The sequence below is a fragment of the Thalassophryne amazonica genome, chromosome 2, assembly GCF_902500255.1.
Source record: "Thalassophryne amazonica chromosome 2, fThaAma1.1, whole genome shotgun sequence".
NCBI classification, from domain to species: Eukaryota; Metazoa; Chordata; class Actinopteri; order Batrachoidiformes; family Batrachoididae; genus Thalassophryne; species Thalassophryne amazonica.
In genome coordinates, this window is record NC_047104.1 from 134,337,580 (window position 1) to 134,409,668 (window position 72,089).

The window sequence follows — 72,089 nt, forward strand, 5'->3', positions numbered from 1 at the left end:
CTGTTTCGGGTGTGTACCGTTTCATTAAGAAACAATGCGCTGTGGTCTGGTCTAATCTAGTCAACAGAAAATTAATGGGAGAATTTTTTTATTTTGGTGTGACATTTCTTACTTGTGCGTGAGATTGATGCTGAAAGTCTGAGTGACACACCAGATGCGTGACAGTTGCAACCCTGCATCACGATGTAAAACCAAGATCAAGAAGACACTATTTTGTTACAGCTTGTGAATTAAATATCAGATTGCAACATCTTGATCAGTCGGACCATTCTGGATCAGGATGCAATTACTGCAATGTGTTGTGGAATGATGTGAATCACACATCTTTTATTTTGAGTCCTTGTCAACCCTTGGCAGATGTCAAAAATCCCTAATTGCTCTTGTTAGCCAGTGTGAGGGAAGCTGAAAGCTGAGTCTTGCTGGCAGAACCTACGCTACACTGCATGTTTTGTTGTTTCGTGACAAAATAGGCTTACCAGTGTTCCCAGATTTGACATCCTAAAAGTGTCTATATTTCACAAAGACTGACTCTGTCTCTGTACAATTCTGGTTTAAAACGATAAATAACATAGGCCAGAGAATGGCTTTAGAACTTAATGATCTGGTCAAAGCACACTGAGAATAGGAATTGCTGTACTGTTTATGGCTTTTGTTGTTCCAGCACAATGGACCCTGAAATTCAATATCACAATAGAGAGAAAATAAACTGTTCTCAATAACTGCAGAGTGTGAAAAAAAAAAAAAAACACTTTGGTACACAAAACAAGTGTCCTTATATCATTATGATAGAGCAATAACAACAAAAGTGGATTGAAGCCATTAGCTGTATTTTTTAAAGTTTATTTTTGCCGTTCAGGTTGGCCAGTTGGTGTATTTATTATGTGCTGTAAATAGGAGAATCAAATGAATGTTTCAGAGAGCTACACTTTATGGAAGGTCAGTCTTTTTGGTGACGAACCACAGCACTGCAACAACAAAAAAATCCAACATGGCCAAAAACTTTTTTAAATGGTATTATTACGTTCACCAAGAACGTAATAAAATGATCTGCATTTATTTATTTGTCTGTCTGTTAGCAGGATTACATTAAAACTACGGCACGGATTTTAACAAAATGTTCACCACAGATAGATAGATAGATAGATATGCCCATCTCCAATTTTTTCATTGTTCACATCAAACACATAAGGCTTCAACCAAATACCCACCCCATACAAGTACATATTACTACACCATGCATGGAAAATAATACTGTGCGTGGAGCATTTCGTGATGAATGTCTCTAGTTTTTTGTATTTAAAATGACAAATTGTGATATTCCAAAGTGTTCCAATACTTTTGGAGGGCACAGTATCCTAACCTTATGACGAGTGCAAAATGAATGTGGTATTATTACTGTTTTGTTTAAGAATGTTTAATTTTCACTGTTGCTGCACTTTGTGTGAAATCATAGTCATATCGTTTATCTTATTGAATGAAAATTCAGTAAGGTATTTCTTCTATTATACATTCCAAATCTAAGCTGGAACTCTACTAATGTTTACTAAGATACACCTAAATATCTAAAAAAAAAAAAAAAAAAAAGAGAGAGAGCCACTTAGATGCCTGGTCTTGAGAACCAGGGATGGTAGACTGAAAAGCTTTTTTATCCCATGAGAACTCTCCCTACCCACCTAAGCAGCTCAAGAATATGAACAGCATGTATAAAAGTGACATTTACATGACAATTTATATGACAATATTGAGATACGATAATTTGGCCATATTGTACAGCCTGACTGTCAACTAGCTGAAACCTCTGAATATTAATTTACATCTCCACTAAAAAAAAAAAAAAAATGCTTAAAGTGGCTGTAATTAAGGGGGGTCAGCTGAAAAGCAAAAAAAAAGAAAAATGCTTAAAAGGTGGAGAGTATGGGGAGCAGAGCCCCTCCAGAAGCTGAAAGGCAAAATAAGGAAAATGCTTAAAAGGCAGGGGGTCTGGGGGTGGCAGAGAAGCTGAAAGGTTTTTGCCATTCTAATGCTCCCCTGAAGCATTTACCCAAATAAAGTCTGAAGAACCTAAAGGACATGGTGAGATGCTGACGAGCTTCGCTCATTCATGTCCGCGACATATGCATATTAATAACAAAATAAAAAAGATGGCACTGGGAAAACGCTCAATATGAGGACTTCCTTAACCGGAGGTACAGTATTTGAGAGAGCTAAAATGGAAAAGAGGAAAGAATTAGAGAGCAGATAGCAGCTAAAAGAACAGAAGAGGAATGTGATGAACCACTAATAGGTGCAGAGAGAAATCATTATTGTGGGATTCTTAAATGGTTTATAGAGAAGTAAAAATCATTCATAAATGTTTTATAAATAAATTACATATTTTGTTATTAAGCCATCTATTTATGTTCTGACCACCTAGTAGCTAATAAAAAGAATGCTTTGTAAATGTTATACAAGTAGTTATTTAAGAATAAAGTGTCAGTAGTATTCTACCGACACTTTATAAATGCTTTACTAATGCTTTATAGCATGCAGTTAATATAAAGTGTTACCAAGGTATTGATAAGGGAATCGATGAAGAATTGGATCGATAAGCGGAATCAATAATTGTGATAAAATATTATCAATACCCATCATTAATCGTATCGCACCAAATCGCATCGTACTGCATTGTGAGGAATTGAATCGCCATCAAATGCATATCAAATCTCATTGAATCAGGAACAGGGGTGAATCGTATCGCCATATGTATCGTATCGCTGGTAGAGGATAGAGATGCGTATCAAATCGTTCTCAGTGATGAGACTCACCTTGCCTAGTCTGAAGCCATCTGGTGAGGCTTCTGTGAGCACCAGCTGCCTGATAATGTTATACAGCTTTTTGGCACATCAACTGTCAGTTGCTGAACCTGCCATAGAGACCGTTGACCAAAATGAAGATCCACTCGCTGTGAGCCAGGACAGCCTGTGTGTGTCTGCTGAGGGTGATGGAGGGGGAGATGATCTCAGCAGCAGGGAGGTGCCTGTCAGACAATGGGCTAATGTCATCACTTTCTTATTTTTTTCCAACTGTCTGTTTTTGGTCCATTTACATTGTTAATGGGAAGCCACACGCCCCTCCACAGGTCCTGTTGGGCGGAACTCCACTAGTTGAAGCGGAAACCTTCACATACCTTGGATCTACTGTGGCAAATGACAACTCCATGGACAGTGAGATTGACACACGGGTGCGAGCCGCCTCAACTGCTTTCGGATGACTAAATGACTGACTGGAATGTAAAACCTATAAGACTGAAGACAAAGCTAAACGTATACAGAGTTGTACTACTGAGCGCTCTTCTATATGGACTTGAGGTGTCAACCCTTTATGCCCGCCATGTTTGCCGACTGCGTTTCAAAGACACAGTAAAGCAGTGCCTTGGCCTGGTTGGTATCAACCACCAGCAGTTGGAGACACTGGCAAGTGACCGGGCCAGATGGCATACTGTAGTAAGGGAGGGCGCTGAAGTGGTTCAGAGGTTGGGAGTGCAAAAGAAGATGCCGAAGATGCGGCTGACTCAACCAAACAAGCCCCCTGAATTGAATTTTTGAACTGAATTGATTTCTTGAACTTCTGAGTTATGTATCGACTGTCTCTACAGTCGATACATGTATATTTTGTATTTGTAATTTTTGTTTATTGTGCAGTTTGTGTCAGTCTGACTGACTGACAGTAGTAGTAGTAGTAGTAGTACACAACTGTATACAATAAAGTTTAAAATGTTATGGTTAAAATGTTCTTGTTTTACTGTGATTTGTTGTAGGTCTCTAAGTGGTCTCATTAGGTCTCTCTCTTCTAAGTCCCTGTTAGTAAATGATATAATAATTGATCAACATATTGATTTATTCTGCCTTACAGAAACCTGGTTACAGCAGGATGAATATGTTAGTTTAAATGAGTCAACACCCCCGAGTCACACTAACTGCCAGAATGCTCGTAGCACGGGCCGAGGCGGAGGATTAGCAGCAATCTTCCATTCCAGTTTATTAATTAATCAAAAACCCAGACAGAGCTTTAATTCATTTGAAAGCTTGACTCTTAGTCTTGTCCATCCAAATTGGAAGTCCCAAAAACCAGTTTTATTGTTATTATCTATCGTCCACCTGGTCGTTACTGTGAGTTTCTCTGTGAATTTTCAGACCTTTTGTCTGACTTAGTGCTTAGCTCAGATAAGATAATTATAGTGGGCGATTTTAACATCCACACAGATGCTGAGAATGACAGCCTCAACACTGCATTTAAATCTATTATTAGACTCTATTGGCTTGCTCAAAATGTAAATGAGTCCACCCACCACTTTAATCATATCTTAGATCTTGTTCTGACTTATGGTATGGAAATTGAAGACTTAAACAGTATTCCCTGAAAACTCCCTTCTGTCTGATCATTTCTTAATAACATTTACATTTACTCTGATGGACTACCCAGCAGTGGGGAATAAGTTTCATTACACTAGAAGTCTTTCAGAAAGTGCTGTAACTAGGTTTAAGGATATGATTCCTTCTTTATGTTCTCTAATGCCATATACCAACACAGTGCAGAGTAGCTACCTAAACTCTGTAAGTGAGATAGAGTATCTCATCAATAGTTTTACATCCTCATTGAAGACAACTTTGGATGCTGTAGCTCCTCTGAAAAAGAGAGCTTTAAATCAGAAGTGCCTGACTCCGTGGTATAACTCACAAACTCGCAGCTTAAAGCAGATAACCCGTAAGTTGGAGAGGAAATGGCGTCTCACTAATTTAGAAGATCTTCATTTAGCCTGGAAAAAGAGTCTGTTGCTCTATAAAAAAGCCCTCCGTAAAGCTAGGAAATCTTACTACTCATCACTAATTGAAGAAAATAAGAACCCCAGGTTTCTTTTTAGCACTGTAGCCAGGCTGACAAAGAGTCAGAGCTCTATTGAGCCGAGTATTCCTTTAACTTTAACTAGTAATGACTTCATGACTTTCTTTGCTAATAAATTTTAACTATTAGAGAAAAAATTACTCATAACCATCCCAAAGATGTATCGTTATCTTTGGCTGCTTTCAGTGATGCCGGTATTTGGTTAGACTCTTTCTCTCAGATTGTTCTGTCTGAGTTATTTTCATTAGTTACTTAATCCAAACCATCAACATGTCTATTAGACCCCCATTCCTACCAGGCTGCTCAAGGAAGCCCTACCATTATTTAATGGTTCGATCTTAATATGATCAATCTATCTTTATTAGTTGGCTATGTACCACAGGCTTTTAAGGTGGCAGTAATTAAACCATTACTTAAAAAGCCATCACTTGACCCAGCTATCTAGCTAATTATAGGCCAATCTCCAACCTTCCTTTTCTCTCAAAAATTCTTGAAAGGGTAGTTGTAAAACAGCTAACTGATCATCTGCAGAGGAATGGTCTATTTGAAGAGTTTCAGTCAGGTTTTAGAATTCATCATAGTACAGAAACAGCATTAGTGAAGGTTACAAATGATCTTCTTATTGCCTCAGACAGTGGACTCATCTCTGTGCTTGTTCTGTTAGACCTCAGTGCTGCTTTTGATACTGTTGATCATAAAATTTTATTACAGAGATTAGAGCATGCCATAGGTATTAAAGGCACTGCGCTGCGGTGGTTTGAATCATATTTATCTAATAGATTACAATTTGTTCATGTAAATGGGGAATCTTCTTCACAGACTAAGGTTAATTATGAAGTTCCACAAGGTTCTGTGCTAGGACCAATTTTATTCACTTTATACATGCTTCCCTTAGGCAGTATTATTAGACGGCATTGCTTAAATTTTCATTGTTACGCAGATGATACCCAGCTTAATCTATCCATGAAGCCAGAGGACACACACCAATTAGCTAAACTGCAGGATTGTCTTACAGACATAAAGACATGGATGACCTCTAATTTCCTGCTTTTAAACTCAGATAAAACTGAAGTTATTGTACTTGGCCCCACAAATCTTAGAAACATGGTGTCTAACCAGATCCTTACTCTGGATGGCATTACCCTGACCTCTAGTAATACTGTGAGAAATCTTGGAGTCATTTTTGATCAGGATATGTCATTCAAAGCGCATATTAAACAAATATGTAGGACTGCTTTTTTGCATTTACGCAATATCTCTAAAATTAGAAAGGTCTTGTCTCAGAGTGATGCTGAAAAACTAATTCATGCATTTATTTCCTCTAGGCTGGACTATTGTAATTCATTATTATCAGGTTGTCCTAAAAGTTCCCTGAAAAGCCTTCAGTTAATTCAAAATGCTGCAGCCAGAGTACTAACGGGACTAGAAGGAGAGAGCATATCTCACCCATATGGCCTCTCTTCATTGGCTTCCTGTTAATTCTAGAATAGAATTTAAAATTCTTCTTACTTATAAGGTTTTGAATAATCAGGTCCCATCTATCTTAGGGACCTCGTAGTACCATATCACCCCAATAGAGCGCTTCGCTCTCAGAATGCAGGCTTACTTGTAGTTCCTAGGGTTGTAAGAGTAGAATGGGAGGCAGAGCCTTCAGCTTTTAGGCTCCCCTCCTGTGGAACCAGCTCCCAATTCGGATCAGGGAGACAGACACCCTCTCTACTTTTAAGATTAGGCTTAAAACTTTCCTTTTTGCTAAAGCTTATAGTTAGGGCTGGATCAGGTGACCCTGAACCATCCCTTAGTTATGCTGCTACAGACGTAGACTGCTGGGGGGTTCCCATGATGCACTGTTTCTTTCTCTTTTTGCTCTGTATGCACCACTCTGCATTTAATCATTAGTGATCGATCTCTGCTCCCCTCCACAGCATGTCTTTTTCCTGGTTCTCTCCCTCAGCCCCAACCAGTCCCAGCAGAAGACTGCCCCTCCCTGAGCCTGGTTCTGCTGGAGGTTTCTTCCTGTTAAAAGGGAGTTTTTCCTTCCCACTGTAGCCAAGTGCTTGCTCACAGGGGGTCGTTTTGACCGTTGGGGTTTTACATAATTATTGTATGGCCTTGCCTTACAATATAAAGCGCCTTGGGGCAACTGTTTGTTGTGATTTGGCGCTATATAAATAAAATTGATTGAAATTGATTGATAAGTGGAGCATATCATTAAAACCAAACTTAAGGAAACTAAACTAAAAATAAAAACAAACAAACAAAAGTTCATTTGTAGTTCTAAACATATTTAGGGTGTTTGTTTGTTTTTTACATTATTCCTCTCTCTCTTACAGCATCTATTACAGTTACATGCACATGGCCAATTATGCACATGGCCAATTCTGCAAATTAGGCCATTATATCATTTAGCAACGTGTAGTGATTTTTAGGACAGCCAGTAGCAGCGGCGGTCCTGGAGTGATTTACTCCCCGGGCGAAACCCCCTGCGTGTGCCCCCCCCCCCCCCCCCCCGCGCACACTAACGTGGCCACCACCTCCGCCCCACCACCCATGAAAACACTAAGTTCGTCCAGAACACCCACAATCCCACAAATTAACTCACAACAGCTATTTTCAAGAACAAATTTCCGGTTTTAATGTCTACTGCAATAACAAACACAAAGATAAACAATAATTACTTCAATAAAGTTTTTGAACATAAAAAACAAAAGACTCAGTGACTTCACATTACAACTATGTACAGGTATTTAACAAAGCACAACTGCACTACAGCACCACCCGATGGTCAAAATATTGCAGTCATTCAGTTTTACCAACAGAGTGCACTTTGTACATTCACCATAATGAACAAGACTTAAACCGCCATTAAAGTCGCACCATATAAATAACAAAAGAAGTTAATCTGTATATTACAGAATACCATGAAGTGACAAAAAATGTACAAAAAAAACCCCATACATTAAAGTGGCAAAAATGGTAAAGCGCAATCATATATCATAAATAAATAACTAACGACAGAGGTAAATCTATACCCATTACTGTACACATAAGAAGAAATAACAAACACTATTGTGTATCATAAGTAACAGGAAGCAACAAGTGAAGAAGTTAACACTCTTTAAAGGCAAAAATGGCAAACCACAATAATTTGTCATAAATAACAAGAAGTGCAAAAGAAGTACAGAGGAAAACAGTCTATATACAAAAGTTTGCAGGAGGGCATCATAATTGTTTGCCACAGTGCTCACTATCCGTGATGTGAAATTCCATTGAGTAGGAGCATTTCTGGGCAACCTTGAGCAGCCTGCAGACGCAAGAAAAGACATCCTCTTTGTGGATTTTGAGAAAAATGTGGCAAACCCAGAGAGTGATGCAAAAAATATTCTGCACTCAGATTAAGCATTTAGCCCCCTGAGACAGAACCAGATTCAGTCTGTGTGCAGAGCAATGCACAAACATTGCACTGAGGGCTATTGCTTTAACTTTGGCCTGCAAACCACTGAGAGCTGAAGCCATGACAGCAGCCATGGCTTCTTCGTAAGGAAGACTATCAAATGGCTTCGCCAAAACCCGGTCCACAACATTCAAACTGTCTGCTATTATGTGCAGCTCGCTAGCTGGGACTGGCGCGAGGCTAGTGTGAAGTTTGTCCGCCTGTGAGTGCTTTATGACGGTGGAGGAGCTCAGCAGCACCCGCTGCTCGGTAGGAACAGAAACAGTGATAGAAGTCAGTCTCCAAACACAAGCAGCTACAAAAACACACACCAGAAATAGAAGCTCAATTTGTCGCTAGTCGTTTTTAACAAAGAAAATGCCGCTAAGAGGATTAGGAAAGTCTCCGGTTCAACTCAGAACAGAATGAAAATTAAAAAATGCTCCCACGGATGTTTACACCAAAAGATCGCTGATTCGCTCATTTCGCTGTCAATCAAAAAGGGATTCTGCCTCAGACAGATCATCCAATCATCATGCAGAAGATGAGCGTCCGGGCCAGCCGAGGCCAGCCCACTGCCCCATAGACCCCCGACACGCTGAGTGTCCGATGGGCGGGACAAAGCCCAGCATTTATCCTTTATCCAATGACTCGTCTCGTTTCGCTGCAGTTTTGGCTTCGCTATTGAACTGAGTTTAAAGCACTGTGAAGCTGCGGGAATACGTAAATCAATACATACCTTTTTCCTTTGCTCGTTTCTCCTTTTCTTCTTTCTTTTTCTTTCGAAATTGTGCACCTGATGGCTTTGATCGTTTCCTATCCATGATTTCTCCTGTCTCTCCCGCACTTTTCTGCTCTGGGTGTGAAATGTTTAGTTATTCCTCGGCCTCTTTTAGCAGTAACGGTACTTGTAGTAAGTGCAGCTTATTCGTAGCTTTGGAGGCCAGGCTGGGCGAATTGGAGGCTCGGCTCCGCACCGTGGAAAATTCTACAGCTAGCCAGGCCCCTGTAGTCGGTGCGGACCAAGGTAGCTTAGCCGCCGTTAGTTCCCCCCTGGCAGACCCCGTGCAGTCGGGAAGGCAGGCTGACTGGGTGACTGTGAGGAGGAAGCGTAGCCCTAAACAGAAGCCCCGTGTACACCGTCAACCCGTTCACATCTCTAACCGTTTTTTCCCCACTCGGCGATACACTCGCCGAGGATCAAACTCTGGTTATTGGCGACTCTGTTTTGAGAAATGTGAAGTTAGCGACACCAGCAACCATTGTCAATTGTCTTCCGGGGGCCAGAGCAGGCGACATCGAAGGACATCGAAGGCTAAGCGTAAATTTGGTAAGATTGTAATTCACGTCGGCAGTAATGACACTCGGTTACGCCAATCGGAGGTCACTAAAATTAACATTGAATCGGTGTGTAACTTTGCAAAAACAATGTCGGACTCTGTTGTTTTCTCTGGGCCCCTCCCCAATCAGACCGGGAGTGACATGTTAAGCCGCATGTTCTCCTTGAATTGCTGGCTGTCTGAGTGGTGTCCAAAAAATTAGGTGGGCTTCATTGATAATTGGCAAAGCTTCTGGGGAAAACCTGGTCTTGTTAGGAGAGACGGCATCCATCCCACTTTAGAGGGAGCAGCTCTCATTTCTAGAAATCTGGCCAATTTTTTGGGATCCTCCAAACTGTGACTGTCTAGCGTTGGGACCAGGAGGCAGAGCTGTGGTCTTATACACCTCTCTGCAGCTTCTCTCCCCCTGCCATCCCCTTATTACCCCATCCCCGTAGAGACGGTGCCTGCTCCCAGACCACCAATAACTAGCAAAATCTATTTAAGCATAAAAATTCAAAAAGAAAAAATAATATAGCACCTTCAATTGCACCACAGACTAAAACAGTTAAATGTGGTCTATTAAACATTAGGTCTCTTTCTTCTAAGTCCCTGTTGGTAATGATATAATAATGATCAACGTATTGATTTATTCTGCCTAACAGAAACTTGGTTACAGCAGGATGAATATGTTAGTTTAAATGAGTCAACACCCCCCGAGTCACACTAACTGTCAGAATGCTCGTAGCACGGGCCGGGGCGGAGGATTAGCAGCAATCTTCCATTCCAGCTTATTAATTAATCAAAAACCTAGACAGAGCTTTAATTCATTGAAAGCTTGACTCTTAGTCTTGTCCATCCAAATTGGAAGTCCCAAAACCCAGTTTTATTTGTTATTATCTATCGTCCACCTGGTCGTTACTGTGAGTTTCTCTGTGAATTTTCAGACCTTTTGTCTGACTTAGTGCTTAGCTCAGATAAGATAATTATAGTGGGCGATTTTAACATCCACACAGATGCTGAGAATGACAGCCTCAAACACTGCATTTAATCTATATTAGACTCTATCGGCTTTGCTCAAAAAGTAAATGATTCCACCCACCACTTTAATCATATTTTAGATCTTGTTCTGACTTATGGTATGGAAATAGAAGACTTAACAGTATCCCTGAAAACTCCCTTTGTCTGATCATTTTTAATAACATTTACATTTACCCTGATGGACTACCCTGCAGTGGGGAATAAGTTTCATTACACTAGAAGTCTTTCAGAAAGCGCTGTAACTAGGTTTAAGGATATGATTCCTTCTTTATGTTCTCTAATGTCATATACCAACACAGAGCAGAGTAGCTACCTAAACTCTATAAGGGAGTTAGAGTATCTTGTCAATAGTTTTACATCCTTATTGAAGACAACTTTGGATGCTGTAGCTCCTCTGAAAAAGAGAGCTTTAAATCAGAAGTGTCTGACTCCGTGGTATAACTCACAAACTCGTAGCTTAAAGCAGATAACCCGTAAGTTGGAGAGGAAATGGCGTCTCACTAATTTAGAAGATCTTCACTTAGCCTGGAAAAAGAGTTTGTTGCTCTATAAGAAAGCCCTTCGTGAAGCTAGGACATCTTTCTACTCATCACTAATTGAAGAAAATAAGAACAACCCCAGGTTTCTTTTCAGCACTGTAGCCAGGCTGACAAAGAGTCAGAGCTCTATTGAGCTGAGTATTCCATTAACTTTAACTAGTAATGACTTCATGACTTTCTTTGCTAACAAAATTTTGACTATTAGAGAAAAAATTACTCATAACCATCCCAAAGATGTATCGTTATCTTTGGCTGCTTTCAGTGATGCCGGTATTTGGTTAGACTCTTTCTCTCCGATTGTTCTGTCTGAGTTATTTTCATTAGTTACTTCATCCAAACCATCAACATGCTTATTAGACCCCATTCCTGCCAGGATGCTCAAGGAAGTCCTACCATTATTTAATGCTTCAATCTTAATATGATCAATCTATCTTTGTTAGTTGGTTATGTACCACAGGCCTTTAAGGTGGCGGTAATTAAACCATTACTTAAAAAGCCATCACTTGACCCAGCTATCTTAGCTAATTATAGGCCAATCTCCAACCTTCCTTTTCTCTCAAGATTCTTGAGAGGGTAGTTGTAAAACAGCTAACTGATCACCTGCAGAGGAATGGTCTATTTGAAGAGTTTCAGTCAGGTTTTAGAATTCATCATAGTACAGAAACAGCATTAGTGAAGGTTACAAATGATCTTCTTATGGCTTCGGACAGTGGACTTATCTCTGTGCTTGTTCTGTTGGACCTCAGTGCTGCTTTTGATACTGTTGACCATAAAATTTTATTACAGAGATTAGAGCATGTCATAGGTATTAAAGGCATTGCGCTGCGGTGGTTTGAATCATATTTGTCTAATAGATTACAGTTTGTTCATGTAAATGGGGAATCTTCTTCACAGACTAAGTTAATTATGGAGTTCCACAAGGTTCTGTGCTAGGACCAATTTTATTCACTTTATACATGCTTCCCTTGGGCAGTATTATTAGACGGTATTGCTTAAATTTTCATTGTTACGCAGATGATACCCAGCTTTATCTATCCATGAAGCCACAGGATACACAACCAATTAGCTAAACTTCAGGATTGTCTTACAGACATAAGACATGGATGACCTCTAATTTCCTGCTTTTAAACTCAGATAAAACTGAAGTTATTGTACTTGGCCCCACAAATCTTAGAAGCATGGTGTCTAACCAGATCGTTACTCTGGATGGCATTTCCCTGATCTCTGGTAATACTGTGAGAAATCTTGGAGTTATTTTTGATCAGGATATGTCATTCAAAGCGCATATTAAACAAATATGTAGGACTGCCTTTTTGCATTTACGCAATATCTCTAAAATCAGAAAGGTCTTGTCTCAGAGTGATGCTGAAAAACTAATTCATGCATTTATTTCCTCTAGGCTGGACTATTGTAATTCATTATTATCAGGTTGTCCTAAAAGTTCCCTAAAAAGCCTTCAGTTGGTTCAGAATGCTGCAGCTAGAGTACTGACGGGGACTAGCAGGAGAGAGCATATCTCACCCGTGTTGGCCTCCCTTCATTGGCTTCCTGTTAATGCTAGAATAGAATTTAAAATTCTTCTTCTTACTTATAAGGTTTTGAATAATCAGGTCCCATCTTATCTTAGGGACCTTGTAGTACCATATTACCCCATTAGAGCGCTTCGCTCTCAGACTGCGGGCTTACTTGTAGTTCCTAGGGTTTGTAGAGTAGAATGGGAGGCAGAGCCTTCAGCTTTCAGGCTCCTCTCCTGTGGACCAGCTCCCAATTCAGATCAGGGAGGACCGATACCCTCTCTACTTTTAAGATTAGGCTTAAAACTTCCTTTTCGCTAAGGCTTATAGTTAGGGCTGGATCGGGTGACCCTGGACCATCCCTTGGTTATGTTGCTTTAGAAATAGACTGTGGGGGGGTTCCCATGATGCACTGTTTCTTTCTCTTTTTGCTCCGTATGCATCACTCTGCATTTAATCATTAGTGATCGATCTCTTTTTCCTGGTTCTTTCCTCAGCCCCAACCAGTCTCAGCAGAAGACTGCCCCTCCTGAGCCTGGTTCTGCTGGAGGTTTCTCCTGTTAAAAGGGAGGTTTTTTCCTTCCCACTGTGGCCAAGTGCTTGCTCATAGGGGGGTCGTTTTTGACCGTTGGGGTTTTTCATGATTGTTGTATGGCCTTGCCTTGCAATGTGGAGCGCCTTGGGCAACTGTTTGTTGTGATTTGGCGCTATATAAGAAACAAGTGATTGATGATTGATTGATTATGTCTTACTCCGTTTCGACCACCCTCGTCCAAGCATTGAATGATTCCCCCTCCCCCCGGCACAAACTGCACTGTGCAGCGTTGCTCACCTAATGCCGAGAGGTGAGATGGGGGGGGGCACGATAAGAGAAAGCTCTGTGACCCGCAGACTTTTTTATCCACCCTAGGTACACAAAGTAGTCCTGCACCCTGAGATCGCAAAGCCCGGGCCGGTACATAGGGTTTAATTAGGTCAGCTAGGTAATTTTATAGGCTAGTAGTAGAACCTTAAGATCTGATCTCACTGAGACAGGAAGCCGGTGAAGAGATGCCAAAATGGGTGTAATGTGGTCAAACCTTCTGTTTCGTGTCAAAACTCTGGCAGCACCAGGATAGGATGTCAGTCTATCACAGGACCACAGACAGTCTCATTCACACACCTCCATAACTTTAGAAGTGGGAGGAAGGCAGGAAGTGATCCCACGACCTTCTGCTGTGAGGCAACGGTGCACACAACCACTAATCCACCTTGCCACTCTTCAGTGTTTTCATTTTGGTTTGTGAGAGTAAAGCCTACTTTCTGGTTGGGTTAATGGTCTTATGGAAGGTCATAAAACTTTTCACACTCGTGTGACCTGAGGCTGAGTTTAATTGTCCCTCAGGGACACAGTCTGGGCAGTAAATCCTCCTGCCATCAGAAGTCAAGGTGTGCCTCTTAAAAATCAACACCACCAACTGCCACTGCTACTTACTGATTGTCTTCTCGGTAGTTGGATTCACTTTTGATGAACTACATGCTCTCTGCCCTATCAAAACCGTATACCCCCTTCTTTGTGGTGACCTTGTCGCTGCTCACCTCAAAGCCGATGACAGCTTTTCATCAAGGTTCTCTGCAGTGCCCATGTTGCAGATTGGCATGTCCACAAAAATGGTGGCCACCTGCACAAACGTCTCATCATACAGTATATTCTTTCGAAAATGCCAAAACACTGCTAATGACTGGGTCTGCAAGATCTTTGTGACCCCCCATCTTCCCGTTCAACAGCTGTGGGTCCTGCCCAGAAAATATTCAGAAAGATTGGAGACATGTAGTTTATGGAGAGAGCCCTTGTTACAAGTATAAACATTAAATGTACATATGTATTTAACTGTATTTGCTGCATTAATTACAATAAAACATTTTCTAGACTTATATATGTTCAATAGTGGGTTAATAAAATTCAAAATAGCAATTTCCATCCTCTGAAGGAGATCAGCAGGAGAAATTATATATCAGGAGCAGGATGAGACAAAAGGTTAAAATTAGGGAGAATCCCATATACAACCCCTGGCAAAAATTATGGAATCACCGGCCTCGGAGGATGTTCATTCAGTTGTTTAATTTTGTAAAAAAAAAAGCAGATCACAGACATGACACAAAACTAAAGTCATTTCAAATGGCAATTTTCTGGCTTTAAGAAACACTATAAGAAATCAGGGGAAAAAATTGTGGCAGTCAGTAACGGTTACTTTTTTAGACCAAGCAGTGGGAAAAAAAATATGGAATCACTTAATTCTGAGGAAAAAATTATGGAATCATGAAAAACAAAAGAACGCTCCAACACATCACTAGTATTTTGTTGCACACCTCTGGCTTTTATAACAGCTTGCAGCTCTCGAGGCATGGACTTAATGAGTGACAAACAGTACTCTTCATCAATCTGGCTCCAACTTTCTCTGATTGCTGTTGCCAGATCAGCTTTGCAGGTTGGAGCCTTGTCATGGACCATTTTCTTCAACTTCCACCAAACATTTTCAATTGGATTAAGATCCGGATTAATTGCAGGCCATGACATTGACCCTATGTGTCTTTTTGCAAGGAATGTTTTCACAGTTTTTGGTCTATGGCAAGATGCATATCATCTTGAAAAATGATTTAATCATCCCCAAACATCCTTTCAATTGATGGTATAAGAAAAGTGTCCAAAATATCAACGTAAAATTGTGCATTTATTGATGATTAATGACACGCCATCTCCCCAGTGCCTTTACCTGACATGCAGCCCATATCATCAATGACTGTGGAAATTTACGTTCTCTTCAGGCAGTCATCTTTATAATCTCATTGGAACGGCACCAAACAAAGTTCCAGCATCATCACCTTGCCCAATGCAGATTCGAGATTCATCACTGAATATGACTTTCATCCAGTCATCCACAGTCCATGATTGCTTTTCCTTAGCCCATTGTAACCTTGTTATTTTCTGTTTAAGTGTTAATGATGGCTTTAGTTTAGCTTTTCTGTATGTAAATCCCATTTCCTTTAGGCGGTTTCTTACAGTTCGGTCACAGACGTTGACTCCAGTTTCCTCCCATTCGTTCCTCATTTGTTTTGTTGTGCATTTTCGATTTTTGAGACATATTGCTTTAAGTTTTCTGTCTTGACGCTTTGAAGTCTTCCTTGGTCTACCAGTATGTTTGCCTTTAACAACCTTCCCGTGTTGTTTGTATTTGGTCCAGAGTTTAGACACAGCTGACTGTGAACAACCAACATCTTTTGCAACATTGCATGATGATTTACCCTCTTTTAAGAGTTTGATAATCCTCTCCTTTGTTTCAATTGACATCTCTCGTGTGGAGCCATGATTCATGTCAGTCCACTTGGTGCAACAGCTCTCCAAGGTTGTGACCACTGCTTTTTACATGCAGACTAACGAGCAGATCTGATTTGATGCAGGTGCTAGTTTTGGGGATGAAAATTTACAGGGTGATTCCATAATTTATTCCTCAGAATTCAGTGAGTCCATATTTTTTTCCCTCTGCTTGGTCTAAAAAGTAACCATTACTGACTGCCACAATTTTTTTTTCTTTTCTTATAGTGTTTCTTAAAGCCAGAAAGTTACCATTTGAAATTACTTTAGTTTTGTGTCATGTCTGTGATCTGCTTTTTTTCTACAAAATTAAACAACTGAATGAACATCCTCCGAGGCCGGTGATTCCATAATTTTTTCCAGGGGTTGTAAATCAGGAGTCTTAGCAGCTATGAATATGTAATATGGACACTACATATATCACACACTGGATATTTTTTCTAAAAGATTTCAGTTGCATGTGAATTAGTAAACACCCTTACAGGCAGAGCTAACTGACCATCTGAAACTGAATGGTTTGTCCAGGTCTAAGAGCAACAATCGTACCTTTCATTCTCAAGCCTGTTTCTCGAAATATAAGTTGATTTCTGACTGCATACGTTGCACTGCTTCCTCGGCTTGTAGATCATGTGTTTAACAGGCTGACATGCTTTTGCATGATTACAGCTCATGCTGTTAGTGTTTCACGCTGCAGAAAGTGGAGCGCTGCTCTGTCACCTCCAGACCTGCCGCTGGTTCTTCTCCCACGCTTTCATAGCCCATGCTTCTGCACTGCGTGAAAGAGCTGAGGTTTCAGTTCAGGTGAATCCACTTTCAAGCCATTCAAAATTATGGGAAAAAAACCCTACAATTATTTCACATTTGTAATTATTACTAAAATGACAACCATCTATTATATTTTTTTTATAAATGCATGACTGCAGTTCAGTGAAGCTCAAAGAAGCAGCAGTGAATATCTGCATATTAATAGCCAATCAAGTGGCCTCTGTGTGTGTGTGTGTGTGTGTGTGTGTGTGTGTGTGTGTGTGTGTGTGTGTGTGTGTGTGTGTGTGTGTGTGTGTGTGTGTGTTGTGTGTGTGTGTGTGTGTGTGTGTGGTGTGTGTGTGTGTGTGTGGTGTGTGTGCGCGGCTTCCATCACGGACAAAATCGGGAGGGCTGACATTTGTTTATGTATTTTGGGTCCAGGATGAACGCCGCTAAAAAGTGAGAAGTTGATAGGACTAATATTTTGTCTGACTTAGTGCTTAGCTCAGATAATTATAGTGGGTGATTTTAACATCCACACAGATGCTGAGAATGACAGCCTCAACACTGCATTTAATCTATTATTAGACTCAACTGGCTTTGCTCAAAATGTAAATGAGTCCACCCACCACTTTAATCATATCTTAGATCTTGTTCTGACTTATGGTATGGAAATTGAAGACTTAACAGTATTCCCTGAAAACTCCCTTCTGTCTGATCATTTCTTAATAACATTTACATTTACTCTGATGGAGTGAGATAGAGTATCTTGTCAATAGTTTTACATCCTCATTGAAGACAACTTTGGATGCTGTAGCTCCTCTGAAAGAGAGAGCCTTAAATCAGAAGTGCCTGACTCCGTGGTATAACTCACAAACTCGCAGCTTAAAGCAGATAACCCGTACGTTTGAGAGGAAATGGCGTCTCACTAAGTTAGAAGATCTTCACTTAGCCTGGAAAAAGAGTCTGTTGCTCTATAAAAAAAAGCCCTCCGTAAAGCTAGAACATCTTACTATTCATCACTAATTGAAGAAAATAAGAACAACCCCAGGTTTCTTTTCAGCACTGTAGCCAGGCTGACAAAGAGTCAGAGCTCTATTGAGCTGAGTATTCCTTTAACTTTAACTACTAATGACTTCATGACTTTCTTTGCTAATAAAATTTTAACTATTAGAGAAAAAATTGCTCATAACCATCCCAAAGACGTATCGTTATCTTTGGCTGCTTTCAGTGATGCCGGTATTTGGTTAGACTCTTTCTCTCCGATTGTTCTGAGTTATTTTCATTAGTTACTTCCTCCAAACCATCAACATGTCTATTAGACCCCATTCCTACCAGGCTGCTCAAGGAAGCCCTACCATTAATTAATGCTTCGATCTTAAATATGATCAATCTATCTTTATTAGTTGGCTATGTACCACAGGCTTTTAAGGTGGCAGTAATTAACCATTATCTTAAAAAGCCATCACTTGACCCAGCTATCTTAGCTAATTATAGGCCAATCTCCAACCTTCCTTTTCTCTCAAAAATTCTTGAAAGGGTAGTTGTAAAACAGCTAACTGATCATCTGCAGAAAAATGGTCTATTTGAAGAGTTTCAGTCAGGTTTTAGAATTCATCATAGTACAGAAACAGCATTAGTGAAGGTTACAAATGATCTTCTTATGGCCTCAGACAGTGGACTCATCTCTGTGCTTGTTCTGTTAGACCTCAGTGCTGCTTTTGATACTGTTGACCATAAAATTGTTGGGAAGGTGTCGTAGCACGGACCCACAACAGGGGGCGCAAATGAACGGACAATGAGTAAGCCAAAAAGTAACAATTTAATGTTGTGATAATACACAACTAAATTTACAGAAATTTGCACAGTCAATAAACACCAGGTGACGTGTGGGCAGGCTCGAAGATAGAAGACCCCCGACGAGAGAGAAGCCGCGCCCCACACGGCTTCCACCACCAACGACCTGAAGAACACCGGAGCCACCAAGTCCCGAGTCCCCAGGTGGCCTCTGTCTTTCGACTGTCGACCCTGGTACTGCTGGCAGAAAGCAGAGATAAGATGTATGAGTGTGAGTCCGCACACTCAGTAATCCACAGTCCATACACAGTTAGGAGGGAGTACCTCCACCTCCAATCACACACTCGTACAGCTCCTGGTTTAACCACTTATCTGGGTTGGGATGTGAGGCGAGGCCGTCGCTGTCACACCAAACGCCAATCCCTTAGACAAGGAAACACTCCAGGAAAACGGCTGTAACAGAAGTTCAGGTTATACACACAAAGTGTCTGTCAGCAGAGAAATTACCTTTTCAATGGTAGTCGATTTCTCGGCGGGGAGGTGGAGTTGCAGTCCGGCTTAAGTAGTGGTGTAGATGAGTGACAGCTGGTGCGATGAGTGACAGCTGTCACTTCCTCTGGGTCTGGCGCCCCCCCGTGCTTGGAGACCGCACTCCAAGCAGGGCGCCCTCTGGTGGTAGTGGGCCAGCAGTACCTCCTCTTCAGTGGCCCACATAACAAATTTTATTACAGAGATTAGAGCATGCCATAGGTATTAAAGGCACTGCGCTGCGGTGGTTTTGAATCATATTTATCTAATAGATTACAATTGTTCATGTAAATGGGGAATCTTCTTCACAGACTAAGGTTAATTATGGAGTTCCACAAGGTTCTGTGCTAGGACCAATTTTATTCACTTTACACGTTTCCCTTAGGCAGTATTATTAGACGGCATTGCTTAAATTTTCATTGTTACGCAGATGATACCCAGCTTTATCTATCCATGAAGCCAGAGGACACACATCAATTAGCTAAACTGCAGGATTGTCTTACAGACATAAAGACATGGATGACCTCTAATTTCCTGCTTTTAAACTCAGATAAAACTGAAGTTATTGTACTTGGCCCCACAAATCTTAGAACATGGTGTCTAACCAGCATCCTACTCTGGATGCATTACCCTGACCTCTAGTAATACTGTGAGAAATCTTGGAGTCATTTTTGATCAGGATATGTCATTCAATGCGCATATTAAACAAATATGTAGGACTGCTTTTTTGCATTTGCGCAATATCTCTAAAATTAGAAAGGTCTTGTCTCAAGAGCTAATTCATGCATTTATTTCTTCTAGGCTGGACTACTGTAATTCATTATTATCAGGTTGTCCTAAAGGTTCCCTGAAAAGCCTTCAGTTAATTCAAAATGCTGCAGCTAGAGTGCTAACAGGGACTAGAAGGAGAGAGCATATCTCACCCATATTGGCCTCTCTTCATTGGCTTCCTGTTAATTCTAGAATAGAATTTAAAATTCTTCTTCTTACTTATAAGGTTTTGAATAATCAGGTCCCATCTTATCTTAGGGACCTCATAGTACCATATCACCCCATAGAGTGCTTCGCTCTCAGACTGCAGGCTTACTTGTAGTTCCTAGGGTTTGTAAGAGTAGAATGGGAGGCAGAGCCTTCAGCTTTCAGGCTCCTCTCCTGTGGAACCAGCTCCCAATTCAGATCAGGGAGACAGACACTCTCTCTACTTTTAAGATTAGGCTTAAACTTTCCTTTTTGCTAAAGCTTATAGTTAGGGCTGGATCAGGTGACCCTGAACCATCCCTTAGTTATGCTGCTATAGACTTAGACTGCTGGGGGTTCCTATGATGCACTGAGTGTTTCTTTCTCTTTTTGCTCTGTATGCACCACTCTGCATTTAATCATTAGTGATCGATCTCTGCTCCCCTCCACAGCATGTCTTTTTCCTGGTTCTCTCCCTCAGCCCCAACCAGTCCCAGCAGAAGACTGCCCCTCCCTGAGCCTGGTTCTGCTGGAGGTTTCTTCCTGTTAAAAGGGAGTTTTTCCTTCCCATTGTTGCCAAGTGCTTGCTCACAGGGGGTCGTTTTGACCGTTGGGGTTTTTCCGTAATTATTGTATGGCCTTGCCTTACAATATAAGGCACCTTATATTGTGATTTGGCGCTATATAAATAAAATTGGTTTGATTTGATTTGAATATTTTTGGAGAAACTACGTGTATGTGTGTTTGTGCGTGCGTTGGTGATTTTATTTAGGAAGTTCAATGTAAGCAAATAATATAATTGTAAATATGTTAAAAAATACATGGATGTCATCAGAAAGTGTAAACAACTGTTTCCATTGTGGTCCATTTAAAAATCAAATTACAAAATAGAATAATAAAATATAAGAATAATCATTAGTTTTTGAGAAGTGTCTGTTCCACACAGATATGCCATACTGTACAATACTATTTGTATTTCTTCATAATCTGTATAAATAAAGTCCAGTCAATAACTTGGAAGTGTTCATGTATTCATCCCGACCTGTCTGAAGAAAACTGGCTGTAAAAGTGATGATTTACTTTAAATTCATCAAAGGGTGCCAATAACTGTGTCCAGCATATATTTTGTCAAGATTTTTGTTTCACTTTTGTTTGTTTCAACTCTAATACAATTTAAGGTTGTGTTCAGATGCCATTACTCTAAAACTCGGCTGGCACAGATATTTCCAAATACAGCAGACATCTGTGATAGATGTTCTGGTTCTCCTTGTAATTTGACACATATGTTTTTTCCTGTCCAAGTTTAATAAATATCTGGCAGACATATTTTGACACAATGTCTAAAGTACTTTTGAAGATGATTGCTGTATCTCCCCATATAGCTATTTTTGGCCTTCCTAAAGATTATAATAACTATACAGCTACCCAAAGAGAGGTCTTAGGTTTCACATATTTAGTTGTGAGATGACATCTCCTCCTAAATTGGAAATCAGTAAATGTTCCATCTAACAAACTCTGGATTAGCAAGGTCATGTCCTTCTTAAAATTAGAAAAAATAAGATTTATCAGACAAGGAAATGTGAGTAAATTTGACACAAAGTGGCGACCATTCATTTTGTTTTTTGACTCAAATTAGTTCCTACATCTCCTTTCATTTGCCCTTCTTTTTATTTTGATACCCAATTTTATTTATTTATTTTAGTTTGTATTTATTTACTTTTATTATTTTTTTGGGGGGGTGGGGGTGGGAACGGGGGTTTGTCTGTGTGTGTTTTGTTTTTTATATTAAGACTACATTTTTCTTTTTTCAGTGCAATACTATTGAAGTGCAACGGTATGCTGAGGATATGGTATCAATATTTTGAGCACACTTAAAATATCGCTGTTGTTATCTTTACTTTGCACTGTTCTCCAACTTTTTTCTATAAAAATGTAAAAAGGTGTGGAAATGTGGAAATGTATCTATGCACATTGAATTGACTTTTGTTCCATGTACACCAATAAAAACATATGAAAAAAAAATGTTTTTTGTTTCATTTTAAGCAAAAGCATTTTGTTTTGTTCTTGTTGCCAAAAAACTTTGGACATTTAAAAAAAAAATGATTAAACATAATTGTTTTGTTTGCATTTATTTTGGACCATATAATGTCTACATAAAAAATAGGAATACCAATAATTTTGGCCACGTGTAGCTTCTACTAGTCTGTCTTATAACTGATGAACTTCATGCTTCTGTAGTTACTGCAGCTCTGCACATCTCGCATTCTTAAAAATCAGAATCAGCACACATCTGCTCCACTCCTCAGGCATCCTCTCACTTTCCAAGCTTTAATTAAACAGTTTTGTTATAAACTCCACTGCCATTTCTCCTAGACATTTCCAAGCCTCAACTGGAATGCCATCTGGACCAAATGCTTTTCCACTCTTCATCTTCTTCATAGCTGCCCTCACTTCATCCTTAAGCCCCGGTCACACATAGCAAGAATGGAGAAACCATTCCGACACGGCAAATATTTCGATAATCTGACGTGGTCGGGAGGAAAAGAGGCGTGGCCAGCCGTGCTACGAACACATCCGGACTGCCTCGTGCACACCTGCAGGATGCAGCCCAAACATATTTCAGACAACAGTCAGATGACACAGACTGCTGTCAGGTGGCACCGACATTGGTGCTGTCACTCACTCACTCACATACGCAATCAAATCTGTGCTCATCCTCATATTCCCAGTGCTAAACTGATCTCTCATCAGTGTGTGTCTCACATGACTGAGTGCGTACATGTACATGCGTAGAACAGGTGATTTGATTGATGAGTGTGTCCACTCAGCTGTGCGCGTGCACAATGGCTGAATGAGCTGCTGCGCACATATCCATCCAGAGAACACACAAATTTCAAATTTTCAAATGTATTAATTTATATAGCGCCAATTCATGACAAACTCGTCTCAAGATGCTTCACACAACATGAAACAACAAAAAAACTGAATTAAAAATTTAAAACACAATAAAAAGACGACCATAAAAGAATACAAGAATAAAAACACATCATAACACTAATTATAAAACAGGGAAAACAAATGAGTCTTTAAACGTGACTTAAAGTCTCCACAGTATCAGACTGCTGAATGTGTGCCGGGAGATCGTTCCACAGAGCTGGAGGACAGTAGGAGAAAGCTCTGTGACCGGCAGACTTTCACCCTGGGAACACACAGAAGTCCTGCACCCTGAGAACGCAGGGCCCGAGCCGGTACATAGGGGCTTACCAGGTCAGCCAGATAGGGAGGTGCAAGTCCATGAAAAATTTTATAAACTAATAACAGTACTTTAAAATCCGATCTTGCAGCAACTGGTAGCCAGTGCAGGGATGCCAAAATGGGCGTAATGTGGTCAAACGTTCTGCTTTGTGTCAAAAGTCTGGCAGCAGCGTTTTGAACCAGTTGAAGACCCCTAATCCTGGACTGTGGTAAGCCAGAAAATAGAGCATTACAATAGTCCAATCTATAAGAGACAAATGCATGAATCAAAGTCTCAGCATCAGCCATAGACAGGATGGCACGATATTTTGCAAATGGAAGAAAGCAGTCCTCGTAATGTCTCTAATATGGAGATCAAAGGAAAACGTAGAATCAAAAATTACTCCAAGCACACAAAAAGGCTGACAGCTGTCAGTGATCACCTGCTGTTAGTCCGGTGAAAAATCCCTTTAGGTGTTTGATCAGTATAGATAGATACTGATAGATTTTATTTGTCTGGCTGGACTCCTAACTGCTGCTGATTTGTGCTGGCAGTGCATCAACTTCCCACATGTGCGCAACTTTCAGATGTAGCCATTGGACTTTCTCTTTTCTCTTTTTTAAAATCTTTTTGTTGTTGTTGTACTTGACACACATCTTAACACAACTGTAGTTGGATTACCATTGTGGGACAGCGCTTCACATGGGATTTCAAATCAAATCAATTTTATTTATATAGCGCCAAATCACAACAAACAGTTGCCCCAAGGCGCTTTATATTGTAAGGCAAAAGCCATATAATAATTACAGAAAAACAGCAACGGTCAAAACGACCCCCTATGAGCAAGCACTTGGCGACAGTGGGAAGGAAAAACTCCCTTTTAACAGGAAGAAACCTCCAGCAGAACCAGGCTCAGGGAGGGGCAGTCTTCTGCTGGGACTGTTTGGGGCTGAGGGGAGAGAATCAGGAAAAAGACATGCTGTGGAAGAGATCAGCGATCAATCACCAATGATTAAAAGCAGAGTGGTGCATACAGAGTAAAAAGAGGTGAATAAAAAGAAACACTGGGTGCATCATTGGAAACCCCCCAGCAGTCTAAGTCTATAGCAGCATAACTAAGGGATGGTTCAGGGTCACCTGATCCAGCCCTAACTATAAGCTTTTTCAAAAAGGAAAGTTTTAAGCTTAATCTTAAAAGTAGAGAGGGTGTCTGTCTCCCTGATCTGAATTGGGAGCTGGTTCCACAGGAGAGGAGCCTGAAAGCTGAAGGCTCTGCCTCCCATTCTACTCTTACAAACCCTAGGAACTACAAGTAAGCCTGCAGTCTGAGAGCGAAGCGCTCTATTGGGGTGATATGGTACTAAGGTCCCTAAGATAAGATGGGACCTGATTATTCAAAACCTTATAAGTAAGAAGAAGAATTTTAAATTCTATTCTGTAATTAACAGGGAGCCAATGAAGAGAGGCCAATATGGGTGAAATATGCTCTCTCCTTCTAGTCCCTGTCATTACTCTAGCTGCAGCATTTTGAATTAACTGAAGGCTTTTCAGGGAACTTTTAGGACAACCTGATAATAATGAATTACAGTAGTCTAGCCTAGAAGAAATGAATGCATGAATTAGCTTTTCAGCATCACTCTTGAGACAAGACCTTTCTAATTTTAGAGATATTGCGCAAATGCAAAAAAGCAGTCCTACATATTTGTTTAATATGCGCATTGAATGACATATCCTGATCAAAAATGACTCCAAGATTTCTCACAGTATTACTGGAGGTCAGGGTAATGCCATCCAGAGTAATGATCTGGTTAGACACCATGTTTCTAAGATTTGTGGGGCCAAGTACAATAACTTCAGTTTTATCTGAATTTAAAAGCAGGAAATTAGAGGTCATCCATGTCTTTATGTCTGAAAGACATTCCTGCAGTTTAACTAATTGGTGTGTGACCTCTGGCTTCATGGATAGATAAAGCTGGGTATCATCTGCGTAACAATGAAAATTTAAGCAATGCTTTCTAATAACACTGCCTAAGGGAAGCACGTATAAAGTGAATAAAATTGGTCCTAGCACAGAACCTTGTGGAACTCCATAATTAACCTTAGTCCGTGAAGAAGACTCCCCATTTACATGAACAAATTGTAATCTATTAGATAAATATGATTCAAACCACTGCAGCGCAGTGCCTTTAATACCTATGGCATGCTCTAATCTCTGTAATAAAATTTTATGGTCAACAGTATCAAAAGCTGCACTGAGGTCTAACAGAACAAGCACAGAGATGAGTCCACTGTCTGAGGCCATAAGAAGATCATTTGTAACCTTCACTAATGCTGTTTCTGTACTATGATGAATTCTGAAACTTGACTGAAACTCTTCTATTAGACCATTCCTCTGCAGATGATCAGTTAGCTGTTTTACAACTACCCTTTCAAGAATTTTTGAGAGAAAAGGAAGGTTGGAGATTGGCCTATAATTAGCTAAGATAGCTGGGTCAAGTGATGGCTTTTTAAGTAATGGTTTAATTACTGCCACCATAAAAGCCTGTGGTACATAGCCAACTAATAAAGATAGACTGATCATATTTAAGATCGAAGCATTAATTAACGGTAGGGCTTCCTTGAGCAGCCTGGTAGGAATGGGGTCTAATCGACATGTTGATGGTTTGGAGGAAGTGACTAATGAAAGTAACTCAGACAGAACAATCGGAGAGAAAGAGTCTAGCCAAATACCAGCATTACTGAAGGCAACCAAACATAAAGATATGTCTTTGGGATGGTTATGAATAATTTTTTCTCTAATAGTTAAAATTTTATTTGCAAAGAAAGTCATGAAGTCATTACTAGTTAAAGTTAAAGGAATACTCGGCTCAATAGAGCGCTGACTCTTTGTCAGCCTGGCTACAGTGCTGAAAAGAAACTTGGGGTTGTTCTTATTTTATTCAATTAGTGATGAATAGTAAGATGTCCTAGCTTTATGGAGGGCTTTTTTTATAGAGCAACAGACTCTTTTTCCAGGATAAATGAAGATCTTCTAAATTAGTGAGATGCCATTTCCTCTCCAGCTTACGGGTTATCTGCTTTAAGCTGCGAGTTTATGAGTTATACCATGGAGTCAGGCACTTCTGATTTAAGGCTCTCTTTTTCAGAGGAGCTACAGCATCAAAAGTTGTGCTCAATGAGGATGTAAAGCTATTTATTTATAAAAGAGTTGGATTATGCTCTTGTCAGCTGATCGACTGGAGAATTATGAACATATGCTTCAGATTCGGGGCCGCCGGCCGATTTTGACCAACTGTGTGGACTTCCACAAATGGCTGTCAGAATGTTGTCGAACTAAAATCTGGCACTTTTCAGATGTGCACCGATTCATAACTCCGACGCCATTTTGCATGATTCCAGCTATGTGTGACGGGGGTATTACTAATCCAAAGCACTCCCTGATTTACTCTCACCACATCATCCAGCCTTCTCTCTCTCTCTCTCCGTCTCTCTCTCTCTGTCTCTCTCTGTCTCTCTCATTTAATAACTCAAAATAACTCATTCCCAGTGTACCTTTTGGTGCAATATTCACCTGAAGGTTGAAAACCACTCGCGAATGCCATTTGCGGTCTGAATTATTGCACTTTTTGACCTTCTTTAAATACCTACATATACATATATAATAACCGTATCAATCTATATATTTCTGAAAAGCACATTTTCTCTGCTTTAATATAATACCCATCTCATTTCTGTAATGTAAAATGGCACTTCTCAGTATGGCTCACAGTACAACCCTAACCCAGACCAAAAAATTTTATAAAGTTTTTTTTTTTTTGGTCAGAAAAACTGAAGCCCCGTGACCTAGAATAAATGTCAATATTACAACTAGAAATCATTAGCGTTCATTTGACACCAAAACTATGGTGATAGGTGAAGTACTGACTGAATGACAGACTACTTCTAACACCAGACAGGTAAAGGTGCAGGTTACTAATAGGAGTAAAACAATGAAATCGAGAACATCAAACAAGAAGCTTTGCATTTAATCAAGCACAAATTGTCAGTGCTGAAAATTGTATTCAGGTTTGGGAGCATGTGCTTTTGCTGCACACTGACACATCCATCACCTCATGGAAATGGTTTGTGTGCGAACTGGCAACCACACAGACGGACCTCCTATTCCTCATGGGGTTCATTTTGTCAGTAAAAACACTGATGCACTGCATTCCCAACGAGCTTTACTTTGGTTTCCTCAGTCTATAGAATATCATCCCAGAAAGAGTTTGGAATATGTTTGAAAAGTTTGAGTCTTCAGGATTCTGCTACGTGCATGTTCCTGTGGGCACAAAGAAGAGAGAAAAAAGTTTGCCAACAATGTTTCAACAAATTAGCACCATTTCTTCTTTCTCTACAGTGCTTACTAATGTTATTGAGTTAATTAAAAGTCTATGTAGCGTTGCATCAGACAAACTGCTGCTGTTTAAATATCCACTGTTCATTAAGGAGCAGCACACAGTGTGTACAGTGTGTGTTCATCATTGTGGTTCTGTTTTGGTCCACTGCATATTTTGTAGTTGGATGAATTTTGCAATTTCAGACTGGAATTGAGATTGGGGGTAAGTCTCTCTTTTCAGAAATAAAGACATACACTTCCATATCTGGTTGGGAGATCTATATGTCAGTTTTAACTCTGTCCCCAAGTGTCATCAAGACCAACCACCAAATACCACAAATCAAAGTCTGAAACAATCTGAACCAGTTTTACTTCCACACTGTGTCGTTTGTGGAATAAAAGGCTGTGTGTTAAACCATCAGGCAGATTGTGAGGACAGCATAAATATGAAATATCTTGGGTTCATTATGGATAATGACAAAGTAAATGTAAGAACCAACTAAAACAGGAAAGAGTGCAGGACTAAATAGTGAAACACAAATGAATAGAGGAGCTTCAGGTGTGGAGTGTACAGGAATGGGAGACCGGAAAACAAGACACACACAGAAACTAACACACACAACCCCGGGGGAGAGTAGAACCAAAAATATCTCATCAATCAAACTAAAAGGAGAACTACAAAAAAAACTAAAAAGGAGAACCACAAAAGAACCAAGTACAATAACCAAAGAAGAAAGGGCAGCAAACCAGCATGGAACTCAAAGATGTAACAGAGTGCAGACAGGGAAAAACATGACTGACAGATATGAGGACACACAACTGAAATACAATGACAATCAACATAGGGACACAGACAGGTGACAGATCACAAAGATAACCAACAAGGATGGCAGACACAGACAAGGGACAGATCAAGATAATTAACAGAAAGACAGACAGAACACCATGAGAATTAACATAAGGACACTGATGGGACAAACCACAACAATTAAGATTAAACCATCTCAATCTCGTCTCTCTGAACTTGTCTCCAAACCTGTACTGTTCCTATGTTCATTCCTAATCCTGTCCACCTACATCACTTCCAAAGACAACCACAGCATCTCCAGCTCTGCCTCCTGTCTTTTTATTCACACCAAGGCCTCCAAGCCATACAACATAGCTGGTCTCGCTACAGTCTTGCAAACTTTCCCTTTCACTCTTGTAGATATGCTTCTGTCACGTGTGCCACTCACTCCACTCTCCCTGCACTCTTCTTCTCCTCTCTACCACACTCCATTACCTTGGATAGTTGACCTTGGCGCAAACTCATCTACCTTCATCACCTCTCCCCCTTGCAACCTCACTATTCTACCGGCCACCCTCATTCACACACGCATACTCAGTCTTGCTCCAACCAGCTTTCATTCCCCATCTCTCCAGAGTGTATCTCCAAATTTTCAGGCTCGTCTCAGCTTGCTTTCTACTCACAGCTATGGATCACAATGTTGACCCACCTCTGTCCTATTCTCTCATATTGAACTGTCTCACTCAACAGACACATGGTCAGCATTTGTTGCACCAGTCGCCATAAACAAAAGAAAAATATTTCTATCAGAGCCAGAAAGCTGAGCAAAATGAGGGTTAAAAAGATGAAGCAATAAAATAGTGAGGTATCTTTAACAAGTGAGATATATACTGAATAATGGTAATTTGTTAATTATTTTTTCCTTGAATATCATTCATCCTTAACCAAAACTGGAAAAGGGCAGGCACAGTTCTTGTTGATACAGTACATTTCAGTTGAGTCTGCAGGATTCCACTGTGTGCATGCTCTTGTGGGCACAAAGAAAAGAGAAAGTGTGCCAACAATCTTTCAACAAATTAGCACCTTATTCAGATGTGATCCTTTGTTCTTTCTCCAGAGTGCTTTCTAATGCTGTTAATTAAAAGTCTATGTAACGTCAGACCAGCTGCTGCCATTTAAATCTCCTCTGTTCATTAAGAAGTGGCACACAGTGTGTACAGTGTGTGTTCATCAGGGCTGGAAATGAAGACTTTGGAGACTCACATATTCGCTCTTAATTTGAAAAACTCAGCTAGGAAGTTGTCTTCAAAATGCATGCACTTGACTCAGGCCTTAAAATTACTGGTAAAGGATAGCGACATTCCAGACTAATGCTAGTAGAAAAACACAGGAGTAAAACAAAGACATAATGAAACATTCTATGAGTGCCGCGTTTATTGAGATGTTATCAGTAGAAAGTGTCCTCTTGGTGTCTGGACATTCTCAGAATTGGACAGGTTTAATTTAACTGTGTAATAAATTCTGTTTGGACTGATGATGACTAGAACGGTTTCAACCAGCATCTTTGATCCATAGGGACTGCTTGTTGAAGTTTTCCTGAGGTGTCATATATTCAGCCAGGCAGTGTTTGGAAGACTGGTCATTTTGCGAGAAAGGACAAAGAGCAGTAGAACGGCTGCTCCTTTCAACTTGAAGGAACAACAGCTCTAGTCTGAGTTCCTCATGGATGACTGAGCTTCTCACCCTATCTCCAAGGGAGACATCAGTCATCCTCCTGAGGAAGCCCATTTCAGCTGCTTGTACCCAGGATCTAATTCTTTCTGTCATGACCCAACCCTCATGCCAATAGGTGAGAGTAGGAATGAAGATTGACCAGTAGATGGAGAGCTTCACCTTTTGGCTCAGCTCCCTTTTGGTCACAAGAGTATGCTAAAGCGAATGCAATACCGCCCCTGCTGCGCCGATTCTCCAGCCAATGTCATGCTCCATTGTCCCCTCACTCCTGAACAAGACCCTGAGGTACTTGAACACCTTCACCTGGGGCAAGACTGTATTCCCTACCTGGAGTAGGCAATCCATCAGTTTCCTGCTGAGAATCATGGCCTCAGATTTAGAGGTGCTGATCCTCGTCCCAGTCGCTTCACACTCAGCTGTGAACCAACCCAGTGAGTGTTGAAGGTCACAGGCCAATGAAGCCAACAGGACTGGGCTCAGGGTCTCATCACTGCTTTTTGCAGATGATGTGGTCCTACTGGCTTCATTGGCCTTTCCTGAATCTGTTGTATGAAAAATAATTAGCCTCATTTGTTCTGTTCTTCTATATTGGTTTATTAACAAATAATACCATTTTAAAAAAGCTTTTGGCCATGTTGGATTTTTTTTTGTTGTTGCAGTGCTGTGGTTAGTCACCAAAAGGATTGACCTTCCCTAAAGTGTAGCTCTCTGAAATGTTCATTTGTTGTTAATGATGTGTTCCCATCAAGAGTGTGGTAACAGTATCATAATGATATAAGGACACTTGTTTTGTGAACCAAACTGTTTTTTTTGGGGGGGGTTTCACACTCCCCAGTTCTTGAGAACAGTTTATTTTCTCTGTATTGTGATATTTAATGCCTTCAGGGTCCATTGTGCTGGAATAACAAAAGCCTTTTACACATAAACAACATAGTAATTCCTATTCTAAGTGTGCCTTGACCAGGCCATTAAGTTATAAAGCCATTCTCTGGCCTATATTTTTATATTTTTAAACCAGAATTGCACAAAGAGAGTGTTACTCTTTGCGAAATACAGACACTTTTATAATGTCAAATCTGGAAACACCGGTAAGCCTAGTTTGTCACAAAACAACAAAACATGTAGCATAGTGCAGGTTCTGCCAGCAAGACTCAGGTTTCAGCTTCCCTCACATTTGCTAATTAATAACATCTGTACCTCTAATCAGAAGCAGCTGGTAGTAATTTTGTGAATAACCACAACCAATAGAAGACGGTTAAGACATTTAAAGACTTTAATAAAGACTCGTCCAAGACTTATCCACCTCGCCGCCACCTTGGCTCCTGGTGCGCCATCACTCTCTGTCGCCTCCTATTGGTCCCCTGTCTGTTGCTGACTTAGCACTGGTACCACAGTCTCTTGTGCAAAGAGACTGGTAGCGTGTTTTTGAAAACATGGCTGTGATTGGTCCATCTGATACGTCGGCCGCTATTGACTATCACGCCATGCTCTGTGACTGGCTGTGGCATAACCACCAAAATTGTGAAAAACAAACCGAATAGCATTGGTACTACAGTCTCTTTGGAGGAGTGGAACCAACGTTGTAAACAAAGGCTGCAGCCAATCAGAGAGTGGCGTGTCTCAGCCAATCAGCAAAATGTCAGAATCCTGACTAAAAGTCACATGACCAAATAACCCGATACCAACTCCTTTGCCTTGGCTGGAGGAGTGGAACCCACTTATTGCTGACTTTGCCTCCATCTCCTCCTGTTGTTGCCTCTATTTGGTTCCCGTGTGTGCCCTGGTCGCTATCCTGTCCTATGCTGTGCCCTTCACCGCCACCAGTTGTCCCCTACATTTCTTCAATGGCAGGACTCATTCTAGCACCTTGACACCCAGGACAGGGGACCAGCCGCAAACAAGACTATATTCATTTGTAAAATTTATTACTATGAATATATGTTGGGTCTCGCATCTCCTGAGTCTTGATGGTAGAAACACTTTGACACTATAGAATACTGATACACAGTGAAGGATTGGTCATCTGGAATTGAGCAAATGCCAGAAGGACCCTCCTATATGTGCTGGCTTGGCCCACTCACAATGGCTTATTGTATTGACAAAATAAATGTAAACTAATAATAATTTAGTCTTTTATGATTTTGATTTATAAAGTTGTTTTATGTATGTTGTCACAAATATTTAATATCTTTTCAACACCTTTCATAACACAACACAATCATAATTCCTTCCCTCCCTATCCAGTTGAAAGGTCAGGTTTGGGTGGAAACAAGAATTTTTGAGGACAGTTTCTGGCTAAAAGAAAATGAATCATTGCAGTAAACATCTGAAGAAGGCAGCTGAAGAAAAGAGAGAGAAAGCAAAAAAGGTTCCTGTTGGCTGAGAGTGTAAAATGTGCAAAACTAACAGAATTTTTTAAATGTGTCACCGATAGCGACACCTCAGCTAACATTAGCAGCGTTAATGTTAGTGTGGGTGCACTGGGCCCCGACGACACAGAGACCACGGAGTCAGATCCGGGAGACAAACTAGACTATGAAGAAAAAAACAAAACAATCAAACTTCAACACTGGACTTGTGGCAGAAACTGACAATGAGCGACAAAGCGCCTGGGAAAGTGGATTACCGATGGCAACAGTGAGATCAGAGGCAGCTGAAACCAGAACCAGAAAGGGAGCAGAGCAGCAGGTGCTGCAAGTGTGGCTTGAGGATGATGCACAGTGTAATTTATTTTCAGGTGCCCAAATTCCAGTCAAGCAGCTAACGGAACAAACAGCAAAGCAGTTATTTTGTGATGTAGCGATGCAGTGTGTTGCACTTTGCTCTTGTACCAGTTGAACTTGTTCACTCATACATACCACAAAATAGGAATGGCCTACACATTTTTGTTGACCCTCTCCTGCACACAACCAATATGTAAAAGACGTTTCTCCACACGGAGGATTATCAAGCACTGCCTGAGAAGCAGAATGTCACCTACAGGACAGTTTGGAAAGAAATCCTACTTGCAGAGTAAAGCAAACTACATAAAGGTAAGACCCATTTATTGATTGTTACATATACAGTGGATGTGCAGTGCTCTTTATATATTGTGGAAATGTTATCAGAATATACACTGTGGTTATAGCCCCTTTCACACCAGGCCAACGTAGAGCTGCGTAATGCGGCATACCAACTATGCGGAACTTATGCAGACCTACGTGGCAGTACGCTGAGGGATGCAAAGGGGTCTGCGAAATGGACACAAAAAATAAACATGTTTAATTTTTTTTCACTGGAGGCAGTGCTCTTCGCAATTCTATGCAACATGCCGCTACTGTATGCAAGCCTACACAACACTACGTTATTCTACACCATGCCTCCGCAATTGTACGCTACCCTACGCCATTCCACCGAAAAATCCTCTCAGGTTTTTTTTATCAGTACATACCTGCATTGCTAGATTTTATTCATCCTGCTTAACTCTACTGAACTTTGCTGGGAGTGAACCTTTAAAGCCACAGAAGAAGAGGCGGATGAAAACCACAGAAGAAGAGGCGGACCAAAACCCCATATGCATCCATTCCTGCATAATAGATATGCAGCACAATGCATCTCTAAGCAGGCCAGGTGTGAAAGGGGCTTATGTTTTGATGTGTTGGTGGAGCTGTTGAATATTATGTACTGTGCCAAGGGGACAGTATCTTTAAGATTGTTAAGGTACTACGACTCTTGGCGGGATTAGCGGGACTGCTTGTTGATCATACTACACTGTGTAGACAGTGAAGTATGGTGGAGCAAGCATCATGATATGAGGATGTTTCTCATACTATGGTGTCAGGCCTACTTATCACATACCAGAGATCATGGATCAGTTTGAATACATCAAAATATTTGAAGAGGTCACGTTGCCTTATGTTGAAGAGGAAATGCCCTTCAATTGGGTGTTTCAAGAAGACAACTCCAAACACACCAGCAAGTGAGCAGCATCTTGGTTCCAGACCAACAAGATTAATGTTATGGAGTGGCCGGCCCAATCCCAGGACCTTAATCCAAAAGAAAACTTGTGGGGTGGCAAAACCAAGAAATGCAGAGGAAGTGTGGAATGTCATCCAGTTGTCCTGGGCTGGAATACCTGTTCACAGGTGGCAGACGTTGGTAGATGCAACACAGATGTGAAGCAGTTCTCAGAAACAGAGGTTATACAACTAAATATTAGTTTAGTGATTCACAATCTTTAAGCGTTTTACCGTTTATACAGTAAATGTATGGGTTTGTAAAGAAAACTGGACACTGCTGCTTTTTTTTTTTTTTTTTTTTTTGAACAGCCTAATATTCATTTTTCTTCACTTTCTGTTAAGTAATAACGAATTTGATGAATTTTTCTTCATGTTCTGATTTGGAATGGAATGTATGTATGTTTATTTGAAATGGGACAGTGCATGTAAATATGCCGGATTATAGCAGGATGCTAATTTTCATCCGTAGTCTCAGTAACATAGAAACAGACAAAGACCACACAACATACCAAAATAAATTAATCATGACAGAAAAACAATTAAAACAGAATATACATAATAGGAAAAGTCTTGGAAAATTGGACTTTAACACTGAACGAATTTTCAAAAATTCAGAAAAAAAGATAAAATTTCTTTCATATGTGAGAACACTATGATCGGATGGTATCCTTTATCAATTTGTAAAGTGTTATCTGGATTTGATCCAGAATGCAGATTTTGTGCCCATTTAAATTTAACATTGAAAACCCCATTTGGTGTACATTTTGCATTATATCTCATTCAAAAGTGCCTCAGTCACTCTCATTTGTGACAGTGAGGTGCAATGAATAGACTAAGGTTGATCCCCATCTGATCCATATTTTGGATATAGTGGATATTTGATTTTAACATTGAAATGTAAAAATTTATGGAATTGTAAACTAGTATTGGCAGAGGTTTGCGATCTACAAGCGCTGTGTTCTAGTTTACAGTGTTAAGCATGGCTGGGACCCCCATCGCCCCTTGGTCACATCACCCAGACAGAGGCACTACAACCACCTGCCATTCATTTTCAAACAGAGTAGGTGTTTCACAGCCTGAGGAGATGAGTGGTTTCTATGCCGGTGTTGCAGACCGAACGGCCCCCAGATGACCCAGTTCACAGATTAACACCTCGGTTCTGCTTCACACTGCACTCCAGTCATCATCTAGCTCCACAACAGATATCTGAAGCTTTTGTACAACAATCATTTCCACATAAATTCAGCATTATTTTATCATAAAAGGCAGTGGAAGTGATCAGACAGTGGCGGCTAAACGAGCTGCTAGCTGATGCATTCACTGCACGTCGGTCATTTCAAAGCATCACAGCCTCATTTCTGCTTAAAACTGACTTTAGAATGATTTAAGAGGTTTTACCATCTCAGACGTGAAGTTGACTTCATGAAAACGATGAGAGATGCGATACGACGACTGCCAATCCAAGTGAACGCATAGTGACGGCAGCATGATGTACGCTGGTTGTTTGTTTATTTGTAATTATTTATAATTACTGATGGGAATAATGTCATTAAAATAAATGTCATTATTAACGCTGTTTTTACCAGTGAGTAATGTAACTAATTACTGTTTCCATCGTTACAATGCCGTTATCGCACAAATACGTACAAACACACACGCACTCGCTCACACACACGATGCATCATTTGCGTTTTTCAACTGGAACTACAGACATTACTTTTCCCTCACTGAGACAAAAGGCAAGAATGTACATGTGAATGAGCATAATTGAATTTTAGATTTGAGTTGTGGGCTGTTGAGGTGCAACAAATATCATTCATTCATTTTCAGCCACTTATCTGGGATGGGGCTGTGGTGTAATAAATATAAAAAAATTGTAAAGTAGCTTTTGTGTTTAACTGTTGTACTATATAACCATAGTAATGATAGTATTCACAGTAACATATTAAATTTGATGGGTGTCTTGTCTCACATTGTCTCACAGCAACATTAAAATACTGGAGATTAGTGTAAAGTGTTTACTGTTAATTATTTATTCTATTAAGTGTACATTTCATTCATTAAGCATATTTAATATTCAGTCTTAATATAAATAATGTAACATATAGTTGAATTTAAAGTTTTTTAAAGGGGGGAGCAATACAAATTCATTGACATATTTGAAAATAAAAGAAAGTAAGTCCTCCCACAGCAACATTAAAACAGTGTTAATTTGTGTACAAAGTTTTTGGTTAATAATGCCCATTTAATTCTTTAAGTAAAGTTCATGTGGCTGTTGTCCTTGTTTTTCACTCAGGGTCGCCACAGCGGATCCAAGGTAGATTAAATACTAAAGACATTTAACATTCAGTTTTAATTTTAATAACTGAACATACAGTTGACTTTAAAGTTCCATTAAAAAGGGGAGGGGTGATCCAAATTCACTGACATATTTGAATATTTTTAAAAAGTAATGCAATAGTTACTTTCCCTAGTAACTAATAATGCTGTAACACAGTTACTAACTCCTTTTTGGGAGAAGTAACTAGTAACTATAACTATTTTTTTTTTTTTTTTTAAAGTAACATGCCCAACACTGTTTATTATAAAGTCAGGCAGCACACTGGCATAGTTGTTAAGATAAGATCTTTTATTAGTCCCACGACACTGAAATTTGCGATGCTGCAGCAGCAAAGGGATAGTTACAGAACAACTGTGCAAAGTATGTTAAAACACAGAAGGCAAGTACTGTGCTGGAATAACAACAATATATACAGTGAAATACAATATTTACAAGCAAGAGAAAAACTCGACAGTTAAAATTAATGTTTGGTAATATTGCACATGAGTGTACAAGTATTATTGCACATGAGAGACAAAAACTTGTTACTTTGATGATTTGAGTGGTCTACTGGGAAAGGTGCTGGTTATGGAGTCTGACAGCAGGAAGGAGGGAGCTGCGTTATCGCTCCTTCACACACTTTGGGTGGAGCAGCCTGTTGCTGAAGGAGCTTTCCAGTGCAGTCAGGGTGTCACACATAAGGTGGGAGGCCTTCTCCAGCAGAGATGACAGCTAAGCCATCATACTCCTTTCTCCCACCTCCTGCACCTAATGGAGGGGTCTTCCCAGAACAGAACTGGCCTTCCTAATCACTTTGTCACGTCTCTTCCTCTCAGCAGTCATGATGCTGCTCCTCCAGCAGTCCACTCTCTAACAAATGGCTGATGCCACTACAGAAACAAAGAAGGTCCTCAGGAGCATCCCCTGCACTCCAAAGGACCTGAGTCACCTCAGCAGGTAAAGTCTGCTCTGGCCTTTGTTGTAAAGTGCAGTGGTGTTGTTAGCACTGATGCCTCACAGCAGGAAGGTCATGGGTTTGATTCCCACCTGGTCCTTTCTATGTGGAGTTTGCATGTTCTCCCTGTGTTCATGTAAGGTCCCTCCGGATGCTCCAGCGTAATCCCACATCCCAGGTTAGGTGAACTGGAAACTTTAAATTAGATGTGGATGTGAATGTGCTTGTCGTCTATATGCGGCCCTGCGATAGACTGGAGTCTGTCAGGATTGTGGATTTTTGTCATGTGTTTGTGGGATTTTTTTAATTTTCTGCTTGGGATTTGTCTTACTGCTTTCTCTTTTGTGTCACTTGGGTGCTTGGTGGTGGGCGGTGTCCCTTCTGTTTTCCATGCCCTGTTCTGGATCTTTCCTGCACACCTGTTCCCCATTACCTGCTCATCACATCCTGTATTTCAGCCTCTCATTTCTCTCTCTTCCCTGCCAGACCATTGCGCTTTATGCCTTTTCTTGTGTTTTCTTGACCTGTTTACCTTGCTGTGTTTTTGCGAACCCCCTGCCTGTTTTTGGACCATGCCTTGGCCTTATGACTCTGTTACTGTTGCTGATTTTGGACTGCCTCTTTGTGGAACAAACCCTGATTGTCTACATAGTAAAACCCTTTGATCGAATCCCACCTGTGTCTGAGTTTAGCATTTGTTTCCAGCTTTTTTGTGTCACAAGGTCTGATAGAGTCCTGTCCAGGGCGTACCCGACCTCTTGAACTATGATTGCTGCAATAGGCTCCAGCTTCCCCATGACTCTTAATTGGAATAAGCGGTTGAATGTGAGTGAGTGAGTGGGTATAGAAGATATAATATAATAATAAAGCATCAATTCCATTTCTTTTCTTCATTTCCATAACACAATGTTAGGAATCATTGTCATTAGCAGCTATATTGATATTGTACATTTTTTACTCACCATTATCAGTATTGGCCCCCAGAAATCCATATCAGCTGGGTTCCTACACTTAACTCCATGGCACTGCGTTAAATCAGAAGTAACTCAGAAATGTCAAAGTTAAATCAGCAATTTTACAAAGTAGGACCTATTAACATTTCCATCAGTCTTCCATTAGTGGTTGTATCTCCTTAAATGCAGTCACGGTGATGGTGTATCACGCTTTTCACACATATTATGAATGTCGTCTTTGAATTTCTGCGATAAAGTTCATGTCTCCCTGCACTCTACACTTCGCATCTTCTGTCGTGTGATGCAGATCAACGAGTAACTCAACATTCTGAGTCAGGGTGTGCTGCAACGCTGTCAGCGTCACCAAATACACACTGTTTTGCAAAATGACTCACTATGTTACAATGATGCAAAATCTCCGTGTTTTCCATAAACTGCTAGAATCTGGCAGCCTACCAGAGTTTTAAAAGGAGCCTCAAATACTTTGACACTCCTCATAAATACATAAAAATCTCTTAACATAGTGCTTCAGCAAGGCCTCCCAGCTCCCTCCATCTGCTTTTAACCTGAAGGACCTGTTGTGAAAGTGTAGTGACACGGACCCACAACAGGGGGCGCAAATGAACGGTCAATAGATGAGCCAAAAAGTAACAATTTAATGTTGTGAAATGTGCACAACGAAATACAGACAATCTCAGAATATAATTACAGTCAAATCACAAAGGTGACATGTGGGCAGGCTCGAGGATAGAAGACGTCTGTCCTGAGAAGAGCCGGAACCACACGATTTCCGCCACCACCGAACCTGGTGAATACTGGAGCCTCCAAGTCACAAATTCCCAGGTGATCACCGTCCCCGACTGTCGGATCTGGTACTGCTGGCGAGAACAAAGATAGTCAAGTGTAGGTGTGTGCACACCCAGTAACAAATACGGTGGGAATGCCACCTCCACCTCTCACTCTATAACTTGCAGAGTACTGTAGTGATTCCTCAGGGGAAAAGAGTGCCTTCCAGCGCTCTCTCAGCTTCCACCGACAGAGGTACCGGTACTCCTGCAAACACTCACAATATACAAATAATATTGTAACACGAACGGCTGAGGATATTACCTCCAATGAAGTATGATATCTCGGCGATGAGGTGGAGATGACGTCTGGGTTTTATGGAGTGAGATGATGAAGAATGAGTGACAGCTGTCAGGAAGTAATGAGTAACAGCTGTCACTCCCGGCTGTGTCCGTGGCGGCAGCGCCCTCTCGTGCCTGAAGCCCGCACTTCAGGCAGGGCGCCCTCTGGTGGTGGGCCAGCAGTACCTCCTCTTCTGGCGGCCCACACAACAGGACCCCAGCTCTGATTTTTTTTTTTTTTTCCTGTTCTGACGTGCTGTCTGATAAAGGCCTGCTGATCTCTTTTCTCACAGATGTCCTTTACAAGGTCTTTTAAAAGTGTGTACCACTACGATTAATAAAGCTGGAGTTGGCACAACAAGCTGAGAACCAATTTATTCATTACACGTCATTTTTTATTTTTATTTTATTTTATTTTTTTTTTTGTATTTAATCACACTCATTTGGTATGTTTTGTCTAAATTTTATTGGAAATGTATTATATACGGTCACTATGTTTATTTGTGATATACAGTACCATGTTGGGCCACAATGGAAACAAGTGTTTTTATGCTTTTTTTATGTTACCTTGTATTTTCAATGTGTATTATATTTAAAACACCTATTTGTATTTGCATTGTTGATATGAATACAAATCAATCTATCAACCTAAGACAATGATTTGAGGCGTCATATTGTGCAAAACAGTTTCTCACTTTTGCATTTTCAAGATTTTAAGATTTCATGTTAGTTTTTGTCAGTCACTTTGACACTAGTTTCAGAACCTTGATGTCACTTTTCCCAAATGTAGATACAAAACTCACAACGAATGATCAAAATGCACTTTTTCAAAGCTCTAACATTTTTTTCCAATGTCTTGGATACAATTCACATAAACCAAAGATCATTAGTCCATTGAACTATAATCACCTGTTCAAAATGACACAACTCAGCATCAAAATATAACCATTTCAAAATGCAATTCACACATTACAATCTAACTATCAACTGGTACAACTCGATCAACTGATAAAATACTACGCTCAAAATGACAAGTAACTGTTGCATTACTCTTAAACCGTAATCTTATGGAAACTGAGGATGACCATGTTCAGATCATGAAAGTTTCAGGATGATGACAATGACTGACACCAGTTCATTACTGATGATTGATCTGACCTTGTGGTGTGGGTATAAGTAAGTGGCATCCACAACAACATCTGTAGTGATACAGCATGGAGCAGGCAGGTGGGCACCATAGAGGTCAAGTAGGAGAAGGAAGAGGAGGAACACGTGGTCAAAGGAATAGCAGAGGACAAGTGTAACCCAGGTCCCATGTAGCTATAGTTATCTAGAGTGGGTAGTACAATGGGACCGGGCCTGAGTTCGTTGATGAACTGTTTTATGTTTTATTACCCTTTAATTTACCTCTTTTTGAGTTTTACCAAATCTTGATTTCTGAGTTTTCCTAATAAAATTAATAAGGACACCATACAACGGTACTTTAAATGCAATAATCCTTGTACAGGTATTTATTTACACAATTGAAGAAGAAAAAAAAATTAAATTATTGGTAAAATAAAAAATAATATAAACAAAACTAAAAATGTTATAAGTGAAAATGTGCAAGTTGAACTGAGGTTTCTTCTGCTTTCAAGTTTTTTCTCTTTAGTAAACAACAAAAAAATCTTTTACACATTTATATGAAATACAATTATCTTCTTTATGTTCTTGAGCTACACCAAAATAAAGTGACCTGTCTTTTTAATAAAAAAAAAATAAGTATCTTGCGACTTTCTTTAAATAAAAAAAAAAGTACTCTTGAACTTTGGCCAGAACCCTAAAAATATATGCAAAAAAACTCAATAACTCAATAATCATCTGTGGGCCCACACACACACACACTCAATTTTTACTCCTTAAAAGGTTGCAGGCCTGAGTTGAAGCTAGGGTGCGATGGGGCCTAAAACGTTAATGGCCGCTTCACTTTGACATGAGCAGAAACAAAAAGCACGTGCAAGATCAGTTGATTCAATTAATACTCACAGATCCCAAACGAATTGATAGGGGGGCTAACAGTCACCAGGGCAATGGCAGTAAGATCAGAGCAGCTAGTACCAGGAACCACAGGAGCTGTCTGGACCACAGGAACCACCAGGAAGAAGAAACACGAAACAGCACCAGAAAACAGCAGCGTCCATCCACTGGGAAGACTGGGAAAACCGCTCCGACCCTCTCTCTCTCTCCACATCTCCTTTAAGCATATTAACTCAGTTGAGCCACAATACTAACACTTATTTTGTGATGAAATAACGTGAAATCTGTTTCAACTAGGAAGCCTTAACAATGCACATGTTCATGGTATGCTACGCTAATTAGCAGGCCGCTAACTAACACCACACATCATGAATTATCACTATAACTGTTCGTTACAACACTGAACGGATGGCACATGTTTTTCTGTACCTTTTAGGTTACAAACAAGTTATTATCAGGCCCACGAGTAGTCGACCTTGCAGATAAAACTTGAAGAATGCTCCGTCACACCCTGATTGACTCTTTTCTCTCAGAGCCTCAGCACGTCTGCTCTTAAAAAAAAAAACGACACACTGCCCCTTTTTAGGGAAAGACTTGGGATTGGCACTCAACAAAAATATAAACGCAACACTTTTGGTTTTGCTCCCATTTTGTATGAGATGAACTCAAAGATCTAAAACTTTTTCCACATACACAATATCACCATTTCCCTCAAATATTGTTCACAAACCAGTCTAAATCTGTGATAGTGAGCACTTCTCCTTTGCTGAGATAATCCATCCCACCTCACAGGTGTGCCATATCAAGATGCTGATTAGACACCATGATTAGTGCACAGGTGTGCCTTAGACTGCCCACAATAAAAGGCCACTCTGAAAGGTGCAGTTTTATCACACAGCACAATGCCACAGATGTCGCAAGATTTGAGGGAGCGTGCAATTGGCATGCTGACAGCAGGAATGTCAACCAGAGCTGTTGCTCGTGTATTGAATGTTCATTTCTCTACCATAAGCCGTCTCCAAAGTCGTTTCAGAGAATTTGGCAGTACATCCAACCAGCCTCACAACCGCAGACCACGTGTAACCACACCAGCCCAGGACCTCCACATCCAGCATGTTCACCTCCAAGATCGTCTGAGACCAGCCACTCGGACAGCTGCTGGAACAATCGGTTTGCATAACCAAAGAAATTTTGCACAAACTGTCAGAAACCGTCTCAGGGAAGCTCATCTGCATGCTTGTCATCCTCATCGGGGTCTCGACCTGACTCCAGTTCGTCGTCGTAACTGACTTGAGTGGGCAAATGCTCACATTCGCTGGCGTTTGGCACGTTGGAGAGGTGTTCTCTTCACGGATGATGCGAAGGAGATGTGTTGCACTGCATGAGGCAAATGGTGGTCACACCAGATACTGACTGGTATCCCCCCCAATAAAACAAAACTGCACCTTTCAGAGTGGCCTTTTATTGTGGGCAGTCTAAGGCACACCTGTGCACTAATCATGGTGTCTAATCAGCATCCTGATATGGCACACCTGTGAGGTGGGATGGATTATCTCAGCAAAGGAGAAGTGCTCACTATCACAGATTTAGACTGGTTTGTGAACAATATTTGAGGGAAATGGTGATATTGTGTATGTGGAAAAAGTTTTACATCTTTGAGTTCATCTCATACAAAATTGGAGCAAAACCAAAAGTGTTGCGTTTATATTTTTGTTGAGTATAGTAAAACCTAATAGCAATACTTAAACAAATTGAAACACATAAAATTGGTAACAGGTTAGATTGCACGGCTGATTACACAGACTTTACGCTCAAACAAACTCATATTCTCCTAAGTTCTGGATTTTAAAGGACCATTACACATTTTTAGAAATATGTAACTTAACTTTTACACAGTACATATGTTATTTATGCAAATGTATCTAATGCACCTTTTAACCAGTTTTAATATCATGAACTTTTGGTGTGTCCTACAACTATTTACATGTTGTGTTACTGATTTTATGTACTGTAGTCAGTGATTTTAGACAGGGCTACACAAGCACCCCTTGTGAGAGGTGGCCATGGGCCCCGTTTGAGTGGTGTGGGGGGAATAGGGTCGAGGACAAGGACCAAGACAGCAATGGCAAAGAGTCTCCAATGAGATTAGAGCAATGGTTGTAGATCATGTGATCAGTCATGGCATGACAATGATTGAGGCAGCGAGAATGATACAACCAAACCTTTAGAAGATCAACCATGGCCTCAGTCATTAGAACTTTCCACAATGAGAACCAAAGTCTTCAGCATTATGCACTACAGTAAACATTACAGTACTGTAGGCTACTCTTACTGTAATTGTCAAATGATTGTACACTGCATGCCAGTGTGCAGCACAGAATAGGTAATGTGAGTATGAAAATGTGTTCTATAGTATGACATGTTTTTCCTGTCATATTCCCTACAGAATTGAGACTAGACCCAACAGTGGAGGTAGAGGCAGACTCCTCATTGAGGAACAGGAACGGGCTGTGGTCAACATTGTCCGCGCCAGAAATGACATTTGACATAGAGAAATCAGACAGAACATCCTGGACGATGAAGATCTCCTTGGAAATGTGGTAGCCATAAATTTGCAGACCATTGCACGTGTTCTGAAAAGGCACCAGGTGTCCCTCAAACAGTTGTACCGTGTGCCTTTTGAAAGAAATGCAGACAGAGTGAAGTATGAGCGTGGCAATATCAGAAGATGGTGTGGTACGGCGCAGATCTCTCCTCTCTTGCAGAGCTTCTTGTTGCATTTCTTGATGAGCTAACTCTAGTCTGTAGAGGTGTTGGTGTAATTTATGTCACTGTGTGGGACAAGGTCAGGTTCCACCACGCTCATCCGGTGCAGGCATGGTTTCAGGCCCATCCACAGTTTATCCTCACTGTGTACTTGCCGCCATACTCTCCTTTCCTTAACCCCATTGAGGAATGTTTCTCCACATGGAGGTGGAACGTGTATGATCGGCATCTGCATCAACGAGTGACCCTTCTTCAGGGCATGGACAATGCCTGGGAAGACATGACAGCAGTCCAGTGTCACACCTGGATTCACCATGCGTGAAGGTACTTTCCAAGGTGTTTGGCAAACGAAAACATCTATGCAGATATGGATAAGAACCTGTGGCCCAATCCACAAGACTGGGTTGATGGGGATGACGAGCGTTTGTTTAGTTTGTTTGTTTGTTTTTTCTTACTGTACAGTAGCCAGGTGAGGAACACAGCAGTTTGTTTTGCAGGAATCTTTGTTTTTGTTACAGTAATTGTTGCTTCCATTCAACCTATGTTATTTAGTTTGTATTCATCAATAAACTTCAGCTTTGTTCAATGATCCCACTGTGTCTGTGGTATTCTCTCTACTAATCCTTTTACAGTGACATTACGTGTAGCACAGGATGAAACATGTATCGCATAGTTTGTACGACAATATTTAATGGCTGTAAAAACAACTATGTGTATGTTGTGTGTGTGTGTGTGTGTGTGTGTGTGTGTGTGTGTGTGTGTGTGTGTGTGTGTGTGTGTGTGTGTGTGTGTGTGTGTGTGTGTGGGTGTGGGTGTGGGTGTGGGTGTGTGGGTGGGTGATCTAAAGAAATGTCCCGATGGTATTTCATGATAAATGAGTTGTTTGAACCAATGATTCTGTGAGTGCAAGCTTTCTTTAGGGGAGGTGATGATCTAGTGGTTAAGCATTGGGCTTGAGACCAGAGGATCCTCTGTTCAAATTGCAGCCTGACCGGAAAATCACTAAGGGCCCTTGGGCAAGGTCCTTAATCCCTAGTTGCTCCCGGTGTGTAGTGGGTGCCTTGCATGGCAGCAGACTGACATCGGGGTGAATGTGAGGCATTATTGTAAAGAGCTTTGCACTTCTGATGCAGATGGAAAAGCGCTATATAAATGCAGGCCATTTACCATTTATTTATTTAAAGATATGAATACACAATGCAATGTTTTGAATGTTGCACAGCCTGTGAGACAAATGGTGACCATTTTGAGTTTTGTATCTAGAGTTGTGAAAAACGACATCAAGGTTCCGACACTAGTGTCAAAGACTTTGACAAAAACTGCAAAAAACTGCAAAGGCCCACAAGTCTGTTACCTCAAGGAAATTATCCTTGAGGTAACATTAATAATTGTTAATATTGACTCGTCTTAACACCTTGTAGCATTATCATGTTTGACAGCAGTATTAGCAACTAACCAGTGTTAGTTAATTGACTAAGTAGTAATATCAACAACTGTTTTTCTCAGAGCTTGGGAAAATAAAATGTGCCAAGTTTATACATACACCTGTTCAACCCAAGGAAATCAGCTGTTTCATTTCTTTCTGGTTATTTCTGTGATTACTCAGCTTACTTCACATTTCACCATTTCTGGTGTCTCTTTGGTGTCATGTAAATGGACTGCATTTATATAGTGCTTTTCCATCTGCATCAGACCCTCAAAGCGCTTTACAATTATGCCTCACATTCACCCCGATGTCAGGGTGCTGCCATACAAGGCGCTCACTACACACCGGGAGCAATAGGGGATTAAAGGCCTTGCCCAAGGGCCTTAGTGATTTTCCAGTCAGGTGGGGATTTGAACCCATGATCTTCTGTACTCAAGCCCAACACCTTAAGCATGATACCATCACCCTCCCCTAAAGGTCATGTAGGTTAAATAACCTGTATCTCATCTTGATGTCATGCTCCCAAGTGTTACACAGCTGTTAAGAGTTATCCTCGACATGCCCTCGACCTCAAGTATTTATTGTATCCTACTGCATATCTTAAAAACTGTCAGATGGCAAATGTGGCTCAGGGGCATTTCAAGGGACTCTTGGGACCTCAGACAAAACTGAACCTGTACGCCTGTACTGAACCTTGTAGACGCAAATTCAAAGGAAATCGTTTGCCAGTTATTCTTCAATAATGCTTTAGACAGAATAAGTCTACTCGTAAACTAAGTCTAAGAATAAGTCTACTGACTAACTACCTGTTAGCACTGAATTGACAACCAACTTGTTTCTGATGTTGGGACAAACTAAACCTTCAGTGTAACTAATTTATTCAACATAACAGATTCTCACTTAACATGGTCTCATTTTTTTCTTTTCTGCCTCCTTCTCTGCTTATCCTTCCTTTTATGATTGCCTGAAAGATAATTTCACTTCATGGTGCTTTGCAGATTGATGCACCCCCTGTTCACTGCCCATAAAACAATGCAAAAAAAATGTACTGTCTCCTTGTGGTTGGTGAGCCCACGTGGAGGTGACACCATCTTGTTTCTTGGGCAGAGCACAACTGGCAAGGCAAGGTGACTCTGTCCTTACTTGTGTACATCAAGAAGGGTCTTTCTGAATCATCCTTTATCTCTTCCCTCACCTTGGACCAATTGCCAAGGGTGGCCCTACCAGGAACTAATGCTCTAGACAGCACACCTCCTAGGATCACAAGGAATGCAATACCCTGTGGTGATCTCTCGGTCAAGAGAGAGTTATTGTCCTAAATGGATTTCAAGTATTTGGGCTCTTTTCATGAGAGGAATCAATTGGTGTGTGAGATCAGGAGACGGACTGGGGCTATATCTGATGTTCTACGGATGTTATACTGTACCATCGTGGTGGCAAGACTCTCGATGTACCAGGCGATTTACACTCATCTGTGGTCATGACGTTTAGGTAATGACTGAAAGAACAATGATTCAATGACATTCCTTCACCAGGTATCTGGCTTACACACAGGGACTTGAATATCTTGAGACTTGAATCCATATACGGTGGGGTAAAAAAGTATTTAATCAGTCCCTGATTGTGCAAGTTCTCCCACTTAGAAAGATGAGAGAGGTCTGTAATTTTCATCATAGGTACTCTTCAACTATGAGAGACAAAATGAGAAAAAATTCCAGGAAATCACATTGTAGGATTTTTAAAGAATTATTTGTAAATTATGGATGAAATAAGTATTTAGTCACCCACAAACAAGCAAGATTTCTAGCTCACACAGCCCTGTCCTCCACTCATTACCTGTATTATGGCATCTGTTGGAATCATCTGTATAAAAGACACCTGTCCACAGCCTCAAACAGGCACACTCCAACTCCCCCCAACTCAACCATGGCCAAGACCAAAGAGCTGTTGAAGGACACAAGGAAGAAAAATTGTAGACCTGCACCAGGGTGGGAAGAGTGAATCTACAATAGTCAAGCAGGTTGGTGTGAATAACAACTGTGGGAGCGATTGTAGAAAATGTAAGGCATACAAGACCATGGATAATCTCCCTCGTTCTGGGGCTCCAAGAAGATGTCATCCCTTGGGTCAAAATGATCATGAGAACGGTGACAAAAATCCCAGAACTACATGGAGGGACCTGATGAATGACCTGCAGAGAGCTGGGACCAAAGTAACAAAGGCTACACACTACGCAGAGAGGGACTCAAATCCTGCAGTGCCAGGCTTGTCCCCCCTTAAGCCAGTACATGCCCAGGCCCATCTGAAGTTTACCAGAGAGCATATGGATGATCCAGAAGAGGATTGGAAGAATATCATGTGGTCAGATGAAACCGAAATAGAACATCCATCCATCCATACATTTTCTTTCGCTTTATCCGGAGTCGGGTCGCGGGGGCAGCAGCTCAAGCAAAGCGCCCAGACCTCCCGATCCACACACCTACCCCAGCTCCTCCGGGGGAACCCCAAGGCATTCCCAAGCCAGCCGAGAGATGTAATCCTTCTAGCATGTCCTGGGTCTTCCCCGGGGCCTCCTCCCAATGGGACGTGCCGGAACACTCTCCAGCAAGGCGTCCAGGGGGCATCCGGAAAAGATGCCCGAGCCACCTCAACTGACTCCTTTCGACGTGGAGGAGCAGCGGCTCGATTCTGAGCTCCTCCGAGTGACCAAGTCCTCACCCTATCTCTAAGGGAGCGCCCAGCCACCCTGCGGAGGAAACTCACGGCCGCTTGTACCCGCGATCTCGTTCTTTCGGTCATGAGCCAAATCTCATGACCATAGGTGAGGATCGGAACGTAGATCGATCGGTAAATCGAGAGCTTTGCCCCCTACTCAGCCCTCTCTTCACCACGACGGTCCGATACAGCGACCGCATCACTGCAGACGCTGCACCGATCCGTCTATCGATCTCACGCTCCATCTGTCCCTCACTCGTGAACAAGACCCCGAGATACTTAAACTCCTCCACTTGAGGCAAGGACACTCCACCGACCTGAAGAGGGCAAAGCACCTTTTTCCGGTCAAGAACCATGGCCTCGGATTTGGAGGTGCTGATCTTCATCCCGGACTCCTCACACTCGGCTGCAAACTGCCCAGTGCACGCTGAAGGTCCTGATTTGACGAAGCCAACAGAACCACATCGTCCGCAAACAGCAGAGAAGAGATTCTGTGGTTCCCAAAACAGACCCCCTCTACACCTGGCTGCACCTAGAAATTCTGTCCATAAAAATAATGAACAGAACCAGTGACAAAGCGCAGCCCTGGCGGAAGCCAACGTGCACTGGAAACAGGTTTGACTTACTACCGGCAATGCGAACCAAGCTCCTGCTGCGGTCATACGGGGACCGGATAGCCTTTAGAAAAGGACCCCGGACCCTGTACTCCTGGAGCACTTCCCACAGGGTCCCCCGAGGGACACGGTCGAATGCCTTCTCCAGATCCACAAAACACATGTGGACTGGTTGGGCGAACTCCCATGAACCCTCGAGCACCCGATGGAGCATGTAGAGCTGGTCCAGTGTGCTGTGACCAGGACGAAAACCACACTGCTCGTCCTGAATCCAAGATTCGACCATCGGTCGAATTCTCCTCTCCAGTACTCTGGAATAGACCTTACCGGGGAGGCTAAGGAGTGTGATCCCCTATAGTTGGAACACACCCTCCGGTCCCCTTCTTAAACAGAGGGACCACCACCCCGGTCTGCCAATCCAGAGGCACTGTCCCCAATTGCCACGTGATGTTGCAGCGGCGTGTCAGCCAAGACAGTCCCACAACATCCAGAGACTTAAGGTACTCAGGATGGATTTCATCCACCCAGGAGCCTTGCCACCGAGGAGCTTTCTAACCACCTCGGTGAATGCCTGGGTAATGGATGAGTCCGCCTGTGGGTCCCCAGTCTCTGCTTCCTCTTCGGAAGACGTGACGATGGGATTGAGGAGATCCTCAAAGTACCCTTCCACCACCCAACAACACCCAGTCAGGGTCAACAGCTCCCCACCCAGCACATAAACAGTGCGGTGGAGAGAGCTTCGCGCTCCTGAGGCGTCGGACGGTTTACCAGAATCTCTTCGAGGCGACCAATAGTCCTCCTCCATAGCCTCCCGAACTCCTCCCAGACCCGAGTTTTGCCTCTGCGACCGCACTGGCTGCGGCACGCTTGGCCTGCCGGTACCTGTCAGCTGCTCTGGGGTCCCACCTACCAACAAAGATAAGTAGGACTCCTTCTTCAGCTTGATGGCATCCCTTACTTCCGGTGTCCACCACCGGGTTTGGGGATTGCCGCCGCGACAGGCACCACAGACCTTGCGACCACAGCTACGAGCGGCCACATCAACAATGGAGGTGGAGAACATGGTCCACTCAGACTCCATGTCTCCAACCTCCCCGAGATCTGGGAGAAGCTCCCGGAGATGGGCGTTGAAGACTCCTGACAGAGGGTTCCGCCAGTCGTTCCCAGCAGACCCTCACAAACGTTTGGGCCTGCCAGGTCTGACCGGCTTCCTCCCCTCCCAGCGGATCCAACTCACCACCAGGTGGTGATCGGTCGACAGCTCTGCCCCTCTCTTTACTGAGTGTCGAAGGTCAGATGATACGACTACAAAGTCGAGCACCCTTGTGCTCGAACATGGTGTTCGTGATGGACAAACTGTGACTAGCACAGAAGTCCAACAACTGAACACCACTCGAGTTCAGATCGGGGAGGCCATGCTTCCCGCTCACTCCCTCCAGGTCTCACTGTCGCTGCCCACGTGGGCGTTGAAATCCCCCAGGAGAACAATGGAGTCCCCAGTCAGAGCGATCTAGTACCCCTCCCAGGGACCCAGGAAGGTCGGGTATCTGCACTGCCGCTCGGCCGGTAGGCCGAGACAACGGTGAGAGACCTGTCCCTGACCCGAAGGCGTAGGGACGCGACCCTCCGTTCACCAGAGTGAACTCCAACACATGGCGACTGAGCTGGGGAGCAATAAGCAATGCAACCCCAGCTCTCCGCCTCCCCGTGGGCAACGCCAGAAAAATGAAGCGTCCAGCCCCTCCAGGAGTTGGGTACCAGAGCCCATGCTGTGCGTGGAGGTGAGCCCGACTATCTCTAGTCGGTATCTCTCAACCCGCACAAGCTCAGGCTCCTTGCCACTCAGTGAGGTGACATTCCATGTCCCAACAGCCAGGGGCTGTGAGCAGGGACCGGGCCACCGGGCCACCCGCTCTCGACGCCACCCAATACTCTCTGCACCCGACCCCATGGCCCCTCTGCAGGTGGTGAACCCACAGGAGGGCGGGCCACGTTGCTCCTTCAGGCTGAGCCGGCCGGGCCCATGGGCTAAGGCCCGAACACCAGGCACTCGCGCGCGAGCCCCAACCCAGTCCTGGCTCCAAGGTGGGACCCGGTCCGCCATACGGGCGACATCTCGGTCCTTGATCTTTCCACTGGTCATGGAGGTTCTGAGCTGCCTTAGTCTGACCCATCACCTAGGACCTGTTTGCCTTGGGAGACCCTACAGGGAGCACAAAGCCCCCGACACATAGCTCCTAGGATCATCCGGGTACGCAAACTCCACCATGATAAGGTGGCAGCTAGAGGGAGCAGCTAAAGCTAGAAAATAGAACATTTTGTAAAAACTCAACTCGTCGTTTGGAGGAAGAAAAATGCTGAGTTGCATCCCAAGAGCACCATATCTAATGTAAGCATGGGGGTGGAAACATCATGCTTTGGGGCTGTTTTTCTGTAAAGGGGACAGGGCATGATCCATGTTAAGGGAAGGATGAACGGGGGCCATGTATCATGAGATTTTAAGCCAAAACCTCTTTCCATCAGTGAGAGCATTGAAGATGCAACGTGGGGGTCTTCCAGCATGACAATGATCCCAAACACACCGCTCGGGCAACGAAGGAGTGGCTCCGTAAAAAGCATTTCAAGGTCCTGGAGTGGCCTAGCCAATCTCCAGACCTCAACCCCATAGAAAATTTGTTGAGGGATTGAAAGTCCATGTTGCCCAGCGACAGCCACAAAACATCACGCTAGAGGAGATCTGCATGGGGATGGGCCAAAAAAAATACCAGCTACAGTGTGTGCAAACTGGTGAAGACTTACAGGAAATGTTTGACCTCTGTCATGCCAACAAAGATTATGTTACAAAGTACTGAGCTCAACTTTTGTTACTGACCAATACTTATTTTCCACCTAATTTACAAATATATATATTATAACTCAATGTGATTTCCGGATGTTTTCTCATTGTCTCTCATAGTTGAAGTGTACTGATGATGAAAATTACAGACCTTTCTCATCTTTCTAAGTAGGAGAACTGCACAATCAGGGACTGACTAAATACTTTTTATCCCACTGTAAAGGACTTGAATATCCAGGAGGAACTCAGAGTAGAGGCATTGCTTTTTCACATTGAATGGAGCTAGTTGAAGTGATTTGAACATCTGTTGAGATGTCCCCTAGCCATCTCCCTTGCGAGATATTTCAGGCATGTCCAATTGGGAGGAAGCCACAGGAAAGTCCCTCTACACTCTGGAGGTATACATTTCCAAGCTGGCTTTGTAACACTCAAGATCCCACAGGCAGAGTTAAAGGGCTTGGCCAAATAGAGGGATGAGCTTCTTGGTCTACTGCCACAGAGGCCAGAATGCAGATAAGTGGCATAAAATAAATTAATGGCAGCAAGCTCGTTGCATAAGGCCTCATTAGGGAAAGTTTCAGGCATGTTGCTGCAAATTGGACATGGCCAACCATAGAGTTTATAATTTGGTGTTGTTGTGGACTAATTAACTGTTCTCTGGAGCGCTGCTCTAGTCTCAAGGCTGCAGGCAATGGTTTCTTTTCTTGAACCACCTGTCATGTTCATCTGAGTTGTGAAGAACCTTCTTTGTGTAGTAATGAGCCACTTACATGTCTGAAAGTGGCTGTAACTGCCAAACATGAACCATGTTTTAATCAAAGTCATGTACTTTATGTTTTAAAGAACACAGCAATTTGTGGAGTTTTAAACCAATTGTCACTTAATCCAGGTCATATACTGCTTATTCCAAATAAGGGTGAGGGGGGTTGGAGCCTATCCCAGAGGTCACAGGGCAATGATGTATACAAGATAATATGCCAAAGGATTCTGCTAACAACCACAAATCAACGGAATTTGAACCTGAAGCCATTATATGAAAGATAACTGAATAAAATGCATCAGAGGGCTAATGCAAACGCTGTATACTCTGAACATGATTTCCTTTGTGACATCATCATGACACCACCTACAGTAGTGTTCAGAATAATAGTAGTGCTATGTGACTAAAAAGATTAATCCAGCATTTGAGTATATTTCTTATTGTTACATGGGAAATAAGGTACCAGTAGATTCTCACAAATCCAACAAGGCCAAGCATTCATGATATGCACACTCTTAAGGCTATGAAATTGGGCTTAGTAAAAAAAAAAAAGTAGAAAAGGGGGTGTTCACAATAATAGTAGTGTGGCATTCAGTCAGTGAGTTTGTCAGTTTTGTGGAACAAACAGGTGTGAATCAGGTGTCCCTATTTAAGGATGAAGCCAGCACCTGTTGAACAGGCTTTTCTCTTTGACAGCCTGAGGAAAATGGGTGTTCAAAACATTGTTCAGAAGAACAGCGTAGTTTGATTAAAAAGTTTATTGGAGAGGGGAAAACTTATACGCAGGTGCAAAAAATTATAGGCTGTTCATCTACAATGATCTACAATGCTTTAAAATGGAAAAGAAAAACAGAGACATGTGGAAGAAAATGGAAAACAACCATCAAAATGGATAGAAGAATAACCAGAATGGCTATGAAATTGGGCTATTAGTAAAACAAAGTAGAACAGGGGGGTGTTCACAGTAATAGTAGCATCTGCTGTTGAAGCTACAAACTCAAAACTATTATGTTGAAACTGCTTTTTTAGCAATCCTGTGAATCACTAAACTAGTATTAGTTGTATAACCACAGTTTTCATGATTTCTTCACATCTGCAAGGCATTAATTTTGTTGGTTTGGAACCAAGATTTTGCTCATTTACTAGTGTCCTTGGGGTCATTGTCTTGTTGAACACCCATTTCAAGGGCATGTCCTCTTCAGCATGAGGCAACATGACCTCTTCAAGTACTTTGACATATCCAAACTGGTCCATGATACCTGGTAATGCGATATATAGGCCCAACACCATAGTAGGAGAAACATGCCCATATCATGATGCTTGCACCACCATGCTTCACTGTCTTCACTGTGAACTGTGGCTTGAATTCAGAGTTTGGGTGTCATCTCACAAACTGTCTGCGGCCCTTGGACCCAAAAAGAACAATTTTAATCTCATCAGTCCACAAAATATTCCTCCATTTCTCTTTAGGCCAGTTGATGTGTTTGGCAAATTGTAACCTCTACTGCACATGTCTTTTACTCGTATTTAACAGATGGACTTTGCGGGGGATTCTTGCCAATAAATTAGCTTCACACAGGTGTCTTCTAACTGTCACAGCACTTACAGGTAACTCCAGACTGTCTTTGATCATCCTGGCTGATCAATGGGTGAGCCTTTGCCATTCTGGTTATTTCTATCCATTTTGATGGTTGTTTTCCATTTTCTTCCACATGTCTCTGTTTTTCTTTTCCATTTTAAAGCATTGCAGATCATTGTAGATGAACGCCTAATTTTTTGCACCTGCGTATGTTTTCCCCTCTCCAATCAACTTTTTAATCAAACTACGCTGTTCTTCTGAACAATGTTTTGAACACCCATTTTCCTCAGGCTGTCAAAGAGAAAAGCATGTTCAACAGGTGCTGGCTTCATCCTTAAATAGGGGACACCTGATTCACACCTGTTTGTTCCACAAAACTGAACAAACTCACTGACTGAATGCCACACTACTTATTGTGAACACCCCTTTTCTACTTTTTTTTTTACTAATAGCCCAATTTCATAGCCTTAACAGTGTGCATATCATGAATGCTTGGTCTTGTTGGAATTGTGAGAATCTACTGAATTTACTGGTACATTGTTTCCCATGTAACAATAAGAAATATACTCAAAACCTGGATTAATCTTTTTAGTCACATGGCACTACTATTATTCTGAACACTACTGTAGGATGGAAAAAGCAGGCTAACTTTAAGTTTCTGGAATGACATTCCGAAAGCCCTGACATCAACTCTGTTGAAAATTGTGGAATACGCTTAAAAACAGAGTTTTGGGGTCATCTCACAAACTGTTTGCGGCCCTTGGACCCAAAAAGAACAATTTTACTCTCATCAGTCCACAAATATTCCTCCATTTCTCTTTAGGCCAGTTGATGTGTTCTTTGGTAAATTGTAACCTCTTCTACACATTTCTTTTATTTAACAGAGGGACTTTGCTGGGGATTGTAGCAAATAAATTAGCTTCACACAGGCGTCTTCTAACTGTCACAGCACTTACAGGTAACTCCAGACTGTCTTGATCATCCTGGAGCTGATCAGTGGGTGAGCCTTTGCCATTGTGGTTATTCTTCTATCATCATCATATCATCATTGTATCATTGTAGATGAACAGCCTATAATTTTTTTGCAACTGCGTATAAATTTTCCCCTCTCCAATCAACTTTTTAATCAAACTACGCTGTTCTTCTGACCAATGTCTTGAACGTCCCATTTTCCTCAGGCTTTCAAAGAGAAAAGCAGTTCAACAGGTGCTGGCTTCATCCTTAAATAGGGGACACTGATTCACACCTGTTCTTCCACAAATTGACCAACTCACTGACTGAATGCCACACTACTATTATGTGAACACCCCCTTTTCTACTTTTGTACTAATAGCCCAATTTCATAGCCTTAAGAGTGTGCATATCATGAATGCTTGGTCTTGTTGGATTTGTGAGAATCTACTGAATCTACTGGTACCTTGTTTCCCATGTAACAATAAGAAATATACTCAAAACCTGGATTAATCTTTTTAGTCACATAGCACTACTATTATTCTGAACACTACTGTATTACCAATCAATCACAAATATTTTGATGATCCATATGAATTTCAGATCATTTCTGTAGCCCTATTGGTTGGTTGGTATGTTTTTTTCTGCACCGTTTTAATTGATCTTGACCTTTGATCTCCTCCAAAAGCTCGTCATCTCGAGATATTTGCCCAAGTAATATTCCCACCAAGTTTAGTGTAAATCTATCCAGACTTTTTTTTAATCTTGTTCACAGACACACACAGGACCAATTACAATACTCTGCTTCATTGACTTTTCAGGTGCACAGGGTAAAAAAAACTTTTAAAAAATTTAGCATGCTTGTGAGTTCTTAATTCCTGCCCTCATGGCACATTTTCAGTTATTTTATTCAGTAGTAAATGAAACACAAATCATAATAAGCGCTTTGAGAGTCTGATGTAGATGGAAAAGCGCTATATAAAAAATGCAATCCATAATGCCTTAAAAATGATGAATGAGAACATCTTATCTGAACATATTTGTTGCAGTTGTATGGATGATTAGTCATTATTTCAGTCGGAGTTTCATCATCCCTCCTGCTCTCAGTATGTTAACAGCATCTGATAAGCCAAATAACTGCTTTAACTTCTCCAGCATTATGTTTGATGAATGTGTTCCTACTTACTACGTCGTAGTAAAAGCAGAGAAATTCTCTGACTAGCGAGAGAGTGATGAAGGAGATATGGTGCATATCTATTGACTGAAGTACTTGGATAAACACCATCGTCGCTGCATCTACAAATACAAATAAAACCTGTACTGAAAAGAGGAGCCACATGTCATCAAACAGCACTGAGCTGGAGCTCACCTGAAATGGACTAAAATGTGCATTGCAGTCCAACGAGACAACCATTCGGTCTCTCACCAGGAATAATACACCGTTTTTGTTGGCCTTTGATGAAACAGACCATCCAGACTGTTCACAGTTTAAAAGTCAATGGGGCCTAATTTCACCGTCTAAAAGGGTTTGAGGATTTGCTCACTGGAGGGCAGGTGAACTGAGCGCAGAGGTGGGCTCTTCACAGAAAGGAGTTTGATCTATCCTTTTGTTAGTCATGACCATGTTTTGGGCAGAATATGAAATAAATCAGAGTGCCATCTGTCATCTCAATTATTGTGCACCAGGGCCATAGTAATGTGGTACTGAGAAAGCAGAGGCAAGTGAAAAGCTTTATAACATGTTAATGGATTTGCCCCAATCTGTCACAAAATGGACAAGAGGCTGCAGACACCAACGTGCGCTAAGAACGTGAAGACAAAAATAAATGCAATAATAATAATATGCAAATAATGAATGTTTATGAATTCAATGCTATGAATATTTCATGAGGTGAGAGATGGAACATCAACTTGGAAATACAGCTAGATAGTCGTGATACCTAAAAAAAAAAAAAAAGACTTTGTGTACTTCCTCAGTCCAGCGAAATCGCATCAGAAATTTGTCCAGCTTTTCATCTTAACAGCTCTTCATGCCTCCACATGGCTTATGGCATGTTGGATTTTTGTGTGTGTGTGTGTGTGTGGTGTGTGTGTGTGTGTGGTGTGTGTGTGTGTGTGGGTGTGTGTGGTGTGTGTGTGTGTGTGTGGGTGTGTGTGTGTGGTGTGTGTGTGGGTGTATGTGTGTTTGTTTAGAAGAAACTGCACTGTCAATTAGCTCATACAAATTGTCGTCTGTCAGCAAAACAAACTCTGCCATGTTTAGTGTGTGCGTGGGCGGTGTTCACAGCGTGCAATGGTACAAAACCTATGGAACAAAATTTGCACGGTAAATGGAACCAAATTGTCACGTGACATAGAAAGCACCAATCAAATGATAAGGATCCACTCAGCCATTATAATAATAATAATATTATTATTATATTATTATTATTATTATATATATTATTATATTAGTATTATTAAAAAGATGTGCAGTTACAGTTAGAATTTGCCAGAAGGCACATGGGAGACATGAGCTGCGATTTGATCAGTTTTCGACTGGCTGTGGCATAACCACCAAAATTGTGAAAAACAAACCGAATAGCATTGGTACTACAGTCTCTTTGGAGGAGTGGAACCAACGTTGTAAACAAAGGCTGCAGCCAATCAGAGAGTGGCGTGTCTCAGCCAATCAGCAAAATGTCAGAATCCTGACTAAAAGTCACATGACCAAATAACCCGATACCAACTCCTTTGCCTTGGCTGGAGGAGTGGAACCCACTTATTGCTGACTTTGCCTCCATCTCCTGTTGTTGCCTCTATTTGGTTCCCGTGTGTGCCCTGGTCGCTATCCTGTCCTATGCTGTGCCCTTCACCGCCACCAGTTGTCCCCTACATTTCTTCAATGGCAGGACTCATTCTAGCACCTTGACACCCAGGACAGGGGACCAGCCGCAAACAAGACTATATTCATTTGTAAAATTTATTACTATGAATATATGTTGGGTCTCGCATCTCCTGAGTCTTGATGGTAGAAACACTTTGACACTATAGAATACTGATACACAGTGAAGGATTGGTCATCTGGAATTGAGCAAATGCCAGAAGGACCCTCCTATATGTGCTGGCTTGGCCCACTCACAATGGCTTATTGTATTGACAAAATAAATGTAAACTAATAATAATTTAGTCTTTTATGATTTTGATTTATAAAGTTTTTATGTATGTTGTCACAATATTAATATCTTTTCAACACCTTTCATAACACAACACAATCATAATTCCTTCCCTCCCTATCCAGTTGAAAGGTCAGGTTTGGGTGGAAACAAGAATTTTTGAGGACAGTTTCTGGCTAAAAGAAAATGAATCATTGCAGTAAACATCTGAAGAAGGCAGCTGAAGAAAAGAGAGGAAAGCAAAAAGGTTCCTGTTGGCTGAGAGTGTAAAATGTGCAAAACTAACAGAATTTTTTAAATGTGTCACCGATAGCGACACCTCAGCTAACATTAGCAGCGTTAATGTTAGTGTGGGTGCACTGGGCCCCGACGACACAGAGACCACGGAGTCAGATCCGGGAGACAAACTAGACTATGAAGAAAAAAACAAAACAATCAAACTTCAACACTGGACTTGTGGCAGAAACTGACAATGAGCGACAAAGCGCCTGGGAAAGTGGATTACCGATGGCAACAGTGAGATCAGAGGCAGCTGAAACCAGAACCAGAAAGGGGAGAGCAGCAGGTGCTGCAAGTGTGGCTTGAGGATGATGCACAGTGTAATTTATTTTCAGGTGCCCAAATTCCAGTCAAGCAGCTAACGGAACAAACAGCAAAGCAGTTATTTTGTGATGTAGCGATGCAGTGTGTTGCACTTTGCTCTTGTACCAGTTGAACTTGTTCACTCATACATACCACAAAATAGGCCTACACTTTTGTTGACCCTCTCCTGCACACAACCAATATGTAAAAGACGTTTCTCCACACGGAGGATTATCAAGCACTGCCTGAGAAGCAGAATGTCACCTACAGGACAGTTTGGAAAGAAATCCTACTTGCAGAGTAAAGCAAACTACATAAAGGTAAGACCCATTTATTGATTGTTACATATACAGTGGATGTGCAGTGCTCTTTATATATTGTGGAAATGTTATCAGAATATACACTGTGGTTATAGCCCCTTTCACACCAGGCCAACGTAGAGCTGCGTAATGCGGCATACCAACTATGCGGAACTTATGCAGACCTACGTGGCAGTACGCTGAGGGATGCAAAGGGGTCTGCGAAATGGACACAAAAAATAAACATGTTTAATTTTTTTTCACTGGAGGCAGTGCTCTTCGCAATTCTATGCAACATGCCGCTACTGTATGCAAGCCTACACAACACTACGTTATTCTACACCATGCCTCCGCAATTGTACGCTACCCTACGCCATTCCACCGAAAAATCCTCTCAGGTTTTTTTTATCAGTACATACCTGCATTGCTAGATTTTATTCATCCTGCTTAACTCTACTGAACTTTGCTGGGAGTGAACCTTTAAAGCCCAGAAGAAGAGGCAGATGAAAACCACAGAAGAAGAGGCGGACCAAAACCCCATATGCATCCATTCCTGCATAATAGATATGCAGCACAATGCATCTCTAAGCAGGCCAGGTGTGAAAGGGGCTTATGTTTTGATGTGTTGGTGGAGCTGTTGAATATTATGTACTGTGCCAAGGGGACAGTATCTTTAAGATTGTTAAGGTACTACGACTCTTGGCGGGATTAGCGGGACTGCTTGTTGATCATACTACACTGTGTAGACAGTGAAGTATGGTGGAGCAAGCATCATGATATGAGGATGTTTCTCATACTATGGTGTCAGGCCTACTTATCACATACCAGAGATCATGGATCAGTTTGAATACATCAAAATATTTGAAGAGGTCACGTTGCCTTATGTTGAAGAGGAAATGCCCTTCAATTGGGTGTTTCAAGAAGACAACTCCAAACACACCAGCAAGTGAGCAGCATCTTGGTTCCAGACCAACAAGATTAATGTTATGGAGTGGCCGGCCCAATCCCAGGACCTTAATCCAAAAGAAAACTTGTGGGGTGGCAAAACCAAGAAATGCAGAGGAAGTGTGGAATGTCATCCAGTTGTCCTGGGCTGGAATACCTGTTCACAGGTGGCAGACGTTGGTAGATGCAACACAGATGTGAAGCAGTTCTCAGAAACAGAGGTTACAAACTAAAATATTAGTTTAGTGATTCACAATCTTTAAGCGTTTTACCGGTTATCAGTAATGTATGGGTTGTAAAGAAAACGGACACTGCTGCTTTTTTTTTTTTTTGTTTTTGAACAGCCTAATATCATTTTCTTCACTTTCTGTTAAGTAATACGATTGATGAATTTTTCTTCATGTTCTGATTTGGAATGGAATGTATGTATGTTTATTTGAAATGGGACAGTGCATGTAAATATGCCGGATTATAGCAGGATGCTAATTTTCATCCGTAGTCTCAGTAACATAGAAACAGACAAGACCACACAACATACCAAAATAAATTAATCATGACAGAAAAACAATTAAAACAGAATATACATAATAGGAAAAGTCTTGGAAAATTGGACTTTAACACTGAACCGAATTTTCAAAAATTCAGAAAAAAAGATAAAATTTCTTTCATATGTGAGAACACTATGATCGGATGGTATCCTTTATCATTTGTAAAGTGTTATCTGGATTTGATCCAGAATGCAGATTTTGTGCCCATTTAAATTAACATTGAAAACCCCATTTGGTGTACATTTTGCATTATATCTCATTCAAAAGTGCCTCAGTCACTCTCATTTGTGACAGTGAGGTGCAATGAATAGACTAAGGTTGATCCCCATCTGATCCATATTTTGGATATAGTGGATATTTGATTTTAACATTGAAATGTAAAAATTTATGGAATTGTAAACTAGTATTGGCAGAGGTTTGCGATCTACAAGCGCTGTGTTCTAGTTTACAGTGTTAAGCATGGCTGGGACCCCATCGCCCCTTGGTCACATCACCCAGACAGAGGCACTACAACCACCTGCCATTCATTTTCAAACAGAGTAGGTGTTTCACAGCCTGAGGAGATGAGTGGTTTCTATGCCGGTGTTGCAGACCGAACGGCCCCCAGATGACCCAGTTCACAGATTAACACCTCGGTTCTGCTTCACACTGCACTCCAGTCATCATCTAGCTCCACAACAGATATCTGAAGCTTTTGTACAACAATCATTTCCACATAAATTCAGCATTATTTTATCATAAAAGGCAGTGGAAGTGATCAGACAGTGGCGGCTAAACGAGCTGCTAGCTGATGCATTCACTGCACGTCGGTCATTTCAAAGCATCACAGCCTCATTTCTGCTTAAAACTGACTTTAGAATGATTTAAGAGGTTTTACCATCTCAGACGTGAAGTTGACTTCATGAAAACGATGAGAGATGCGATACGACGACTGCCAATCCAAGTGAACGCATAGTGACGGCAGCATGATGTACGCTGGTTGTTGTTTATTTGTAATTATTTATAATTACTGATGGGAATAATGTCATTAAAATAAATGTCATTAAACGCTGTTTTTACCAGTGAGTAATGTAACTAATTACTGTTTCCATCGTTACAATGCCGTTATCGCACAAATACGTACAAACACACACGCACTCGCTCACACACACGATGCATCATTTGCGTTTTTCAACTGGAACTACAGACATTACTTTTCCCTCACTGAGACAAAAGGCAAGAATGTACATGTGAATGAGCATAATTGAATTTTAGATTTGAGTTGTGGGCTGTTGAGGTGCAAAAATATCATTCATTCATTTTCAGCCACTTATCTGGGATGGGGCTGTGGTGTAATAAATATAAAAAAATTGTAAAGTAGCTTTGTGTTTAACCTGTTGTACTATATAACCATAGTAATGATAGTATTCACAGTAACATATTAAATTTGATGGGTGTCTTGTCTCACATTGTCTCACAGCAACATTAAAATAGTGTAGATTAGTGTAAATTTTTTTCTGTTAATTTAGTCTATTAAGTGTACATTTCATTCATTAAGCATATTTAATATTCAGTCTTAATATAAATAATGTACATATAGTTGAATTTAAAGTTTTTTAAAGGGGGGAGCAATACAAATTCATTGACATATTTGAAATAAAAGAAAGTAAGTCCTCCACAGCAACATTAAAACAGTGTTAATTTGTGTACAAAGTTTTTGGTTAATAATGCCCATTTAATTCTTTAAGTAAAGTTCATGTGGCTGTGTCCCTTGTTTTTCACTCAGGGTCGACACATGCGGATCCAAGGTAGATTAAATACTAAAGACATTTAACATTCAGTTTTAATTTTAATACTGAACATACAGTTGACTTTAAAGGTCCATTAAAAAAGGGGAGGGGTGATCCAAATTCACTGACATATTTGAATATTTTTAAAAAGTAATGCAATAGTTACTTTCCCTAGTACTAATAATGCTGTAACACAGTTACTAACTCCTTGTTTGGGAGAAGTAACTAGTAACTATAACTATTTTTTTTTTTTTGTTTTTAAAGTAACATGCCCAACACTGTTATATAAAGTCAGGCAGCACACTGGCATAGTTTGTTAAGATAAGAATCTTTTATTAGTCCCACGACACTGAAATTTGCGATTGCTGCAGCAGCAAAGGGATATGTACAGAACAACTGTGCAAAGTAATGTTAAAACACAGAAGGCAAGTACTGTGCTGTAATAACAACAATATATACAGTGAAATACAATATTTACAAGCAAGAGGAAAAAACTCGACAGTTAAAATTAATGTTGGTAATATTGCACATGAGTGGACAAGTATTATTGCACATGAGAGACAAAAACTTGTTACTTTGATGATTGAGTGGTCTACTGGGAAAGGTGCTGGTTATGGAGTCGGACGCAGGAAGGAGGGAGCTGCGTTATCGCTCCTTCACACACTTTGGGTGGAGCAGCCTTTTGCGGAAGGAGCTGTTCCAGTGCAGTCAGGGTGTCACACATAAGGTGGGAGGCCTTCTCCAGCAGAGATGACAGCTAAGCCATCATACTCCTTTCTCCCACCTCCTGCACCTATGGAGGGGTCTTCCCAGAACAGAACTGGCCTTACCTATCACTTTGTCACGTCTCTTCCTCTCAGCAGTCATGATCTGCTCCTCCAGCAGTCCACTCTCTAACAAATGGCTGTAGCCACTACAGAAACAAGAAGGTCCTCAGGAGCATCCCCTGCACTCCAAAGGACCTGAGTCACCTCAGCATTAAAGTCTGCTCTGGCCTTGTTGTAAAGTGCAGGTGTGTTGGTATGCACTGAGGCCTCAGCAGGCAAGGTCAGGCGTTTTGAATCCCACCTGGTCCTTTCTAGTGTGGAGTTTGCAATGTTCTCACCTGTGTTCATGTAAGTCCCGTCCGGATGCTCCAGCGTATCCCACATCCCAGGTTAGGTGAACTGGAACTTTAAATTAGATGTGGATGTGAATGTGCTTGTCGTCTATATGGGCCCTGCGCTAGACTGGAGTCTGTCAGGATTGTGGATTTTTGTCATGTGTTTGGTGGGATTTTTTAATTTTCTGCTTGGGATGTGTCTTACTGGCTTTCTCTTTTGTGTCACTTGGGTGCTTGGGTGGTGGGCGTGTCCCTTCCTGTTTTCCATGCCCTGTTCTGGATCTTTCCTGCACACCTGTTCCCCATTACCCTGCTCATCACATCCTGTATTTCAGCCTCTCATTTCTCTCTCTTCCCTGCCAGACCATTGCGCTTATGCCTTTCTTGTGTTTCTTGACACTGTTTACCTTGCTGTGTTTTTTGCGAACCCCCTGCCTGTTTTTGGGACTCATGCCTTGCCTTATGACTCCTGTTACTGTTGCTGATTTTGGACTGCCTCTTTGTGAACAAACCCTGATTGTCTACATAGTAAAACCCGTTGATCGATCCCACCTGTGGTCTGAGTTTAGCATTTGTTTCCAGCTTTTTGTGTCCAAAGGTCTGATAGAGTCCTGGTCCAGGGGCGTACCCGACCTCTTAACTATGATGGCTGCAATGGCTCCAGCTTCCCCATGACTCTTAATTGGAATAAGCGTTGAATGTGCGTGAGTGAGTGGGTATAGAAGATATAATATAATAATAAGCATCATTCCAGTTCTTTCTTCATTTCCATAACACAATGTTAGGAATCATTGTCATTAGCAGCTATATTGATATTGTACATTTTTACTCACCATTATCAGTATTGGCCCCCAGAAATCCATATCAGCTGGTTCCTACACTTAACTCCATGGCACTAGCATTAAAATCAGAAGTAACTCAGAAATGTCCAAAGTTAAATCAGCAATTTTACAAAGTAGGACCTATTAACATTTCCATCAGTCTTCCATTAGTGGTTGTATCTCCTTAAATGCAGTCACGGTGATGGTGTATCACGCTTTTCACACATATTATGGAATGTCGTCTTTGAATTTCTTCTACTGCGATAAGTTCATGTCTCCCTGCACTCTAACCACCCTTCGCATCTCTGTCGTGTGAGTCAGATCAACGAGTAACTCAACATTCTGAGTCAGGGTGTGCTGCAAACGCTGTCAGCGTCCCAATACACACTGTTTTTGCAAAATGACTCACTATGTTACAATGATGCAAAAGCTCCGTGTTTTCCATAAACTGCTAGAATCTGGCAGCCTACCAGAGTTTTAAAAGGAGCCTCAAATACTTTGACACTCCTCATAAATACATAAAAATCTCTAACATAGTGCTTCAGCAAGGCCATCCCAGCTCCCTCCATCTGCTTTTAACCTGAAGGACCTGTGTGAAGTGTAGTGACACGGACCCACAACAGGGGGCGCAAAATGAACGGTCAATAGATGAGCCAAAAAGTAACAATTTAATGTTGTGAAATGTGCACAACGAAATACAGACAATCTCAGAATATAATTACAGTCAATCACAAAGGTGACATGTGGGCAGGCTCGAGGATAGAAGACGTCTGTCCTGAGAAGAGCCGGAACCACACGATTTCCGCCACCACCGAACCTGGTGAATACTGGAGCCTCCAGTCACAAATTCCCAGGTGATCACCGTCCCCGACTGTCGGATCTGGTACTGCTGGCGAGAACAAAGATAGTCAAGTGTAGGTGTGTGCACACCCAGTAACAAATACGGTGGGAATGCCACCTCCACCTCTCACTCTATAACTTGCAGAGTACTGTAGTGATTCCTCAGGGGAAAAGAGTGCCTTCCAGCGCTCTCTCAGCTTCCACCGACAGAGGTACCGGTACTCCTGCAAACACTCACAATATACAAATAATATTGTAACACGAACGGCTGAGGATATTACCTCCAATGAAGTATGATATCTCGGCGATGAGGTGGAGATGACGTCTGGGTTTTATGGAGTGAGATGATGAAGAATGAGTGACAGCTGGTCAGGAAGTAATGAGTAACCAGCTGTCACTGCCCGGCTGTGTCCGTGGCGGCAGCGCCCTCTCGTGCCTGAAGCCCGCACTTCAGGCAGGGCGCCCTCTGGTGGTGGGCCAGCAGTACCTTCCTCTTCTGGCGGCCCACACAACAGGACCCCAGCTCTGATTTTTTTTTTTTTTCCTGTTCTGACGTGCTGTCTGATAAAGGCCTGCTGATCTCTTTTCTCACAGATGTCCTTTACAAGGTCTTTTAAAAGTGTGGTACCACTACGATTAATAAAGCTGGAGTTGGCACAACAAGCTGAGAACCAATTTATTCATTACACGTCATTTTTTATTTTTAGTTTATTTTATTTTTTTTTTTGTATTTAATCACACTCATTTGGTATGTTTTGTCTAAATTTTATTGGAAATGTATTATATACGGTGCACTATGTTATTTTGTGATATACAGTACCATGTTGGGCCACAATGGAAACAAGTGTTTTTATGCTTTTTTTATGTTACCTTGTATTTTCAATGTGTATTATATTTAAAACACCTATTTGTATTTGCAGTGTTGATATGAATACAAATCAATCTATCAACCTAAGACAATGATTTGAGGCGTCATATTGTGCAAAACAGTTTCTCACCTTTTGCATTTTCAAGATTTTAAGATTTCATGTTAGTTTTGTCAGTCACTTTGACACTAGTTTCAGAACCTTGATGTCACTTTTCCAAATGTAGATACAAAACTCACAACGATGATCAAAATGCACTTTTTCAAAGCTCTAACATTTTTTTCCAATGTCTTGGATACAATTCACATAAACCACAAGATCATTAGTCCATTGAACTATAATCACCTGTTCAAAATGACACAACTCAGCATCAAATATAACCATTTCAAAATGCAATTCACACATTACAATCTAACTATCAACTGGTACAACTCGATCAACTGATAAAATACTACGCTCAAATGACAAGTAACTGTTTGCATTACTCTTAAACCGTAATCTTATGGAAACTGAGGATGACCATGTTCAGATCATGAAAGTTTCAGGATGATGACAATGACTGACACCAGTTCATTACTGATGATTGATCTGACCTTGTGGTGTGGGTATAAGTAAGTGGCATCCACAACAACATCTGTAGTGATACAGCATGGAGCATGCAGGTGGGCACCATAGAGGTCAAGTAGGAGAAGGAAGAGGAGGAACACGTGGTCAAAGGAATAGCAGAGGACAAGTGTAACCCAGGTCCCATGAGCTATAGTTATCTAGAGTGGGTAGTACAATGGGACCGGGCCTGAGTTCGTTGATGAACTGTTTTATGTTTTATTACCCTTTAATTTACCTCTTTTTGAGTTTTACCAAATCTGATTTCTGAGTTTTCCTAATAAAATTAATAAGGACACCATACAACGGTACTTTAAAATGCAATAATCCTTGTACAGGTATTTATTTACACAATTGAAGAAGAAAAAAAAATTAAATTATTGGTAAAATAAAAATAATATAAACAAAACTAAAAATGTTATAAGTGAAATGTGCAAGTTGAACTGAGGTTTCTTCTGCTTTCAAGTTTTTTCTCTTTAGTAACAACAAAAAAATCTTTTACACATTTATATGAATACAATTATCTTCTTTATGTTCTTGAGCTACACCAAAATAAGTGACCTGTCTTTTTAATAAAAAAAAATAAGTATCTTGCGACTTTCTTTAAATAAAAAAAAAAGTACTCTTGAACTTGGCCAGAACCTAAAAATATATGCAAAAAAACTCAATAACTCAATAATCATCTGTGGCCCACACACACACACACTCAATTTTTACTCCTTAAAAGGTTGCAGGCCTGAGTTGAAGCTAGGGTGGCGATGGGGCCTAAACGTTAATGGCCGCTTCACTTTGACATGAGCAAAGAAACAAAAAGCACGTGCAAGATCAGTTGTATTCAATTAATACTCACAGATCCCAAACGAATTGATAGGGGGGCTAACAGTCACCAGGGCAATGGCAGTAAGATCAGAGCAGCTAGTACCAGGAACCACAGGAGCTGTCTGGACCACAGGAACCACCAGGAAGAAGAAACACGAAACAGCACCAGAAAACAGCAGCGTCCATCCACTGGGAAGACTGGGAAAACCGCTCCGCCCTCTCTCTCTCTCCACATCTCCTTTAAGCATATTAACTCAGTTGAGCCACAATACTAACACTTATTTTGTGATGAAATAACGTGAAATCTGTTTCAACTAGGAAGCCTTAACAATGCACATGTTCATGGTATGCTACGCTAATTAGCAGGCCGCTAACTAACACCACACATCATGAATTATCACTATAATGTTCGTTACAACACTGAACGGATGGCACATGTTTTTCTGTACCTTTTAGGTTACAAACAAGTTATTATCAGGCCCACGAGTAGTCGACCTTGCAGATAAAACTTGAAGAATGCTCCGTCACACCCTGATTGACTCTTTTCTCTCAGAGCCTCAGCACGTCTGCTCTTAAAAAAAAAAACGACAGCACTGCCCCTTTTTAAGGGAAAAGACTTGGGATTGGCACTCAACCAAAATATAAACGCAACACTTTTGGTTTTGCTCCCATTTTGTATGAGATGAACTCAAAGATCTAAAACTTTTCCACATACACAGATCACCATTTCCTCAAATATTGTTCACAAACCAGTCTAAATCTGTGATAGTGAGCACTTCTCCTTTGCTGAGATAATCCATTCCCACCTCACAGGTGTGCCATATCAAGATGCTGATTAGACACCATGATTAGTGCACAGGTGTGCCTTAGACTGCCCACAATAAAAGGCCACTCTGAAAGGTGCAGTTTTATCACACAGCACAATGCCACAGATGTCGCAAGATTTGAGGGAGCGTGCAATTGGCATGCTGACAGCAGGAATGTCAACCAGAGCTGTTGCTCGTGTATTGAATGTTCATTTCTCTACCATAAGCCGTCTCCAAAGTCGTTTCAGAGAATTTGGCAGTACATCCAACCAGCCTCACAACCGCAGACCACGTGTAACCACACCAGCCAGGACCTCCACATCCAGGCATGTTCACCTCCAAGATCGTCTGAGACCAGCCACTCGACAGCTGCTGGAACAATCGGTTTGCATAACCAAAGAAATTTTGCACAAACTGTCAGAAAACCGTCTCAGGAAGCTCATCTGCATGCTTGTCATCCTCATCGGGGTCTCGACCTGACTCCAGTTCGTCGTCGTAACTGACTTGAGTGGGCAAATGCTCACATTCGCTGGCGTTTGGCACGTTGGAGAGGTGTTCTCTTCACGGATGATGCGAAGGAGATGTGTTGCACTGCATGAGGCAAATGGTGGTCACACCAGATACTGACTGGTATCCCCCCAATAAAACAAAACTGCACCTTTCAGAGTGGCCTTTTATTGTGGGCAGTCTAAGGCACACCTGTGCACTAATCATGGTGTCTAATCAGCATCCTGATATGGCACACCTGTGAGGTGGGATGGATTATCTCAGCAAAGGAGAGAGTGCTCACTATCACAGATTTAGACTGGTTTGTGAACAATATTTGAGGGAAATGGTGATATTGTGTATGTGGAAAAAGTTTTACATCTTTGAGTTCATCTCATACAAAATTGGAGCAAACCAAAAGTGTTGCGTTTATATTTTTGTTGAGTATAGTAAAACCTAATAGCAATACTTAAACAAATTGAAACACATAAAATTGGTAACAGGTTAGATTGCACGGCTGATTACACAGACTTTACGCTCAAACAAACTACATATTCTCCTAAGTTCTGGATTTAAGGACCATTACACATTTTTAGAAATATGTAACTTAACTTTTACACAGTACATATGTTATTTATGCAAATGTATCTAATGCACCTTTTAACCAGTTTTAATATCATGAACTTTTGGTGTGTCCTACAACTATTTACATGTTGTGTTACTGATTTTATGTACTGTAGTCAGTGATTTTAGACAGGGGCTACACAGCACCCCTTGTGAGAGGTGGCCATGGCCCCGTTTGAGTGGTGTGGGGGGAATAGGGTCGAGGACAAGGACCAAGACAGCAATGGCAAAGAGTCTCCAATGAGATTAGAGCAATGGTTGTAGATCATGTGATCAGTCATGGCATGACAATGATTGAGGCAGCGAGAATGATACAACCAAACCTTTAGAAGATCAACCATGGCCTCAGTCATTAGAACTTTCCACAATGAGAACCAAAGTCTTCAGCATTATGCACTACAGTAAACATTACAGTACTGTAGGCTACTCTTACTGTAATTGTCAAATGATTGTACACTGCATGCCAGTGTGCAGCACAGAATAGGTAATGTGAGTATGAAAATGTGTTCTATAGTATGACATGTTTTTCCTGTCATATTCCCTACAGAATTGAGACTAGACCCAACAGTGGAGGTAGAGGCAGACTCCTCATTGAGGAACAGGAACGGGCTGTGGTCAACATTGTCCGCGCCAGAAATGACATTTGACATAGAGAAATCAGACAGAAAACATCCTGGACGATGAAGATCTCCTTGGAAATGTGGTAGCCATAAATTTGCAGACCATTGCACGTGTTCTGAAAAGGCACCAGGTGTCCCCTCAAACAGTTGTACCGTGTGCCTTTGAAAAGAAATGCAGACAGAGTGAAGTATGAGCGTGGCATATCAGGAAGATGGTGTGGTACGGCGCAGATCTCTCCTCTCTTGCAGAGGCTTCTTGTTGCATTTCTTGATGAGCTAACTCTAGTCGTAGAGGTGTTGGTGTAATTTTATGTCACTGTGTGGGACAGGTCAGGTTCCACCACGCTCATCCGGTGCAGGCATGGTTTCAGGCCCATCCACAGTTTATCCTCACTGTGTACTTGCCGCCATACTCTCCTTTCCTTAACCCCATTGAGGAATGTTTCTCCACATGGAGGGTGGAACGTGTATGATCGGCATCTGCATCAACGATGACCCTTCTCAGGCATGGACAATGCCTGGGAAGACATGACAGCAGTCCAGTGTCACACCTGGATTCACCATGCGTGAAGGTACTTTCCAAGGTGTTTGGCAAACGAAAACATCTATGCAGATATGGATAAGAACCTGTGGCCCAATCCACAAGACTGGGTTGATGGGGATGACGAGCGTTGTTTAGTTTGTTTGTTTGTTTTTTCTTACTGTACAGTAGCCAGGTGAGGAACACAGCAGTTTGTTTTGCAGGAATCTTTGTTTTTGTTACAGTAATTGTTGCTTCCATTCAACCTATGTTATTTAGTTTGTATTCATCAATAAACTTCAGCTTTGTTCAATGATCCCACTGTGTCTGTGGTATTCTCTCTACTAATCCTTTTACAGTGACATTACGTGTAGCACAGGATGAAACATGTATCGCATAGTTTGTACGACAATATTTAATGGCTGTAAAAACAACTATGTGTATGTGTGTGTGTGTGTGTGTGTGTGTGTGTGTGTGTGTGTGTGTGTGTGTGTGTGTGTGTGTGTGTGTGTGTGTGTGTGTGTGTGTGTGTGTGTGTGTGTGTGTGGGTGTGGGTGTGTGTGTGGGTGTGTGGGTGGGTGATCTAAAGAAATGTCCCGATGGTATTTCATGATAAATGAGTTGTTTGAACCAATGATTCTGTGAGTGCAAGCTTTCTTTAGGGGAGGTGATGATCTAGTGGTTAAGCATTGGGCTTGAGACCAGAGGATCCTCTGTTCAAATTGCAGCCTGACCGGAAAATCACTAAGGGCCCTTGGGCAAGGTCCTTAATCCCCTAGTTGCTCCCGGTGTGTAGTGGGTGCCTTGCATGGCAGCAGACTGACATCGGGGTGAATGTGAGGCATTATTGTAAAGAGCTTTGCACTTCTGATGCAGATGGAAAAGCGCTATATAAATGCAGGCCATTTACCATTTATTTATTTAAAGATATGAATACACAATGCAATGTTTTGAATGTTGCACAGCCTGTGAGACAAATGGTGACCATTTTGAGTTTTGTATCTAGAGTTGTGAAAAACGACATCAAGGTTCCGACACTAGTGTCAAAGACTTTGACAAAAACTGCAAAAAACTGCAAAGGCCCACAAGTCTGTTACCTCAAGGAAATTATCCTTGAGGTAACATTAATAATTGTTAATATTGACTCGTCTTAACACCTTGTTAGCATTATCATTGTTTGACAGCAGTATTAGCAACTAACCAGTGTTAGTTAATTGACTAAGTAGTAATATCAACAACTGTTTTTCTCAGAGCTTGGGAAAATAAAATGTGCCAAGTTTTATACATACACCTGTTCAACCCAAGGAAATACAGCTGTTTCATTTCTTTCTGGTTATTTCTGTGATTACTCAGCTTACTTCACATTTCACCATTTCTGGTGTCTCTTTTGGTGTCATGTAAATGGACTGCATTTATATAGTGCTTTTCCATC